Below are 72,089 nucleotides of genomic sequence, written 5' to 3' on the forward strand. Positions count from 1 at the left end.
ATCTGCTCATGGTATATCCATGTACAGTAAATGTGCCCCTTAGTATATCCATGTACAGTAAATCTGCCCTTGGTATATCCATGTACAGTATACCTGCCTATAGTATATCCATGAACAGTTAATCTGCCCATAGTATATCCATGTACAGTAAATCTGCCTATAGTATATCCATGTACAGTAAATCTGCCCATGGTATACCCATGTACAGTAAATCTGCCTATAGTATATCCGTGTACAGTAAATCCGCTCTTGGTATATCCATGTACAGTATATCTGCCCTTGGTATATCCACGTATAGTAAATCTGCCTTTGGTATATCCACGTATAGTAAATCAGCCTATACTGTATCCCTGTACAGGAAATATACCTATAGTATATCCGTGTAGAGTAAATCTGCCTACGGTATATCCATGTACTGTAAATATACCTATAATATATCCACATACAGTAAATATACCTACTGTTTATCCGTGTAGAGAAAATATACCTATAGTATATCCATGTACAGTAAATCGGCCTATAGTATATCCGTGTACAGTAAATCCGCTCTTGGTATATCCATGTACAGTATATCTGCCCTTGGTATATCCACGTATAGTAAATCTGCCTTTGGTATATCCACGTATAGTAAATCAGCCTATACTGTATCCCTGTACAGGAAATATACCTATAGTATATCCGTGTAGAGTAAATCTGCCTACGGTATATCCATGTACTGTAAAATATACCTATAATATATCCATATACAGTAAATATACCTACTGTTTATCCGTGTAGAGAAAATATACCTATAGTATAACCATGTACAGTAAATCGGCCTATAGTATATTCACGTACAGTACATCTGCCTACAGTATATCACTGTACAGTAAATATACCTATAAGATATCCATGTACAGTAAATATACCTACAGTATATCCATGTACAGCAAATATACCTATAGTATACTAGTATCCATGTACAGTAAATGTGCCTACTGTACATGTGCAGTAAATATACCCCTTGCATATCCATATCAGTTAATATACATACAGTATATCCATGTAGAGTACAACTACCTATGGTATATCCATGTACAGTAACTCCTAGGAAAGGCAATCTGCGTACAGCAAGTCCCCGTACAGTAAATCTGCCTACTGTAAACCCAATTGCATTAAACCTGCGGACATTAAATCCGCGTTCAGTGTGCTAAGCTGCATCGAACATTTATAGAAGGTGTGTTGGAACAAGATAAAATGTTGCTCCAATAACTGACCTTTTATGTTAACAAACAAGAGTAACAGAATGTGCAAAAGGTGTTTTAGGTCTAGAAAATGTTCTAGAAGTTTCAATGCTCCTGTAACTAACTACAGAATCATGTCAGTGGCAGTGGGTGTTGCGAACAAGCATAGTCTTCTCGTAAATATAACACGTCAATACAGGAAAATACCAAGTCCTGATCACCTCCCGAGATATATATTATACGTCAGTTCGGAAGAATAACCGGTCTCGACCATCAGCTTGTAAATATGACACGTCAATACAGGAAAACCCCAGTCTTGATTATCCGCTTGTAAATATAACACGTCAATACAGGAGAATATCCAGTCTTGATTATCTGCTGGTAAATGTAACACGTTGATGCAGGAGAATACCCAGTCTTGATCATCCGTCAGTAAATATAACACATCCATGCGGGAGAATACCCAGTCTTGATCATACGCTGGTAAATAAAACACGTCGATACAGGAGAATAACCAGTATTGATCATTCGCTGGTAAATATAATTACACGTCAATGCAGCAGAATAACCAATCTTGAGTGAGTGAGTTTAATTAAAGTCATGTCGGCAATATTTCAGCCATAATGTGACTTGAACGAGTTAGACAATATTAATAAAAACTGTCGACGAAGGACAGTGTAATAACTAGCAATATATCACAGATTGACTTAAAACTAGTTGTAGAACATTAAAACTATTTGATTATTTGGATACGACACAATATAAAAATGGGGCTATAGATCACCAGCAACAAGGTTAAGGTCACTATACTAGGGACCAATGGTTCCCCAGCAGGATTAACACCTTTACCCAAGTTACAGGTGATTGTTGCAAGTTTAGTCAGAGATTAAAATCAACAAATATTCTGCAGTTAAAATAGAGGTAGATATAAATATACTTTGAAAGAGGTGGTCTTTCATACCCTCTCAGGGGGACAATAATTTTACGCTACTTCAACCCCCGTCGAGGGCATAGCCACGAACAATCTCTGTTAATAATCATACACTATCGATTCATAAAATACATATCAAAATTTGAGAATTAGTTCTATATCTTTTCAAAAGTTAAGGTCCTTAACTGTTTTGACACTGAAATATTGATCCCTTGAAATGGAAAAATCGATACAGTCAAGCAGGACATGCTTGACAGTGATTCTTTCATCACAAGGGATGCAAAACGGAGGATCCTCAACTTTCAATAGATAATCATGAGTATATCTGCTGTGGCCAATACGACATCATCGCATAACCTTCATCAAATCTTGACTGACAACCTAAGGAGGCGTAACCAATATTGGGTTTAATTTCATGTAATTTATTGTCTACTTGGGTGTCCCACTTCTTTTGCATTCGATCACGGATGTATAATCTAATTACAGGTTTCAAATCACTATATGGTATCAGAAGTGGTGTCACAGACTTGTTGAGCGCCGCCTTTGCAGCAGCATCGGCCATTGTATTTCCAGCTATGCCCACATGGCTCGGCAACCAACAAAAGACGATGTCGCATTGGCCAGTTGAAAGATCACTGTATAGTTCTAAAATATTAAAATAATTGGATGAGTTGAAGATACATTAGTTAATGCTTGAAGACAAGAAATAGAATCCGAAAAAATGATAAACTCTTTACATGAAGACTGCCGTTGAATATATATCAAGGCTGTAACGATAGCATTGGCCTCAGCAGTGAAAATAGAGCTATTGTCTTGTATTCTAGGTGATATAATTTTGGATCCAACGACAGTGGCACTTGCTACTTTGCCACCGTCCTTGGACCCATCAGTAAAAATTGAACGGTGAGTGTCATATTTGTTTCTCAGTTGTAAATATTCCTGTTGATATACTAGTTGATTTGTGTCAGATTTTAGAAAGCGTGTCAGTGAAATGTCTTCTTCTGGCCTTATCAACTGCCAGGGAGGTGTAGACAAAAGCCGGGAAGGAGAGATAAGATCCAGATCTAGATTTGCATTTGTAATATGGGATTTGAGCCGGATTCCAAGTGGAAGGATCAGCTTCGGTTTCTTCTGAAATAGATTTTCATAGAGGGGGTAGAAAACGGAGTCATAAGCAGGATTAGAGGGGCTCGAACGTAATTTAGTAATATATTGCATGAATTGAAGAGACAATTTAATACGGCGGTGTTTTAAGGAAGGTTCATCAGCCTCCACGTACAGGCTGTCAACCGGAGAAGTTCGAAAAGCACCAAGACATAATCGTCGTCCTTGATGGTGGATTGAATCCAGCTTTTTAAATTGCTCTTGCAAGCTCCAGCATACACAATGGAGCCATAGTCCAATTTAGAACGGATCAATGATCGATATAAGTGGAGAAGGGTTTTCTGATCCCCTCCCCACTTTGAATTTGAGACGACTTTTAACAAATCTAGGGCCTTCAGGCATTTTGTCTTCAGATATTTAATATGTGGCAAAAAAGTTAAATGATGGTCGAAAATCAATCCTAAAAATTTGGCTTCTTTAACAATCTTAATTGGAGTGCCATCTAAGAAGAGTTCAGGGTCTTTATGAGGTTTGTATTTTCGACAGAAATGTATACAATTGGTCTTGGTTTGTGAAAATTTAAAGCCATTCTCAAGTGACCATTTATGAATTTTATTAAGACACAACTGTACTTGGCCTTCAATAGTACGCATATTTTTACCACGGCATGAAATATTAAAATCATCCACAAACAATGACCCATCGGTTGAGTCATTTAATACTTTTGATAGACTATTTATTTTTATACTAAACAACGTGACAGACAAAATACTGCCCTGTGGAATCCCCTGGTCCTGATTATAATGATCAGACAGGGTTGATCCGACACGAACTTGAAATTGTCTGTCAGTTAAAAGATGCGATATAAAATGAGGCAAACGGCCTCGTAAACCAAAGTCATGTAAATATTTTAAAATACCATATTTCCATGTTGTATCGTAGGCATTTTCAAGATCGAAAAAGATCGATACAGCATGCTGGTTATTTACAATGGAAATTTTAATAAATGATTCAAAACGAACCAGATGGTCAACAGTACTGCGATTTTTGCGGAAACCACATTGGATATTTGTAATAAGATCATTGGTTTCTAAAAACCACACAAGTTGATTATTAACCATGCGTTCCATGGTTTTACAAACACAGCTAGTTAACGAAATAGGTCGATAGTTAGATTGATTGCTATGATCCCGGCCACGTTTTGGTGTTGAAACAACAATGGCATTGTGCCAAGAAGGAGGGAAGTGGCCTGTTGTCCAAATATTATCAAAGATATTTAAAAGTGTTTCAAGACATGAAATGGGTAAGTGTTTGTTGATGATAGTGGATGTTATCAGCTCCTGTTGCGGTATCATGAGCTTGCCCTAGAGCGGTATTGAGCTCATGTAGCGAAAACACTTCATTGTAATCCTCACCATTATCTGAATTAAAATTAATTTTCTTCTTTTCTTGTTGAAGTTGATATTTCTGAAACTGAGGATTATAATAGGATGATGAAGAGTTCTTAGCTAAAGTTTCACCCAACTTATTTGCAATGTCATATTTATCAGTTAATATCTTATTGCCATTTTTAAGATGATGAACACCAGAATTTGCACCCTTGCCTTTGATTTTCTGTATCATGTTCCACACCTTAGTCATTGGTGTCCGGGAATTTATCCTTGATACAAAGTGTTTCCAAGACTGACGACGATTTTGTTTAAAAGTACGACGGGCCTTGGCACTATTTATTTTCACATTATTTACATTATGAACTGTAGGATGCCGGCGAAAATATTTCTCTGCCTTCTTCCTACACTTCCTAGCCTGTTTTCAATCATCATTTTGCGAATGTGTTGGCGAACTGAGGACTTAGGAAGAGATACATTAACTATAGTATTCAGTTGGTCTGAGAACAACTGAAGAGGATCAAGGACATTGATAAAAACATCAGATTTCAATTTGTCAGTACAAAGTGAGTGAAATAATGACCAGTCTGCCTTATGAAAATTCCACCTTGGCGCTGGTGGATCATCAGTCGGGTTAAAGCTGAAAGTATTGTAGGGAAGTGATCACTTCCACATAGGTCATTATGAACTGACCATTCAAATTCATTATAAATATTTGGATCTGAAAATGATAGATCAAGTGCAGAATAAGTGCCCGTAGCCGGATGTAAATAGGTGGAGGATCCATCATTAAATAGACATAAATCATTATTTGAAAGGAAGTCTTCAAGGATCTTCCCCTTAGTGTTGGTATCAGCACTACCCCAAAAAGGGTTATGTGCATTTAAGTCACCCATGATGATACATGGTCTAGGGACAAATTCTGAAGATCAGACTGCTGAAGAGAGGAAGATGGTGAAATATATAAAGAGCAAAGTGTAAAGGTTATGTGCAAAGAAAGACGAACTGCAACAGCTTGAAGGTTGCATTTAAGAGGAACAGGGCTATGGATGACATCCTGCCTCACCAAAATAGAAGCACCACCAGTGGCTTTAACACCTTCAGTTGAAAACGAATGGTAAGAATCTACTGACGAATATCAAATGTATCTGTATTCTTCAAGTATGTCTCTTGTAAACTAAAAGCTGATGGTTTAAAATCTTGCGACAATAATTGTAGATCACTAAAATTGGTCCTCAGTCCTTTGCAATTCCATTGTATTAAGTTAAGAGAGCTGTTTATGGTGGTTCAACCAGGGATCTTGAACGGAAGCATGTCCACCGCCATGAACTGGCTGTGAGGGAGTGACCTCCATATCAAGAGGTCCAAAAGCATTATGAACCGTCACAGGTGTTGACAAGGTAGAATGTACCTCTAAATGCCGGAGAGCCTTTGCCCTTCGCAGCTGTTTTTTTCTCCCTTTTAGTCAGATGGGCATCACCACTGACTGTTGCTGGATTTGGGTCTGGTTTTACTGTTGGATTAGAGGTTGTCACAAAGTCTGGATCTACTGCCTGTGAAAATGATGTGTTTAAATTGTGCGCATTTTGAGAGGTTTGAGTGAGTTCATCAACTATCATCTGCTCATTTTTCACCCAAGTGATGGCTGTCTGGCATGAGGTGGAAACTTTTGTAACAGGAGCTGAAGCAGAGGTAGAAACAGCAGCAGAATATGTTCGATTGGAAGGAACTGGAGACTGTGTGGGTATAAGTATTTTGGCTTCATGGTAAGCGATGTTATTGGTAATTTTGATTTTAAGAATCTTTGATTCTAGTTCAAACTTGGGGTAGGATTTGGATGATGCCAAATGTTCACCATTGCAGTTGGAGCATTTGATATATCTTGTGCACTCGGTGCTCTCGTGAGGCCCACTGCAACGGGAACATACTGTTTTACGAGTGCAGGATTTGGCACCGTGTCTAAAGTCTTGGCATTTGAAACATCGGAGTGGATTGGGTACATATACCTCGACTCCGATATTGAAGTAACCAGCTTTAATAGATTTAGGAAATGACGTAAGTCCAAATGTAAAAAGATATGTATTTGTTTTGAAAATGTCAGTGTCTTGTTTTCTTGTGAAACGTTTCACAGCAGTAACTCCTTGTTGTTTCAATTCATTCACAATTTCTTCCTCTGTCATATATGCCAGACAACAAGCACGGTCTCGGCCGATACCTCTGCAAGAGTTCAGTGTCCTGTGCTCTGTGACAGCAACCGGAGTGTTAACAAACTGCTTTAATCCTAACAGGTTAACGGATTGCTGCCTCTTTGCACATTCCACAAGTAGTGAACCAGAACGAAGCCGTGTGACGTTCTTCACCTCTCCACAGACACATGTGATGCCCTTAGAGAAAGCAAAGGGATTTAATTTCAGTGGACTTCCATCCGCACTTTCGATGACCAAAAATCTTGGCCAAGAATCTGGAATTGTTGGAGATACTTCATCATCAGAAGACAGAGAAAGATGTCTACGTTTATTAGTCTTTGAACCAGAGTGAGTGTTGGTAGCCATGGTAAATTAATAATGTTCAGCACACCTGCTCCCTACTCGCCACCGAGTGTCAACAAGGACAATATTGCAGTGGAAGCCAGGTTGCAACACCAGGGCTATAGGGGTGGTATACTCCAGCAAATACAACGCGAATAGCTACATTTGTCTATCAAAAGAAATGTCCAGCTGGTTCGGCACATGACAGAACATTGGAGATATGGCCCATGAGCCACCGCCTTCTGGCATAGGACTCTAGGCAATATTTACATATGCATAAGTATATGATCATAAATCATATAAAAAAAAACGGTTGTAGAGGATATGTCTGAGGGGACATTTTTCCGTGCACAGGGCATGGCGTGACCAGCCGATTGATTCTACCACCCGTCTAGGTGAAGTGAGGGTCAAAGTGGTGTGTTGGGCAAAGGAACACTGTTCCTGGCTCCAGTGCCCTCAACCACCAGATTCCCTTCCTCCACCGACACAGGGGCGCAACTCACGGCAAACAGGTTGCCCAATTCGGCCGCCTTTTACGACCAGCAATGAGGTGCTGTGGAAACATTCTGCCCCGATTCCACACGGGGGAAGAACTATGAGCGTTACCCAGCACTCACCACGGGGAGGTTGCTCTTCACGACTGCCACCAACCTTGATCATCCGCTGGTAAATATGGCACATCAAAGCAGGAGAGTAACCATTTTGAATATCTGTTGGTAAATTATAACATGTCAGTGCAGGAGAATAACCAGTCTTGATCATCCGCTGGTAAATAAAATACTTCAGTGCAGAAGCATTACCAGTCTTGATAATCCACTGGTAAATATTACAAGTCAATGCAGCAGAAAAAACAGTCTTGATATCTGCTGGTAAATATGACACGTCAAAGTAGGAGAATAACCAATCTGAACATCTGCTGGTCAATTTTAACACGTCAGTGCAGGAGAATAACCAGTCTTGATCATCCGCTGGTAAATATAACATGTCAATGCAGGAGAATAACCAGTCTTGATTATCTGTTTGTAAATATAACACGTCAGTGCAGGAGAATAAGCAGTCTTGATCTTCCTTTGGTAAATTTTAACACGTCAATGCAGGAGAATACCCAGACTTGATCATCCGCTGGTAAATATAACACATCAATACGGGAGAATACCCAGTCTTGATCATACGCTGGTAAATATAACACGTCGATACAGGAAAATATCCAGTCTTGATCATTCGCTGGTAAATTATAACACGTCAATGCAGAAGAATAACCGATCTTGATCATCCGCTGGTAAATATAACACGTCAATGCAGCAGAATACCCAGTTTTGATCATCCGTCAGTAAATATAACATGTCAATGCAGGAGAATAACCAGTCTTGATCATCTGTCAGTAAATATAACACGTCAATGCAGGAGAATACCCAGTCTTGGTCATCCGTCAGTAAATATAACATGTCAATGCAGGGGAAAAACCAATCTTGATCATTCGCTGGTAAATTATAACACGTCAATGTAGCAGAATAACCAAACTTGATCATTCGCTGGTAAATATAACAGAGCTCTTATGCTACTGAACTTGGTAATTTCATGTTAGAATTGGTCCAAAGCAACCTATGTTGACATTGTCACGGCATGGTGGCATGGATTGTTGCTCATAACATCAATCACCGGACCAGGCAGTCTTCAAATGGCTTTAATATTGCGAATATTTAATATTGTGACATTAAATAACACAATCCGACACAAACGAATTGTCATGATATACATAATGAACAAACACCACTAAAACAATTGATTGAGATGTTATATATTGTGAAAAAAATCATTAAACAAATTCACCAGAAAGGCATGAAATAAACAATGTGTGTGATAATAATAAATTATGTGTAAAACTCCTCCAAATAGGTGCATGTTAAACATGATCTTATGATAACCACCAGCCAATCATGCATATCCATGTTGTTATAAGAACATATATTTATTATATTGTTGTATTTTACTTTTCATGATAATTATGTCATTAAATCTGTATCTGTAAGTAATGCATCACCAAATTAATGCTTGCCTCTAAATTTAATGTGAGTAGCCCTGCCTATAAATACTATAGAAGAAAAAGTCTTCTGATTTTACATAGGTAAACAATGTAGAGTCTAAAATAAGAATGATACTCACATCCAGCTCAGGCAATCTTTGCATTTCCCGTGATTCTTCCAACTCCTGCAATCCCTGAATCTTCTGTGCTTTATCCTGATCCTGACATCTTTGAAGCTGCTGTGATTTCTCCATTTCCTGAAATTAACACATGAGTAAATTGTTGATAAAGTGGGAGGACCTCCAGAATTAACGTTTTTGTTCCTATTTTTGTGTTGTTGCTTAACACTGCACTCAGCAATAATCCAGCTTGTTCTTGACAATCTAGTGATTGATGTTATGAGCAACAATTCACCCTACTGGCATGATTGGGATACGATGACACACAATCAACAAAGTCACACAGTCTGACCACACAAACTAAGTAGTCACCCAAATCGACCAGCATAGATCAGTCCAAACAAGCCCGGAGTCCAAACAGGGTAGGAATGAAGGTGCATTAACCAAGTCTAACTAAACACCAGAGTAACGCAACAAACCATTTTATGCAGTTCCTGTATTAGAACTTGGTTCTGTGTCCTCAGCTCCTGAATCAAAGTGTCCTTCTCTTTCAGTTGTTCTTTCAGCACTAATACATCAGCAGCTGCCTCCTGATTGTTTCTAGTTCCCTTCAAATATAATATACATTTTCATTTTCATACTAATGATAATTATCACCAAAAAAATATAGAAATGATTCTCATGTTGAAGTTCCTTGAGTGAGTGAGTTAGTGAGTGAGAGTGTTTAAATGACAAAGATCTGATTCTGCCCTTACCTTGTTTTCTTGTTTAATCTGTTTCAGTTGATGGTTTAATTCTTCTTTGGAGATATATAGCACCATTTCTAAAATATGTTAGCTTACTATAAGCCTCATCTTTAAATGAAGCAGTCACCAAGAAAAGACATGTGTTGACTTTTGTATTCCTTGGCTCCTTAAGTTTACCAAGGCTGAATAATTCCATGATATCAAGGATGAGACGATAACATCCGTCTGACGTCGTAGCTACTGCTAGCTGAACTTTGAAACGACCACCAAAACGGTGCTGGAAAGAAGATTCAAAACATATTCAGTAAAAATCAACGAATGCATACATCTTAACATGCATTACATGTCTTAAAGAATACAAGAGAAAATGTGAAAAATAATATGTAAGCCACCTGCTACACTAGCTTCATTTGGGTTTTCTAATTAGCATGTCCAATAATGCAATCGTTTTCCATGAGTACATGTGTTCAAAACTATGCATCACACTGATAGAATTGTAATACATAACATGATCATTGAAATACTCATGGAATATTGTTATGGTACATAACCCCCTTGTGAGGCCACATGGAAAATAGGGTATGTCTCTGTTGGTTTCACTGCCGCCTGGCACTGCTTTCTCCATTTATTATCTGCACTGCAAAGAACGGCTGTCTCACTTTTACCAGCTTTCGGGTGCAGGTTGTGAAATACCTAGACAAAAAATAAAACGAAACATTATATGTGATATATCAAAAGTGCTGGAAATAAGACAGAAATTATTGTCCATCGAACTGGATTGGTGCACATATATTTTGTAAAAGATTTTTCTTAAACTGCTTTACAGTATTTGAAATTCAGGGGTGGTCGGGGTTGTTGAGGTCTTCCTGTATGATATTTGAATCTATGAACCTTCCAATCGCTCTTTCCTTGGCCCACTTGCACAAAGCGATCTTAGAGCTAAGATGATCGTAACTCCCATACTTGAACATAGGCTTACAATAGTTGTAGCGCTAAGATCGCTTTGTGCAAGTGGGCCCTGGAGAGGAAATTTACAAGGGAAATAGTCTGGCTAAAAAAATATAAACATGTTACCATTACTGTAGCCTTAAAATTAAGGGGTTGTACATCTGTAGGAGAGGTCTCTGCCAGAGACATGCATGGTGTGTCCACTGATCTTGCAGCCGAAACAGCTCCTAAAGAAATACACATGAGATATGAGCCAATATAATAAGAAATGGCAAAGTAGTAACTAATCGTTTTGTTTAATATAGTTTATGTATTTTCTCTCTACCTTCATATTTAACTTTATATATATAACTATATATATATATATGCACTCGTCAGCATGTCAAGTGTCTCCAGGAAGTCGTCTGCATCTTCTGTTTTGTACAGGTTAGGTCACAGGTTTTGTGCAAATGTCACCTGCACAGTGCTATTAGATGCCCTCCACAGGATTACACAGGTAATTACTAATAAATATCTCTCAAGTGTCATTTAGACGATTGTGGTTATAATTTCTGACAATGTAATGGTTCTAGTATGCCTCAGATAATAATTCCTGGTTTTGTTTATTTACTATACAGGTAGCATAAAAATAGTATTTATTTAAATAAATATGATTTTCAGATGAACGATGGACAATTGCCAGAAACTTTATACTTGCAAGCGGACAATTCTCCAAAAGACAATAAAAACAAGACGGTCTTGTGTTTTTTTCATTGTTGGTCAAGTTAATAATCTTCAAAAAGGTATGTGCTTTTTGTGTTATATTTACATACATATGCTATTGATTTTCGAAAGTGGATTTTTCAATGTGACAAATATGACAATGTCACAGGATAACACTTTTACACCCCATTTCTTTCGAAATTTTATACATAAAACTGACCCTATAATATGCAAAAGTGAATGTTCTGACATAGGAAAGACTGCGACCAACTATTTATACAAACGTGCAAATTGGCAGTATTCAAACATCAGACCAATGATTGGAAACGAGCCACTGACATACAGGGTTTGAAATTTATATACATTTTCTAATCGGTGACTAGTAAAATCAGCAAGGACCAGTGCCATTTCTTTTTGTTTTACCATAAGGTACATGGCAACTCCGCAGCAGATCATTTATGTGAACTAGTGAGAATATAAATTAATTTCAAACCCTTATATATGTATTTCTACATTAATGGACATTCAAAATATATAAATGTAAAAGCCTTTGAAAAAAAGGATGTATTCCTTGAGGCTATACTATAAAATTCAAAGTAAATGCTGAAATTACATGAGGTTAATATTTTTATAATTTATGTAAATTGTTTTAAACCACATTATAATTGTTTTGAAGCAAAAGTATTTCATGTCCAATTGCTCGTCCCAAGTAAAAAGGAATCTGCACACAATGTTGAAACTTGAAAATTGCACAAAATTGATTTTTCTCTCAATATACTCAATACCAAAATCAGTATTCTGTAAATAAACAAGTTTTGTACAATTTGATTTGTTTTCATAGTGGTAATATTAATGTAAATACTATTTTCAGGTGAAACTTTCTTCTCATGGTGGGCACACGCATGAAGATGTGGATCAACTGTTTAGTGTATTTGCAAGGGAGCTAAGACAGAAGCCTGCAACAACCCGCGATGCCCTCCTTCAAGTCCTTGCAGTACAAATGACCCAAGACCAACAACGACTGCACTGGAAGGGGTTTGGGACATTAGGCAATTGTTTGTGGACTCGGATTCACCAAAAGGCCACAAGGAGGCACGTGCTTTTGTGTTTCGAATGGATGGATCTGAGGTCTGCATTTTTTACAAAGATTGGCCAGTGAAAAGTGAACAGTATAGGAGGTTAACATTGGATGTCAATGTTGACCGAACTACACTGACACCAGTAAGACTGGACAGGCAAAAGGTAGACGACACCTGTAAGGCCATTGAGAAAGACTTGGCCAAATGGGTGTCGTCTACCAGGTTGTCTGCAGAGGATAGCTTGTTGTGGATGTCCTACCTTAGACAGATGGGGGACATCCGGACACCCACCATCAAGCTATCAGACTTCCAGCCCTTCATGCCTGCCCCAAGGGAAGCGACAACCCTCCCAACTAAAGTTCAAGAGACAATAGAGAAGAACAATAAAAAACTGCAAAAGCAATCAAAGGTAATTTCAATAAATGCATTTCTTTTGAAATATGTAGAATATGTGTAATGTGGGCAGAGAAACGTCTCAACTTCATGAGGTTACTTTCTATGCTTTTATTTTATGGATGCACTGTGATTTGCCTGTCATTTGAATTATGTTCTTATATTTTTTACATTTATTTTCATTACTTTCAGAACACTCTGACAAAGCACCAAAGACAAACCTCGGTATCAGAACAATAAAGAAGGAACAGCAAATATTGCTGAAATGTACATATTTTTTGTCTAAGCTTTGTGGCTGAGATATTGCCGAGGATTGCATTGCAGGAGTTTTGTACTTTGTATGTTTTTGTATCTTTGTAAAGCTGTGTATTTAGAATTGTATATATATATATGATGAGATTTATGAAACAATATATGCAGTTATATCGTCAAATCTTGGTTGTGTTCTATTTTTGTTCTACTTCCAGGGAACCATATATCTCATGCAGGTTGTTTCTTTGAATTCCAACTGGAGATTATATATTTGGTTGGCCCCAAGGAATAATTATGAAATTTATTTTTTGAGAATCACATTCATATTCAAAGTCGTAAAAAGGCCATTGAAGATGGTCACTGAAATTCTCAAAACAATTTAGATTATTATAGGTTAAGCTCAAGGTTCCAGGATTTGCATCTGTCTAGTATACAAAGTTATGAGGCCAACAAATTGTTCCATTGTTTCATTCAAGTGACGTCAACTTTTCTTGATACATTTGGTAAACATAATACCAACACGATAAATATCTTCAATAGCTGAATTCAATTTAAACTCTCCAAAGATTGATGCTTGATATTGCTGCAGAAATACATTTGCCAGTTATTTCAGCAGGAATGAATAAATTCTGCCAGAAATGTCTGTAGAAAACCATTTCTGCCAGAAATTTCTGCAGTAATGCATTTTCTGAGCAAATTTGTGCGCTTCTGAACATGTGACCACACTGGGACACGCATTATTTGGATTCGTCTCTTCGAGATCTTTCCAGTGATATAAAACATGTTTTTGTAGCTCGCTTCCTTCTGTGTGGTCAAGTTCGGACTCCTGGCCATTCCGAAGTTGTCCTGCCCCCGAGCTACCACTAAGTTAACAGTTAATTCTTTTCTATCAACTTTACGATGTGTTGAAACACTCTTGGAAGCTTTGACGCGGCGCGGATAGTCCGCCTTCAAACGAAGCTTTGCTAATGATCAAAACAGCCTTGATGAGACGCTTACACGATGAGGCTGAACCTTTCTGAGCAGTATAAATCTTTAATGGCTGGACAATCGATTTTCAAAACAGAAAGTATTGAAATATAATTAACAGCTTTGTTCCAGTACAAAAACATTGGTTGAGCGGACATCTTGGACGTGTTTAATGCTCCACGTGGCTGAGGTCGAGGACGAAGATTGTTTTCGCTATCAAAACATTAATGCTCTCCGCTGGTTCGCTACACAAGAACGGCATGTAACAGCTAATACAAAATGACTTTCGATATGGCTGTGCGTGGTTATTGTTTTCACTGCCAATCAGGAACCAGAAATTAATAACGATGAATCGTTGACTACAAAAGTTTATGAATGGATCAACTTGACAGGTAGACCGATTACCTTGATCGTGGATTGGGTTGCTAATGGTGTACCAGAGCCATTTCCTTTTCCAAACCGTTGTTTTGCCGAAACAGATGTGTTGCTTTTTGACACCTACAAGGTGCTATCGAACCTGTTCTTTGTAAACCATGGTGTGTGTCACCTTTAGGTATGATACCGAAGAAAGAATCAAAATTAAGACTGATTACAGTTCAACATTAAGTGAATTTACATTGTGATGCACCAAAGTTCATATATGAAAGCATTGGCACTCCATTACAACTCGTTCAAGCTATTAACAAATTTGTCTGTTGATTTGAAGGAAGCCAATGTACCCGCTACATTTTAAATGAGGTACGCTTACAGAACAATGTATCGCTAGATGTCTTGCGCGCACCAGTGGCCAAGCAGTGATCTGTTTGTTTGTTGTTTAACGCCACACTCAGCAATATTCCAGCTTTATGACGACGGTCTGTAAATAATAGAGTCTGGACCAGACATTACAGTGGTCGATAACATTAGCATCGATCTACGACACGCATAGTCGCATGTTACGGCAAACGTACCTATTCTAACCCGGATCTTCACGAGCCGGCCAAGCAGTGAGCATGTCCAAGTTTATTCTAGCCAGTAAGTTACCACTGAGGAATGCTCGCAGCACAATGTACTGCAAGACGTCTTGCACGCACCATTAGCCAGAAAATGATCATGTCCAAGGTTTTTCTGCCTGCTAATTTACTACTGATGAATGCTCGCAGACTATTGGCTTGCCGACAATGGTGGGATGATTTGCTTCCCATCGATAAACTGCATTGGTCGGTTGCGCCATTACAAACATGGAATGAGCGTGTCGTGAAGACCAGAATCCGTGCAGATCACAAAAGATGCATCAACTACTGGGTGGGGAGCCTCAATGGCACAACACCAAACATACGGCCTTTGGGACCTATCTATGGCTGCCAAACCCTCAAATTTAAGAGAACTGGCTGCTGTTTACCTGCTCTTACCTGGTTTCTTTGCCATTTTTCTGAAGGGCAAGTCGGTGACCGTCTTCACAGAAAACAAGTGCCTATGTCTGTGATATTGCTGGAAAGCGGCGTACAATCATACTTACTCACTCACTCACTCATAACACAACTGTACAGTCATTTGATGATATAGCATGATTGAACATAACGGTAACCCCCAGTAACGTGTACATGAACGTGTAGGGGGAGTCCAATTCTTAAACACCTTTGACATGCAGAAAAATCGATATTTAAAAAAATATAGTTTTACATGCATGCATTTCTGCTGTGCACTGAAATATATTTCCTATTAGCTGTAGGCAACTAGAGAGGTCGACTTCTATTATCACTGACAGGACATTGAGACCACGCAGTGTAGCTACCACCACACATTCTGTTCTTAGACACATTTGACCTACATTTATTTCTTATATACCACGAACCATGAACTTCAACTGACCTTGGAGGGCTAATAAGTGTGACCCGTGAAGATCCGGGGTAGAATAGGTATTCAGCAACCCATGCTTGCCGTAAAAGGCGACTAACGGGATCGGGTGGTCAGGCTCGCTGACTTGGTTGATGTCAGCGATACCAATTGCGTTGATCGATGCTCGTGAACGTATAGGGGAGTTTCCCAGTACGTTTTGCATTCTCAAACACCTTTGAAATGCAGAAAAATCGATATTGAAAAAAGTATAGTTTTACATGCATGCATTTCTGCTGTGCACTGAAATATATTTCCTATTAGCTGTAGGCAACTGAAGAGGTAGACTTCTATTATCACTGACAGGACATTGGGACCACGCAGTGTAGCTACCACCACAATTTCTGTTCTTAGACACATTTGACCTACATTTTTTTATATATACCATGGACCATGAACTTCAACTGAACTAGGTTCTACCAGATATGAAGTCGTAACCCACACAACAGAACTCTTCATGGCGAAGACTTGAACAGTATTGGATCAAAGAGAAATCAACGGGACGCAACTCTTGGGTTTTCCAAAATGCCAAACAGATGGCGCTGATTTTTTCGACCAATGAAATGGCTTCTTTTATTGAAAGTGGGGATTTCAAACTGAAATGTTGACGTGTTTACCATACATGATGTAAGTTATTGAATGTTGTATACCTGTTGTTAGCGACTTTGTATGAAGTATATCTTGCCATCACGTGATTGTGAAAACAATCGTGATCGTTCATAACAATGAAAATGATAAGCCAAATTCACGAAATCGTGATTCAGTTGACACGATGCAGGCCTATAAGTGACTCGAGTCATCCGTATGTGTATAGGCTACATGGTACATTTTGTGATACAAGAACTGTGGTCATGATATTTGTGGTCATCGGATGTACTTCCGCCCGTATCACCCTCCAAAATATGTATGCATTTCCGCCCAATCCTTTTTATCATATATAATTTTAAGGGGAATACGGGCGGAAGTTTTACCCATGCTTACTAGCCTAGTCATGATATATGTCACATTTACAATAATTATCCTACAAAAAGTCAATACGCTTTAAAAAAACTTTCATTGTTTTTGCCAGAATTGAGTGCCCATGACAAGGCTCCTCCCTGTTGGCTTGATTCCATCAGGCCTGCGCTTTTTTTTAGGATTAGGGAAGGATTATATATGTGATTACAATAATTTATGCAATGTCTAACCATCAGCTAGGTCCCCTATGTTATGATAATGAAATATCCAACAACAGCTGATAGGTGTAAGGTGATAACATTTATATTTGGTGTGCCACCCGGTATCAAAAGCAGGAGTAGAAATGCATCGATCTTTATCTAACTTTTCAAGTTGATGGTTGTATACAGCAGACACATCTCGTAGACAGCCACCCACTGTAATACTCTTTCCCTTACCGCATCTACACACTTCCTTTACTGTTTATTCATTTATTCTGTATGTGAACCCATCAAGCAGAACTTGACGATCACATCTGTGACTGTACATACTCTACCAAGCGAATAGCAGCTATTGTGTGAGCAATTAAGTTCTGGTATTTTCACCAATACTCATATACCTACACAATCAGTGTCCGAAATAACCATAACTGCCTGCCTGCCATGGCTAGTTACTTTTCTGTCAGGCTTCAGGAAATTTTCCTTAACCTTCCTGATTGTCAGGCAGATAATTCTAAAACTACATAGTATTTAGTTGAATTATAACTCCTTGTGCAATCCAAAGCATTTAACTTTAAGTCCAATTTTAAGATCTATCATTCTATGTGTTATGTTTATTAACAGCTAGAAGAATATCCTTTGCTGTGGCTTTAGTCTGTAGTCCAAGTCTGTTATAAAAGTTCCCAGTAGACTTTACTGATAAAAGTACATGTACATTTACACAGGGTTTTCCTTGGCTTATAGTTATAGTCTGTCATCCAGACCCTGAAACAAATATATCCAATACAGCCCATACAAGTCTATTATTATTGGCAAGTCTAGGATACCATGAATACTGGAGTATTTGAAACTGAAGAAAGTTTTTGGGCTTCTTTTTATTATGTCTTACAACTATAATATAACAACTGTTTTTTTCTGTAAAATATATCCTTTTCAGAGACTTAACTTTCAAAAGTGGGGCCCTGGACCCCCAATGATTAATTTTAAGGGTCCTTGCAGGCAATATGAGGGTCCTGTCAAGTATTGTGTTGGTGTACTGTACTGTTCGTTTTGATAATTACCTTGGAGTTGGAGCCTGGAATGATTCGATGACCATATGAACAGTGGTCCTGATTGATGGATGAAACGACAGACACCCATAACTGGTCTTATTCACTTGTTTGCCTGCCAGGGGCACTTAGTTAAGAATCCTAGATACAACCCTGGGTGCCGATGTTCAAAGCGATCTTAGCGCTAAGGTGATCGTAACTCCAATACCTTAACACAGACTTACAACAGTCGTAATGCTAAGGTTGTTTTGTACAACAGCACCCTGATGTATAGTCTGTGTACCCATGGTCGTTAATGGGATATAGGAGATGTGTGTATTCATCAGTGTCCATTTTAGATTGCAACCATAGAGGACACATTAGAAGATGACAGTGGGTCAGCCTTGGAGTGACCGAAGTATGGCGGGATCAGAAAGTAACCATGGTAACGCTACAAAGTCCAGCAATGGCAAAGTTGTTGTCAGAATTAGGCCATCAAATACTGCAGAGAAGGTTGGTCCATTTGAAGTTGTTGTTAGGGACATGAATGAACATGTGTTGGCCTTTGACCCGAAGGAGAGCAACTCACCTGTCCGCGGATTCCGCAGACAACCGAGAGACATCCGGAAACGTCGGAATAAAGATTTGAGTGAGTGAGTGAGTTGGGTTTAACGCCGTTTAACAGTATTCCAGTTATATCACGGCGTGTCAGCTTAATGTGGGAGGAAAGCCCGAAGTGATGCAGGTCTCAGACGTTTACCACCTCGGTGAAACCCACGAGCACGGGTATGATGCTGACAAACCTAGAAACATAATTGGGGCGAACCGGGATTCGAACCCACAATCATAGGTTTCTGGCGTGTCCAAGGGACGCAACTCTGCACAGCGAATCGCGGCGCCTTAGACGACTGGGCCACCCGTGCCCCCGAATAAAGATTTGAAGTTTGCCTTTGACTTTGTGTTTGGTCCATGTACGACCAACGCGGAGGTGTACAAGCACGCTACGAAAGGGCTCCTTGATGGACTGCTGGAGGGCTACAACTGCTCAGGTAGACATTTTGACTTACATTGTTGTACTTCACAATTCTAGTCAACTTGATGAATGTGATTATCCCCAAAATACATCCCTACCTCCATCACTTTTTAAGCTTGTAGTTTTAACATGATTAATCCGTCAATATTTTTGACCAACCATGAGATAAGGGACCTCATTGGTGAAAAATCACAATTTGGAACACAAAAGTTCACAATCTTCAGTTCAGTCAATATTTGTGACCAACCATGAGATAAGGGAGCCTATGAGCATGACGAGTGAAAGATCACAATTTCATCTTATCGTATTTTAAACTACAGTATAATAGAAACACGAAAATGCAATAAACGAGCTTCAATACATTTTTATTACAGAGATACATGGCATCAAACATTTGGACGATAACTGTTAATGTAATAATTGCAGAATTTAGATAAAATGTCAGATTTATTGAATGTAAACATGTATGCAGAAAAGGTACGAAATAATGTTTTTTATAACAATTCAAACTAACCGGGGATAAATAACCTATTTTTGTACAGTCCGCACACATGTCACTTCACAGTTGTATCCAAACACCCATTAGGCCTCTTTTCTCGGAGCACCTTTAGAATACAGTTCCACAATTTCTCATGAGGACGATCTCTGCTGTAGGCCACGTGCCTCAACATGCTCAAAGACAAGCAACCAGTTTTGAACTTGAACATTTTAGGATTGATTTTTTTGGCTTGATGGTATCACAATATATTGATTCATGATAATATTAAATATTTTGTATGTAAGCTATGTTGACCAAATGTTTAATTTGAGTTTCTGCCTTCTCACTGTCCATCTTAACCATGGTAATCTAAATAAATGTAAATGCTTCTGTGACAGTTAATATTTTATTTAATATCAATATTCACACATTTTTATCTGCACAGTATCAACATAAATATGTTATTGATGCGTTGATTTTGCGATATTCGATGACATCCTTGGGTAGTCAGTCCATTCACCGAATAGCAGGATTAAAGGAACTTTCACTTGCTGTGTGAAGGACTGGCAGCGTGTGAGAATCAGTTGTTTTTTTTACTGGATTCGACCCGTGAAGTTCAGAGGTAGAAAAGGTCTTCAGCAACCCATGCTTGCCGTAAAAGGTGACTACGCTTTTCATAAGAGACGACTAACTGGATCGGGTGGTCAGGCTCGTTGACTTGGTTGATGCATGTCATCGATCCCAATTGCGTGGATCGATGCTCATGATGCCAAACACTGGATTGTCTGGCCCAGACTCGATTATTTACAGACTGCCATCATATAGCTGGCATATTGCTGAGTGCGGCGTTAAACAACAGACACACAAACAAAAGTACTGGATTCCTTCTCCTGAAATAGGTGATTTGTCATCATACTGGACCACATTCACAGATGCTCTCATAGATGCAAGATGACTTGCATGCCAACTCGGTTATGTCAGAAATTGAGTGTACCCACCTTAATGAGACAAGGGAGTTAAAAGTCCAGTTTCCACCATTGCCGAACAAGGCTGGAATTGATGGTCTTGATTATATCGCCACCAGCTATGTCCCTTCGATGACCCTCCTATTGACCAGTCAGAGTCCTCCACTCGGGAAGATGAGTGTACAAGATACACCAACTATTTACAAGTGAGCCTGATTAACATGCTCATTTTCATGTTCAGAAAAAATGAACCGGGTTCCTCCACTTTGAACGCTATTCATTCTCTGTTACTGACAAGTGAACCTCACTGTTTATAGCAAGTGGGGGTGTCCTCCCTACCTGACTGCTGTAAGACGGTGGGGGTGGTGTCCTCCCTACCTGACTGCTGTAAGACAGTGAGGTGGGTGGGGGTGTTCTCCCCACCTGACTGCTGTAAGACAGTGAGGTGGGTGGGGGTGTTCTCCCTACCTGACTGCTGTAAGACAGTGAGGTGGGTGGTGGTGTCCTCCCTACCTGACTGCTGCAAGACAGTGAGGTGGGTGAGGGTGTTCTCCCTACCTGACTGCTGTAAGACGGTGAGGTGGGTGGGGGTGTTCTCCCTACCTGACTGCTGCAAGACAGTGGGGTGGGTGGGGTGTTCTCCCTACCTGACTGCTGTAAGACAGTGAGGTGGGTGGGGGTGTTCTCCCTACCTGACTGCTGCAAGACAGTGGGGTGGGTGGGGTGTTCTCCCTACCTGACTACTGTAAGACAGTGGGATGGGTGGTGGTGTCCTCGCAAGACAGTGTGGGTGGTGTCCTCCCTACCTGACTGCTGCAAGACAGTGAGGTGGGTTGGGGTGTCCTCCCTACCTGACTGCTGCAAGACAGTGGGGTGGGTGGTGGTGTCCTCCCTACCTGACTGCTGCAAGACAGTGGGGTGGATGGGGGTGTTCTCCCTACCTGACTGCTGCAAGACAGTGGGGTGGGTGGTGGTGTCCTCCCTACCTGACTGCTGCAAGACAGTGAGGTGGGTGAGGGTGTTCTCCCTACCTGACTGCTGTAAGACAGTGGGGTGGGTGGTGGTGTCCTCCCTACCTGACTGCTGCAAGACAGTGAGGTGGGTGAGGGTGTTCTCCCTACCTGACTGCTGTAAGACGGTGAGGTGGGTGGGGGTGTTCTCCCTACCTGACTGCTGCAAGACAGTGGGGTGGGTGGGGTGTTCTCCCTACCTGACTGCTGTAAGACAGTGAGGTGGGTGGGGGTGTTCTCCCTACCTGACTGCTGCAAGACAGTGGGGTGGGTGGGGTGTTCTCCCTACCTGACTACTGTAAGACAGTGGGATGGGTGGTGGTGTCCTCGCAAGACAGTGTGGGTGGTGTCCTCCCTACCTGACTGCTGCAAGACAGTGAGGTGGGTTGGGGTGTCCTCCCTACCTGACTGCTGCAAGACAGTGGGGTGGGTGGTGGTGTCCTCCCTACCTGACTGCTGCAAGACAGTGGGGTGGATGGGGGTGTTCTCCCTACCTGACTGCTGCAAGACAGTGGGGTGGGTGGTGGTGTCCTCCCTACCTGACTGCTGCAAGACAGTGAGGTGGGTGAGGGTGTTCTCCCTACCTGACTGCTGTAAGACAGTGAGGTGGGTGGTGGTGTCCTCCCTACCTGACTGCTGCAAGACAGTGAGGTGGGTGAGGGTGTTCTCCCTACCTGACTGCTGCAAGACAGTGAGGTGGGTTGAGGTGTTCTCCCTACCTGACTGCTGTAAGACAGTGAGGTGGGTGGTGGTGTCCTCCCTACCTGACTGCTGCAAGACAGTGAGGTGGGTTGAGGTGTTCTCCCTACCTGACTGTTGTAAGACAGTGAGGTGGGTGGTGGTGTCCTCCCTACCTGACTGCTGCAAGACAGTGAGGTGGGTGAAGGTGTTCTCCCTACCTGACTGCTGTAAGACGGTGAGGTGGGTGGGGGTGTTCTCCCTACCTGACTGCTGCAAGACAGTGGGGTGGGTGGGGGTGTTCTCCCTACCTGACTGCTGCAAGACAGTGGGGTGGGTGGGGTGTTCTCCCTACCTGACTGCTGTAAGACAGTGAGGTGGGTGGGGGTGTTCTCCCTACCTGACTGCTGCAAGACAGTGGGGTGGGTGGGGTGTTCTCCCTACCTGACTACTGTAAGACAGTGGGATGGGTGGTGGTGTCCTCGCAAGACAGTGTGGGTGGTGTCCTCCCTACCTGACTGCTGCAAGACAGTGAGGTGGGTGGTGGTGTCCTCCCTACCTGACTGCTGCAAGACAGTGAGGTGGGTGAGGGTGTTCTCCCTACCTGACTGCTGTAAGACGGTGAGGTGGGTGGGGGTGTTCTCCCTACCTGACTGCTGCAAGACAGTGGGGTGGGTGGGGGTGTTCTCCCTACCTGACTGCTGCAAGACAGTGGGGTGGGTGGGGTGTTCTCCCTACCTGACTGCTGTAAGACAGTGAGGTGGGTGGGGGTGTTCTCCCTACCTGACTGCTGCAAGACAGTGGGGTGGGTAGGGTGTTCTCCCTACCTGACTGCTGTAAGACAGTTGGATGGGTGGTGGTGTCCTTGCAAGACAGTGTGGGTGGTGTCCTCCCCACCTGACTGCTGCAAGACAGTGGGGTGGGTGGTGGTGTCCTCCCTACCTGACTGCTGCAAGACAGTGGGGTGGGTGGTGGTGTCCTCCCTACCTGACTGCTGCAAGACAGTGGGGTGGGTGGTGGTGTCCTCCCTACCTGACTGCTGCAAGACAGTGGGGTGGGTGGTGGTGTCCTCCCTACCTGACTGCTGCAAGACAGTGGGGTGGATGGGGGTGTTCTCCCTACCTGACTGCTGCAAGACAGTGAGGTGGGTGGTGGTGTCCTCCCTACCTGACTGCTGCAAGACAGTGGGGTGGGTGGTGGTGTCCTCCCTACCTGACTGCTGCAAGACAGTGGGGTGGGTGGTGGTGTCCTCCCTACCTGACTGCTGCAAGACAGTGAGGTGGGTGGGGGTGTTTTCTCTACCTGACTGCTGTAAGGCGGTGGTATGGGTTGGGGCGTTATCCCTACCTGACAGCTGCAAGACAGTGAGGAGTGTGATCAGGATTCATTTGAAGAAAACTTCAAATTAAAGTACTGAACCTTTTAGCTTAATAGCTGACTTCACTATCAGAAATGTGTCGAAGGTGTGGACAACTAACTACAGATTTCAAATTGACCGAGCAGAGATGGTTTGTGTGTAACATATTTCTTTCATATAAATATGCATTCAATCACAAAAATGCAAACGGTGTTGTGGTTACATGGATGTCCATTATTTCCGAGATTTGCACAGCTAAATACAGCCTTAAAAATTGACCGAGATGGCGATGGTTTGTGAATTACATGTATTGTTCTCGAATGTTAATAAAAGTATGCATTCAATAAAATATGATGCAAACGGAGTTGTAGTTACTTGAATTGATATCCCAGGAACAATATTTACATTTCCCTGTCTTTAATTAAAACACTATTTGTGCAAATTGGGTCGCATAGGGTTGTACATTTGTCCTTTTAAGCACAGAGCTGATCTCATTTTAGTGTTCTAACAAGGTCAAAGTGTTATTTTATCTAGCACTCTTTTACATAAAAGTGGACAGTCTTTATTTTAACGAAATCGCTGTGATGCTAGGGAACAAATGGTATTAAGCATCTACAATAGGAGATCCGAACCCACGATTAATGAATTTAGGCAGTATCTTTTACAAACAGAGCCATCAAACCATCATCGACAATCGTGATAATCGTATCCGCCCAGACACGCGGATACGAGGATGAGGGTCGGCGCGGATACGATAATATAACATGTGCAATCAAGTCCTTATATCAGGAGAACGAAGAAGGACACTGCTGTAAATCACAGTGTAACATTGCACCCTACCATTGCATAATATAATACGAATACCTACCACTCACAGAGTTCCATCGCCTTGGCAGAATACAAACTTGGGATTACCTTTGATCAGTGCCGAGCGTTTTAACCACTATGCTGGTATAAATGGCGCTGGGGTCCAAATACAGTGGGGTCAAATTACTATGGGGGTCCAAATGCTATGGGGATATAATCACTGTAGGAACAGCCATAGCACTTTGGGATGGGGGTCCAATTGCTATGTATTTTTTATCAAAGAAGTACCGGGTATCATAGTATTATGGGTTCAGGTCCAAATACTATGGGGTTCCAAATACTTCATTACACCGGCTTTGCATCCCAATGCAACTGACAACACCGAGGACCTGTCTATTATGTGTTAGAACTTGAACGGTTTAAAAAAAATAAGATAAATAATGACAGCTTCAAGTATTTTGCACTGATCACAGTATCTTTGGTCTTGTAGATATATGGAACAACAGCACCAAGGAAGGTATAGAGACTATGTTCCCCGAGTAGAGTGAGTGAGTGAGTTAAAGTTTTACGTCACATCGGCAGTATCTCAGCCATATCCCGAGTAGAGTGTCTACACGAACTACAGAGAGTATAACTACTGAGGAGGCGTGTCTGGTGTGTTCACTGTTACATGGTCTGCGCCGTGTTTCACAGACATGATGTTTCTCTTTGTTGGTAAGAGTATATTTAATCACACACGTAATTTACATATTGGTTTTGTATATATCCATCCTTCATACTTCAGTAATGACAGACCAAAAAATCCATAAGAGTATAGAGTACATAGATAAAAGTTTGTCTGCTGTGTTTTAATGAACATCCAGACTGCGAAATTATTCTTCAATGAACGGTGTGGTAATTTGATGGATGTTATTATCGACGACAACAACAGATTCATTACATGTATAGAAGACGTATCGGACGCATTTGACGTGTCCCGCAGTACCAGAGATGATGTGTATAAAGAATACGGGAGGGATCTGGTTGATTTGCTGGGGATAAGGACGGATCATTTACTTGTTTTAAGGATGGTGGAGCTAGTTTGGTTGATTATGATTTATGATTTATTCATTGATCGTCTTTGAATGTTGATTTAGCTGTTGAAGCATTGACAAATGCTGTACATAATGGTTCTATTTTGTGCGGATTACTTTCTAGAGCTAGAAAATCAAAACGTACATCTGGCGAAAAATAGTACGATAAAGACTGTGAGGATATGAAGGATAAAAAGTTTAATATATTAGATAAGAGTTACTTGTGATGAGGAGATTCATTCTTAAAATTCTACATTAAGGAATAGTTACAGATCTTTATGCAGGAAGAAAAGATGAGAATACTAAGAGACTTGTGTTCTTGAACTTGTAGACAATAGTGGAGATAGAAAACATTCTGGAAAAAGATAAGTGCATTGACAAAGAAGACAAGTTGTAGTCCTGTTTCCAGCAAGATTTGCCAAGAAGAATGGTTTGATTATTTTAAGAATATTTTAAACCATACTGATTTACTTGTGGACTCGGATATTATTTGAGAAGGTAGATGATGTTATTAAAAACCGTAATGAACAATTGTGTGATTTCTGTACTGATGATAATAATGGTGATATTACACAGGAAGAGATCGAATTATCCATAAGAGATCTGAAGCAGGGTAAAGCTGGAGGGTAAAGCTGCAGGGCCAGATGGTCCAGTACTGTTTTAGATGTTGCAGTACAGTGTTGGTAAACAAGTATCGAGTACTGCAGCTTTAGCCGACTGCGGTAGACATGGACTTTATATAGATAACTACCAAATATATGTAAAGTACTGGTGTAAATTGTTAAGAATGTCAGATGATCATTATCCAAGACCATGTTACCTACTTATTAACGCCGTGATATCACTGGAAAACTGTTAAAAGCGGCGTTAAACCAAACTCACTCACTACTTATTAAGAAGTTAGATTCATCAGGAAGGATTCAAAACGACTTGCACACTATAAGATTATTAAGTCATTGCTGACTGTTGAATATTATGTTCTATACATCAATGTTAGGCAATTAAGAAGATATGAACTGCCGTTGGGTTGTAATATCAGATGTAAAGAAGCTATAACTGTTAACCGAATTTGTAGGATGTGTAATAAAAAAAGCATTAAAGATGAACTCCATTTTATATTTGATTGCGAGGCATATGTATTGCTGAGAAATAGGTACATACCGAAGTGACATATTTCATCAAATATTTATAAATTTCATAAATTACTGACTTCTAATGATGTGTCAATTCTTAACAATTGTGCTAAGTTAGTTAAAGAAGCATTGAAATGTAAATTTGTCATCTGCCGCCTAATTGCCATATATACAGCTGTGTACATGGGCCGATGGCCTACAAAACAGAAGTAAACTTACTATTGTATCATGGTCAGTTTACGAATAACGTGCAATAATTTAGGGCCAGGTGTCTGCCTTCAGATATCTTTTTATCCTTCGTATCTTTATGCACTTTCATCCTATCAGGCGATATATCTTTCGTAAAAAAATGTTTGGAAAGCACATGCACAGCAACAGCTGCTGTTACCATGTGTGATGTCAGAATACAATACCTATAAAATTGTGTTTTTTAATAGGCGCTTGGTTGGAAATATCTGACACCGCAATATCTCACAAGTCATAAACACATTATCTAAACAAGGAAGTAAATGTGAAACCATGAGGTTTGAATTTGTCCACGACGGAAGGAGAGTTTACACGGATCTAAAATAGACGATAACTAAAGTAGAACCCTGGTGACGTCCTGGTTGTACAGATGGGTGGACTGCCCGCACACAGTGACAGTCTCTCTGTAAGTTGTTCATGTTTAATACTGTTATATACTCCAACATACTGAAGAACGTAAACTTTGACAATAGGCATGCGCGTTTGTTCTCATGATGACATTTCGTATTTTCAAATCAATAGTATTTTAGCATCGGGTTTTAGCGTCAGTGTTTTGGGAGAAACTATTTGAATATCACTTCTGACGATTTTTGTAGGGTGGCTGTCTTTGTTGACATTTGAACCTGTTGCCCACACTTATCTGAAATGATCTTGTGAAGAATGGGAAACGGACCATTGAGAAAAACTCGAGCTGTGACAGAGAGGAGACGCCCACAAGGGAGACAATCCACACCATCAATAATACTAGATGGCGCTGTGGCTGGACCATCCACAGACGCTCCAGCAGTGACAGAGGGGCGTCAACGGCAGGGGAGACAATTCACATGCGCTCTAGCTGTGACAGATGGGAGTCAAAAGCAGGGGAGACAATCTACACCAACATCAACACTAGATGACGCTGTGGCTGGACCATCCACAGACGCCCAAGCTATGACAGAGGGGAGTCAAAAGCAGGGGAGACAATCCACAGACGCTCTAGCTGTGACAGAGGGGAGTCAAAAGCAGGGGAGAGAATCCATACCGATGTCAACGCTAGATAGCGCTGTGTCCGGACCATCTACAGACGCCCAAGCTGTGATAGAGGTGAGCCAACAGCAGGGGAGACAATCCACACCGACATCAACGCTAGATGGCGCTGTGGCCGGATCATTCACAGACGCTCTAGCTGTGACGGAGGGGCGTAAACAGCAGGGGAGACAATCCACTTCCACAACCACACACAACGACATAGGTGAGTCTTCCCCTGTCATCATGGTGACCATGTGTTTGGAGCAGCCCCTTGTCATGCTGAAGCCCATGGTTAGATTCAGTACAGGTTTACAATGAGTGAAGTCTGCCAATTTGGTATATCAGGTTAATATCTATCAAGTAGCATTATAGATTACGTAACTTATAAGATGAAAGCCAGAACTAAAAATATGATATTTTAACATCTATGTTTTAAGTAGCCTGAAACATGCATCACGTTAAATATAACGGCATCATGGTTTCATATGCTGCGAACTAAAGACCATCTTCACGAAGGAATGGAACACACAAATATGCACACACACTTGGAACATGCACATGGACCATTATGTGTGTAAACACACAGAGGTTATTCAATGTTTAGCTCACCTTAATATTGTCAACGTGAGGTTATGTCATGGGTGTTCCTCCATTGTCAAACAAACTTTTAGTCTGTTGCACAGCACCGTTTTCTCACTGCCTTTTTGTCTGTGTAATTTACAACAATTCAACATATGGAGTATCAACAAACTTTGTCCAAAGGCTATCATCACAGGAAATAAATGAACATTTATATTTAATACACAATTTATTAAATCTGTCAAATGTCGACAACTCCAATGAATATGATGGAAGTGGAATCACTTCGTTCTATTGCATCTATTTGGATTGAATCAAAATGTCTTAATAATTGAAATGGTAAATCGCTTTCTTATCACAGCTAAGGTAGAGAGATATTACCTGTATGATGAATAGAAACACTCGGCCTCGCTTCTGTTAGTGAAATATTCTACTTTAACTTGACTAGTAACTCCAGGTTGATGTGTATCCCAGTGTGACCTGTCCAACTCCTCTAACGTTGTTTCCCTGCTTCAGGTTGTTCAGTATCACAGAGTGGCCTGTCCAACTCCTCTAACGTTGTTTCCCAGATCCAGGTTGTTCAGTACCACAGTATAACCTGTCCAACTCGTGTAACGTTGTTTCCCTGCTCCAGGTTGTTCAGTATCCCAGTCCAACTCCTCTAACGTTGTTTTCCTGCTCCAGGTTGTTCACTATCCCAGTGTGACCTGTCCAACTCCTTTAATGTTGTTTCGCTGATCCAGGTTGTTCAGTACCCCAGTGTGACCTGTCCAACTCCTGTGATGTTGTTTTCCTCCTCCAGGTTGTTCGGTACCAAGTGTTACCTATCCAACTCCTCTAACGTTGTTTCCTGCTCCAGGTTGTTCCGTATCCCAGTATGACCTGTCCAACTCCTTGAACGTTGTTTTCCTCCTGCTCCAGGTTGTTCAGTATCCCAGTATGACCTGTCCAACTCCTCTATCGTTGTTTCCCTGATACAGGTTGTTCAGTATCCCAGTATGACCTATCCAACTCCTCTAACATTGTTTCCCTGATCCAGGTTGTTCAGCATCCCAGTATGACCTGTCCAACTCCTATAACACTTCAGTGGGAAATCACGGACATAGGGGTTGTGCATCACAAGGTGAGTGCTATTAAACAGTAATTTTTATAAACATATGCCACTGAACCATCTTTTGTCTTTGATAGAACAGATTAAATATTAGACAATTAAATGTTTTCAAAGGAGGGCAAACCATTGTCTGTTTCGGAATATGTTTTAATTTCCTTTTGCAAAATGACAATATTCTTGGTTTTATTAGAAAGTTTCCAATTTTGTATTTTTTCAACTAAAGCCTAAACCACACCAGATTGTTTGGCGGGTGCTACTGGTGGGGCGAGACATGCCTACCTTTTTGCAAACGCTGACTGTCTTCACTGACATTTTATGGTTACATAATACTAAATGAGTTTTTTTGGTTTAAAAGCAATACTTTCCAGTATTCGTACTTATGTGTTGATGTGCTCTGATTTAGCCCCAACTTATATATCAATACTTATCTATGTGATGATGTGGTGTAATACTTTGATGTCCATGTTTTCAGAGTCGCTTGGCATCAGGATCAAGCAGCTGAATGAAGTGTTTGAGGAAACTCACACTCTTCATAAAGCAGAAGAACTTCTGAAAAGGCACAAGCATGTGGGAATTATTGGAGCTCCTGGAGAAGGGAAAACAAGCACTGCTCTCAACATATGTGAGAAATATCTCCACAAAAAATATGAAGTTGTGTTTGTTGATAATATTGAAGTGTTTGATGTAGATACAATCATTCAACGGACATGTGACATGCTGGTTGTGTTTGATGATATATTTGGTTCTGTGACGGTTCCTTCCAATTTGGAGAAAATTCACAAAGTCTTGACAGCCCTGGTTGATGCTTTGGTATACACTTCATTCCAACAGGAACAAGCAGCCCAAAAGAAGGGAGATGGGAAGAAATCACACACAGTCAACAATAAGCAAGAAGAGACTCAAGCAGGTGAGATGCAAAACAAAGTCCACAAGCTCCACTTTATTTTCACATCCAGAAGCTACAACTGGAATGAAGGACGTGGAAAAATGCACCAGTTCAAGGTCAGTCTCTTCAAGCCTGAAAGTGTCGTTGACATGACCAAGACTGGTTTGACAATTGAGGAGAAGGAATCTATTCTGAATTCGTTCAAGAAAAGAAGTCAAACGTGTGATATCTCCATTCATGACAAGAACATTATTACTCACGTACAAGACAGCCTGTTTGGTTTTCCTTTGATCTGTAAACTGTATTGTACAAACCCAGCCTTCCAGATGTACAACATAATTGACTTCTTCAAGAACCCTGTGACCTACCTGAGAGGTGACCTTGACACCATTGTCCGTGAAGGCAGCAGCAGGTCGGCAACTCTAGTTCTCCTCGTCCTTTGCGGGGGAAAGTTGAACCTTGTCTCCTTTAAGGAGAAAGAGAAGAATATCACCGATCTGTTCCTGGCTTTAAAGGAGGAGGTAGCATTTTGCACCCAGACAGACATTGGCAAGGAGATTCGCAACTTTACTGACACCTACTGTACAGTGGAGAATCATGTAGCGTTCTTCTCTCATCCATCCATCTACGATGCTGTGGCATGTGCCTTGGGGAATCTCAATGAAGTGTTTTTACTGGAACATTGTTCTCTACAGTTTTTATATGAAAGAGTGAGGCTGAACAAGGATGATCACCAGCAGACAACATACACTGATGATGTCACAAACATGATCTACATCACCTCAAGTCTGCACCCGTTAGTGATAAGCAGATTGGTGGAGGGTGTCCGAGAGGGATGCTTCAGATGGACAGTAGGTCACCCTGTATTCAGCAGTGCTCAATTAGTCTCCGACTTCTTGAGACAGATGATGGCAGACTTGCCAGATGTTGTTCACAGAAAAGATAAGAGCTCAGGTGAATGTTTTCTGTATTGGGTTTCACTGTCAACTAACCATTCACTGTTTGAATGTTCGGTGTCTCTGATGAGTAGAGAGGGAAGTCTTTCACATTCGGTACTCACTAACTTCTATGATAGTATCATAGGATGTACACAACATGGCAATCTCAGGCACCTGCAACATATTGCTGCTAGACTCAAACAACATAGGAAATACGATGTAGACAGGAGGACAAGGGGAGAGAAGACTCTGCTGATGATTGCTGCTGAGGCAGGACAGTTAGGTGTGTTCAACTTCCTCCTCCAAGAAGGAGCTGATGTTTCAGCGACAGACAAAGATCGTTACACGTGTCTTCATCTTTCATGTAAATCAGGAAGCAAAGATATAGTAAATGTTATCATTGAGAAGTTTCAACACCTCATCAATGACCACGATGGTAAGGGAAACACCCCTGCTATGGTGTGTGCTGAGTCAGGGCAGGTTGAAATCCTCAAGTTCCTTGTTTCACACAAAGCAGATCTTACTCTCAGGAATGTTTTCAGTGTGAACACTTTCCAAATAGCATGTATCAACGGCCATGTATCAGTTGTAGAGTATCTGCTAACATGTGAACACATAACCATAGACATGCGAGGAGGATGGGGGAATAAAACAGCAGTAATGATGGCAGCTGAAGGAGGACAGTGTGATGTTTATAATCTTCTTGTGTTGGAGGGAGCTGATCTGTCACTAACTGATGAATACAACAGGAACTGCCTGATGTTGGCAAGTGAGGGAGGTAACGTGTCTATAGTGAAACACCTCCTGTCCTTGAAAACATTTGACATCAACAGAAGAGGGGGGTCACGGAAACAAACAGCAGTTATGATGGCAGCTGAAAGAGGACACTATGATGTTTATAATCTTCTTGTGTTGAAGGAGGCTGATCTGTCACTAACTGATGAATACAACAGGAACTGCCTGATGTTGGCATGTGAGGGAGGTAACGTGTCTATAGTGAAACACCTCTTGTTCTTGAAAACATTTGACATCAACAGACGAGGGGGGCTGTCTAAACAAACAGCAGTCCTGATGGCAGCTGAAAGAGGACACTATGATGTTTATAATCTTCTTGTGTTGGAAGGAGCTGATCTGTCAATTTCTGGTTGTAACAACATGGACTGCCTGATGTTGGCATGTGATGGAGGTCACGTATCTATAGGGAAACACCTTCTGTCCTTGAAAATATTTGACATCAACAGAAGAGGGGGGTTAGTTAAACAAACAGCAGTTATGATGGCAGCTGAAACAGGACAGTATGATTTTTATAATCTTCTTGTGTTGGAGGGAGCTGATCTGTCACTTACTGATAGATACCAGAGTGACTGCCTGATGTTGGCATGTGAGGGAGGTAACGTGTCTATAGTGAAACACCTCCTGTCCTTGAAAACATTTGACATCAACAGACGAGGGGGGCGGTCTAAACAAACAGCAGTCCTGATGGCAGCTGAAAGAGGACACTCTGATGTTTATAATCTTCTTGTGTTGGAGGGAGCTGATCTGTCACTTACTAACAAAAACGACATGGACTGCCTGATGTTGGCATGTGGGGGAGGTTACTTGTCTCTAGTGAAACACCTCCTGTCCTTGAAAACATTTGACATCAACAGAAGAGGGGGGTCACGGAAAGAAACAGCAGTTATGATGGCAGCTGAAAGAGGCGACTATGGTGTTTATGATCTTCTTGTGTTGGAGGGAGCTGATCTGTCACTTACTGATAGATACCAGAGTGACTGCCTGATGTTGGCATGTGAGGGAGGTAACGTGTCTATAGTGAAACACCTCCTGTCCTTGAAAACATTTGACATCAACAGACGCGGGGGGCGGTCTAAACAAACAGCAGTCCTGATGGCAGCTGAAAGAGGACACTCTGATGTTTATAATCTTCTTGTGTTGGAGGGAGCTGATCTGTCACTCACTGACAGATACAACAGGGACTGCCTGATGTTGGCATGTGAGGGAGGTGACGTGTCTATAGTGAAACACCTCCTGTTCTTGAAAACATGTGACATCAACAGACGAGGGGTGTTAGAGAAACAAACAGCAGTTATGATGGCGGCTGAAAGAAGACTGTCTGATGTTTATAATATTCTTGTGTTGGAGGGAGCTGATCTGTCACTCACTGATAGATACAACAGGGACTGCCTGATGTTGGCATGTGAGGGAGGTGACGTGTCTATAGTGAAACACCTCCTGTCCTTGAAAACATTTGACATCAACAGACGAGGGGTGTTAGAGAAACAAACAGCAGTTATGATGGCGGCTGAAAGAGGGCACTATGATGTTTATAATCTTCTTGTGTTGGAGGGAGCTGATCTGTCACTTACTGATAGAAAAAACAGGGACTGCCTGATGTTGGCATGTGAAGGAGGTAATGTGTCTATAGTGAAACATCTCCTAACCTTGAACACATTTGACATCAACAGACGAAGAGCATTGTGGAAACAAACAGCAGCTATGATGGCAGCTGAAAAAGGACACTGTGAAATGTTTGATCTTGTGTTGGGGGGAGCTGACCTGTCACTTACTGATGAAGACAACAGTGACTGCCTGATGCTGGCATGTAAGAGAGGCAACGCGTCTACAGTGAAACACCTCCTGTCCTTGAAAACATTTGACATCAACAGAAGAGGTAGGTGGTCTAAACAAACAGCAGTTATGATGGCAGCTCAAAGAGGACACTATGATGTTTATGATCTTCTTGTGGTTGAGGGAGCTGACCTGTCACTTACTGATAAGGACAACAGGGACTGTCTGATGTTGGCATGTGAGGGAGGTAACGTGTCTATAGTGAAACACCTCCTGTCCTTGAAAACATTTGACATCAACAGACGTGGGGGGTTACAGAAACAAACAGCAGTTATGATGGCAGCTGAAAAAAGACACACTGATGTTTATAATCTTCTTGTGTTGGAGGGAGCTGATCTGTCACTAACTGATGAAGGCAACAATGAATGTGGACATGTGAGGGAAGCAGCGTGTCCATAGTGAATCACCTCCTTTGGTTGAAACATCTGGCCGAGGTGAATGAAAATTCAGCCATAAAAAGAACGAGTACATTACTGTGTCTCAGTTTGACAAGGAACCAGTCACGGGAATAAACACTAAAGTTTATGACATGCTACCAGAGTCTGGAGTGCAATAATCACTACCCAAGACACAAAAGAAATAAGCCATGGTTTTGGCCAGAATGTGTTTTAAAGATATATATTTTCGTTAATTATACGCGTGTGTCCTTGTAATCATGAAGGATACTAAACCACCCGTAACCATGGAGATACGTACCCAACGAAACTGGCTAACCCGTAACAAAAATTCTCGCCAGATACATATCTGTTTTGATGCTGTCGTTTTTATCCCCCGCCGGGCCAGAATGGCCGAAGGGGGATTATGTCGTGGCGCAGTCCGCCCGTCCGTCCGTCCGTCCCACAGAGGGTACTTAGCTTGTGAAATCAATTCCTACAGTTTCCAGAGAATATCCCTGAAACTCAACACACAAGATGTCGACATGTTGATAATAGGCATATCACAGTCCCGTTTCATTTCGACTAATTTTGACAGAGTTACTGCCCCTGTTTTACGGAGCTTCATTTGCCTAATTGTGAGAGAGGGTACTAAGCTTGTGCAATCATCTCCTCCTACAGTTTCCAGAGAATATCCCTGACACTCTACACACAAGATGTCGACATGTTGATGATACGCAAATTGCAGTCCCGTTTCATTTCGACAAATTTTGACAGAGTTACTGCCCCAGTTTTACGGAGCTTCTTGAAATCTACTCCTCCTCCAGTTTCCAGATAATATCACAGTATCTAACTATAAATATAGTTAGTTTCCTTTTGTGGGTGAGCTACATCCTTTATGGCATTAGCATTCAGACTAGATTACTCCCAAAAAAAATGATCTGCACAATTTGTTTCAAATGCAGTGCCATCTACTGTTGTTATTTCATAAAATGCAAAGAAAATATAAACTCGTTTAAAAAAGTTGATGCGGGGGATGCTGTGCTCTGAGAGCACCCTTGTTTATTTGACTTGCCTGTACCCTAATTTGAAGGATCGGTATCCAAATTGGGATTACCCGTACCCATTTGTGTTTTTAAAGCAAAATGCTCAAAACTGGATTGCTATAACAGGTACAGAGCAAGAAAACGTGTTTCTAATCATTTATTCAACACTAAATTCTCATATATTCTGACCTGTACTTTCATAGCAATCTGTTCATTGCACTATTACATTTCCCAAATTCATTCTTTTTACATTTCAAGCATTCACCCAGTATACGTTTCTGAACTTTATTCATTATACAATACAAACATTCATTCATTTTACATTTGAAAATTCATTGATTTTACATTTCAAAAATTCATTCATTTTACATTTCAAAAATTCATTCATTCAATGGTGAATGAACAATCAACCAATTCACTCAATCAATGTCTGAGGTTTGTCTTCAAGTGGCCTTAATTACTCAACTGAATCATTGGTTGTTGGTTGGTTGGTTTGTTGTTTAACGCCGCACTCAGCAATATTCCATCTATATTTCGTCGGTCTGTAAATAATTGAGTTTGGACCAGACAATCCAGTGATTAATATCATGAACATCGATCCACGCAAATGGGATTGATGACATGTATCAACCAAGCCAGCGAGCCTGACCACCCGATCCCGTTAGTGCGGCGTTAAACAACAAACAAACAAACAAATCATGTCTAAGGTTTCGGTGACCTGTCAGTTATGTTTATGTTTGGCATAATGACTGTTAATAACTTGGATGTCCGTTTTCACAACACAGTCATAGATTCATGATAAAGTATTTTCCTGTTGTCTACACTATACATGCATTATTCAGACACATAGGCATACAATGTATACGTTCCTATATCTCTTGCATTTGTACCTGTAATATGATATTCGTTCCCTGGTCTGATATACACTGCCGACAATTTAAGGCAATATTGACAATATGTTTGTCCGTTTTTTCAGTTAGCATTTGATAAGTATTTTAGTCCATCTTGTTACTGTCCGAATAATAACAGGACATGTAGGAGAACATCAATACCTGGAATGAGGGTTTATTTGCCGCTTGGTCTGAACCGTGCTTGTCCTTAATTTTGTAATATCAGATATCAGCACAAATCAGTTTGTTTATCATATTTGATCTATTGTTGAACGTCGCCCTCAGCAATATTCCAGCTATATGACGGCGGTCTGTAAATAATCGAGTCTGGACCAGACAATCCAGTGATTGATATCGATCCACGCAATTGCCGTTCTATTCAGACACTTTGTATATCATGAGGACAATACCAATTGATAAAAGCAACTGATCGTTTTGTAAATTCCACTTGTTATAGAGTTAACCATCGCCTAAGATCGCAGCCACTGACGCTATGTTGGTGGCAAATATTGTGAATTTTATTATAAGAAATAAAATATTAAAGTAAATAATAAGATTTCAGATAGTTTCCGTGTTACATTTTCATAGTTGATAGCTGTTCGCAGCACTTGTCAGACATGACCTAATTACCACTGTGCATCACTACGCTATTTACATCCATGAATAATCTACCGACTGATGATATATGCATTATTATCGTACAGGTTGATGTATGTGTTACCTCTAATAAATTCTCTTGATGTCCTCACTATTTCTACAGTGCCCTAATTGTTTTCGGACAAACATGACATTCGGGACATTACATTTAAAGCCTCAGTAAAGCCTTCAAAAAATTGTATGGTAGACATGTGGAGACATTTCCAAATTTGACGCATCAGTGACAAAAATATTCTTGATGTAATTTCCTACTTTGACGTGTACAATTTTGTCATACAGGTACTTTATATGTATATAATTTTACAATGTGCATACAGATTTCCATAACTTATTCACATAAAGAAATATAAAGTTAGAAGTTAAAAGTAAAGTGAACCTCAAGGGGGGCACGGGTGGCCCAGTGGTCTAAGGCGACGCGATTCTCTGTGCAGAGTTGCGTCCCTTGAGCACGCAAGAAACCTATGATTGTGGGTTCAAATCCCGGTTCGCCCCGATTATGTTTATAGGTTTGTCAGCACCCTACCCGTGCTTGTGGGTTTCACTGAAGTGGTAAACGTCTGAGACCTGCATCACTTCGGGCTTTCCTCCCACATTAAGCTGACATGCCGTGATATGACTGGAATACTGTTAAAAGCGGCGTTAAACCCAACTCTCTCACTCACTCACTCACTCACTCACTCACTCACAGTTGGCGCACTGACGTCACACAATACAAGGTATAATGTTAAATAATGTCACAGCTAGACCTGTCGGTCCCTTGTGACGTTGTCCGTCATTTGTAATGAAGGATGACTGATTGACGCCCCTAGCGAGTCAAGGGCAAGTTTCCGCTTCAGCATAAGATAAGCATAAATGTCAATCAAGTTAAATCAATTTATTCATGTTCAGTCAAATCAAAGTCTATAATATCCATTGCATGTACATGTATAATCCAATGAAAATGCAGCATTTTACATTCTAACGATAGACAATGGTTATTGTATTTCTGTTGATATAATTATTACCGGCGTGTCGATATGAGTTGTTTTTTTTGGTGTTTTTTTAAAATACTTTTAATGTTATATAGATTTACATTGTGTAACATGACATGTAATATACTTACATGTAATTGTGCCTTCAGTTTTGTATTTCCTTTTAAGTCCATTAAAGGGCAATATATCATCTTCATTACAGAGATCTTTAATAGTGTAAATTCCCTTTAAAAACCAATTTCTTATAATGAAATCGGTTTTTTAACTAAAGGTTACACCAAAGAGGTTATGATAGTACCTCTCCAATGTTTGTGGATGCATGGTACATCAGTTACTTAGTTTGAAGTGCATGCCATGCATCTAGCATCAATTACTTAGTTTGAAGTGTATACTATGCATGGTACATCAATTACTTAGTTTGAAGTGTATACAATGCATGTAGCATCAGTTACTTTGTTTGAAGAGTATACCATGCATGGTACATCAATTACTTAGTTTGAAGTGTATACCATGCATGGTACATCAGTTACTTATCTTGAAGTGTATACGGTGCATGGTACATCAGTTACTTAGTTTGAAGTGTATACAATGCATGTAGCATCAATTACTTAGTTTAAAGTGTATATCATGCATGGTACATCAATTACTTAGTTTGAAGTGTATTACTTAGTTTGAAGTGTATTCTATGCGTGGTACATCAATTACTTGGTTTGAAGTGTATATCATGCATGGTACATCAGTTACTTAGTTTGAAGTGTATATCATGTATTGTAGATCAATAACTTGGTTTGAAGTGTATAGCATGCATGTAGCATCAATTCCTTAGTTTGAAGTGTATAACATGCATGGTACATCAGTTACTTAGTTTGAAGTGTATACCATGCGTGGTACATCAATTACTTAGTTCGAAGTGTATTACTTAGTTTGAAGTGTATTCTATGCGTGGTACATCAATTACTTGGTTTGAAGTGTATACGATGCAGGGTACATCAATTACTTAGTTTGAAGTGTATAAGATGCATGGTACATCAGTTACTTAGTTTGAAGTGTATATCATGTATTGTAGATCAATAACTTGGTTTGAAGTGTATAGCATGCATGTAGCATCAATTCCTTAGTTTGAAGTGTATAACATGCATGGTACATCAGTTACTTAGTTTGAAGTGTATACCATGCGTGGTACATCAATTACTTAGTTTGAAGTGTATACGATGCATGGTACATCAATTACTTAGTTTGAAGTGTATACCATGCATGGTACATCAATTACTTAGTTTGAAGTGTATACCATGCATGGTACATCAATTACTTAGTTTAAAGTGTATATCATGCATGGTACATCAATTACTTAGTTTGAAGTGTATACCATGCATGGTACATCAATTACTTATTTTGAAATGTATACGATGCATGGTACATCAATTACTTAGTTTGAAGTGTATACGATGCAGGGTACATCAATTACTTAGCTTGAAGTGTATACGATGCATGGTACATCAATTACTTAGTTTGAAGTGTATACCATGCATGGTACATCAATTACTTAGTTTGAAGTGTATACCATGCATGGTGCATCAGTTACTTAGTTTGAAGTGTATACCATGCATGGTACATCAGTTACTTGGCTTGAAGTGTATACGATGCATGGTACATCAGTTACTTAGTTTGAAGTGTATACCATCCATGGTAAATCAGTTACTTGGTTTGAGGTGTATCCGATGCATGGTACATCAGTTAGTTGGTTTGAAGTGTATACGATGTATGGTACATCAATTACTAGGTTTGAAGTGTATACCATGCATGGTACATTTATAACTTAGTTTGAAGTGTATACGATGCAGGGTACATCAATTACTTAGTTTGAAGTGGAAACGATGCATGGTACATCAGTTACTTAGTTTGAAGTGTATATCATGTATTGTAGATCAATTACTTGGTTTGAAGTGTATATCATGCATGTAGCATCAGTTACTTAGTTTGAAGTGTATAACATGCATGGTACATCAGTTACTTAGTTTGAAGTGTATACGATGCATGGTACATCAATTACTTAGTTTGAAGTGTATACGATGCATGGTACATCAATTACTTAGTTTGAAGTTTTTCCATGCATGGTGCATCAATTACTTAGTTTGAAGTGTATACCATGCATGGTACATCAATTACTTAGTTTGAAGTGTATACCATGCATGGTGCATCAGTTACTTAGTTTGAAGTGTATACCATGCATGGTACATCAATTACTTAGTTTGAAGTGTATACCATGCATGGTGCATCAGTTACTTAGTTTGAAGTGTATACCATGCATGGTACATCAGTTACTTAGCTTGAAGTGTATACGATGCATGGTACATCAGTTACTTAGTTTGAAGTGTATACCATCCATGGTAAATCAGTTACTTGGTTTGAGGTGTATCCGATGCATGGTACATCAATTAGTTGGTTTGAAGTGTATACGATGTATGGTACATCAATTACTAGGTTTGAAGTGTATACCATGCATGGTACATTTATAACTTAGTTTGAAGTGTATACGATGCAGGGTACATCAATTACTTAGTTTGAAGTGTATACGATGCATGGTACATCAGTTACTTAGTTTGAAGTGTATATCATGTATTGTAGATCAATTACTTGGTTTGAAGTGTATAGCATGCATGTAGCACCAGTTACTTAGTTTGAAGTGTATACCATGCATGGTACATCAGTTACTTAGTTTGAAGTGTATACCATGCATGGTTCATCAGCTACTTAGTTTGAAGTGTATACGATGCATGGTGCATCAGTTACTTAGTTTGAAGTGTATACCATGCATGGTACATCAATTACTTAGTTTGAAGTGTATACCATGCTTTGTGCATCAGTTGCTTAGTTTGAAGTGTATACCATGCATGATACATCAGTTACTTAGCTTGAAGTGTATACGATGCATGGTACATCAGTTACTTAGTTTGAAGTGTATACCATCCATGGTACATCAGTTACTTGGTTTGAGGTGTATCCGATGCATGGTACATCATTTAGTTGGTGTGAAGTGTATACGATGTATGGTACATCAATTACTTGGTTTGAAGTGTATACCATGCATGGTACATTTATAACTTAGTTTGAAGTGTATACGATGCAGGGTACATCAATTTCTTAGTTTGAAGTGTATATCATGTATTGTAGATCAATTACTTGGTTTGAAGTGTATAGCATGCATGTAGCATCAATTACTTAGTTTGAAGTGTATACCATGCATGGTACATTTATAACTTAGTTTGAAGTGTATACGATGCAGGGTACATCAATTACTTAGTTTGAAGTGTATACGATGCATGGTACATCAGCTACTTAGTTTGAAGTGTATATCATGTATTGTAGATCAATTACTTGGTTTGAAGTGTATAGCATGCATGTAGCATCAATTACTTAGTTTGAAGTGTATAACATGCATGGTACATCAATTACTTAGTTTGAAGTTTTTCCATGCATGGTACATGAGTTACTTAGTTTGAAGTGTATATCATGCACGGTACATCAATTACTTAGTTTGAAGTGTATACAATGCATGGTACATCAGTTACTTAGTTTGAAGTGTATACCATGCATGGTACATCAATTACTTAGTTTGAAGTGTATACCATGCATGGTACATCAATTACTTAGTTTGAAGTTTTTCCATGCATGGTACATCAGTTACTTAGTTTGAAGTGTATACCATGCACGATACATCAATTACTTAGTTTGAAGTGTATTCAATGCATGGTGCATCAGTTACTTAGTTTGAAGTGTATACGATGCATGGTACATCAATTACTTAGTTTGAAGTGTATACCATGCACGGTACATCAATTACTTAGTTTGAAGTGTATACAATGCATGGTGCATCAGTTACTTAGTTTGAAGTGTATGCCATGCATGGTACATCAATTACTTAGTTTGAAGTGTATACGATGCATGGTACATCAATTACTTAGTTTGAAGTGTATACGATGCATGGTACATCAATTACTTAGTTTGAAATGTATACGATGCATGGTACATCAATTACTTAGTTTGAAGTGTATACCATGCATGGTGCATCCATTACTTAGTTTGAAGTGTATACCATGCATGGTGCATCAATTACTTAGTTTGAAGTGTATATCATGCATGGTGCATCAATTACGTTCGGTGCATCAGACAATATATCTTCCGGAATAGGAAACTTCAGGAATAAAGCATGTTCGGTAACAACAGCTTGTTTTATGGTACCTGACACTGTTCTTCTAGTACATACAAGAAATATACAAATTATGTAAACAAGATAGAAAATGTGAAACCAGGAGGTTTGAATCTGTGCATTACGGAAGGAGAATTCACATGGATCAAAAATTGACGATAACGAAAGTAGAACACTGGCTCCTTCCTGGTTGTCAAGACGGGTGGACTGTCGCACACAGTGACAGTCTCTCTGTAAGTTGTTCATGTTTAATACTGTTACATACTCCAACATTGTCTCCATGTTTAGGGTAGGGCTTATTCTGTCGACTACTATGTTATCGTTTAATATCCAAACTCTTGAGAATATGATGTTTTGACCGTTACTGGCGGCCTAACACGTGTTAATAAATTAGTTTCAATAGGACTTAGCAACATGTGACCTTGTTTGACTTTTGTCGTTAAGCAATTCATCTATATTCTATCAAACTGTATATTTGCCTCTATAAACTTCTTTTCTTGTGACATTCTAACAGTGAGGAGGCTGAACTTTGGCAATTTGTCTGATTTTTTCGCTTGATGACATTATATTCTTCTTCTTTTTTAGACGTATTTCAGTATACGGTTTTAGGCTTAGTAATTATGTTTAGGTAACTGTTGCCTACATATCCAGAATGGTCTAGTGAAAAATCGGAATCGGACCATCGAGAAAATATTGAGCTGGGAGAGAGAGGAGACAACCGCAGGGGAGACCATCCACACTGACATTTACAGTAGAGGTGAGGTGAGGTGAAATTGGGTTTAACGTCGCGTCCAAGATTATTGCACTTATATAGCGACGTGCATGCACGTGTATGTGTGTGTGTGGCTGCTTGTACTAGTCCGGACTGATGCCGATTTATAGTGCTAGCTCACTGAGATACCATGCCGCAGTTTAACATGAATACCCCACTCAGACACAGTATACTGACTCCGAGCCGACCAGTCCTTGTTTTAGCCCTTTAATGCCGAGCGCCAGACAGGGTAACAACAAGTACAATCTTTTAACGTCTTTTTGTATGACGCGGCCCGGGATCGAACCCTGGACCTTCCGCTCTCCGGGCGGACGCTCTACCACAGGACCACGGAGGCGGTCTCATTTACAGTAGATGGCGCTGTGGCTGGACCATACACAGACAATGTGGCTGTAATGGAAGGGAGTCAACTTCACGGGAGACAATCCACACAATTACTAACAGTAGGTGGCATTGTGGCAGGACTATCCACAGACACTGTAGCTGTGACAGAGAAAATTCAAAAGCAGGGGAGACAATCCACAAAAACACCAACTCTAGATGGCGCTGTGGCCAGACCATCCACAGACACTGTAGTTGTGAGAGAGGGCAGTCAGCAGCAGGAGAGACAATCCACACAAACAGCAACACTAGATGGCGTTGTGGTAGGACTATCCACAGACACTGTAGCTGTGGCAGAGATAATTCAGCAGCAGGAGAGACAATCCACACAAACATCAACACTAGATGGCGCTGTGGCCGGACCATCCACAGACACTGTAGCTGTGACAGAGAAAATTCAACAGCACGGGAGGCAATCCACACTGACATTTACGCTAGATGGCGCTGTGGCCAGACCATCCAAAGACGATCTATCCATGACAGAGGGGAGTCAACAGCAGGGGAGACAATCCATACTAACATCAACACTAGATGGCGCTTTGGCCGGACTACACACAGACAATGTAGCTGTGACAGAGTGGAGTCAACAGCAGGGGAGACAATCCATACTTACACCAACACTAGATTGCACCGTGTCCGGACCATCCACAGACACTGTAGCTGTGACAGAGTGGATTCAACAGCACGGGAGGCAATCCACACTGACATTTACGCTAGATGGCGCTGTGGCCAGACCATCCAAAGACGCTCTATTCGTGACAGAGGAGAGTGAACAGCAGGGGAGACAATCGACTTCCACAACCACCCACAACTTCATAGGTGAGTCCTCCCCTGTCATCATGGTGGCCTTGTGTTTGGAGCAGTCCCTTGTCATGCTGAAGCCCATGGTTAGATTCAGTACAGCTTTACAATGAGTGATGTCTACTGTTGATGTCTCCCAATTTGGTATATCGTCGCAATGTTGGTTAACGTAGTATTATACCTTGCGCAATTAATGGAACTAAAGCTAGGACTAAGAAGTAAGATATTTTGTAGGTTACCTGAATCATGCATACAATGGAATAGATTGAATAGCATCCTGATTTGATGTTTCAAATCAAAACTCATCTTCACCTTGGCATGAAGCACACATATTCACTCACACCTGGAACACGCTCAGAGACGTGTTTGTGTGTAAATGCACACAGTTACTTTGATGTTTAGCTCAGGTGTTTTTGGAGGGTGCAACCGCTGGTGAAGGATACGCTTACCTTTTCGCGAACACCTGGCATCATTACTATTTGATATTGATTCATAAACACATGCTCATGATTTAATCGGAATTGTGCAATAGACTCTGCTTTACGCAGATATTTCCATTGGATATGGAAATGGTTTTGCCGCTTTATGTATCCATAAATAATGGGTCTTCATCCATTGTTAATCTGCCTTTTGATCTGTTGGATAGCTCTGTTTTCTAACTGAATTGTCTGTCATTTTACAGTTTTCTTCCCAAAACGTCTGTACACATTTAGAGCTGCAAAACCACTAATGGAGAAAAAACAAACACTATGTGCAACCTCACCATGGTCCAAAAGGACAATATAGACAATAGACAATATATAAACAGTAAATATAATTAAAATTGCAAAGCTCTATGTTTGTAGGTTGAGAGATAGTACTTAAACATACTTGGTTTCCCGTCTCTTTCAACCCTTGGCTTTGTATATTGCAAGCCCGCCCCTCTTCTACAGTCCCGAGGTCCATAACCTTCTTTGTATTTTGGTCTCGCTTTCAACCTTTCACTATTGCCTATCACATTTTGCTGGAGCCATACACAGTCGATCCCTCATCCATGTAATGTAAATAGTGGAATTGAGGTACATTTCTGTTTTCAAACATTTTGAAAAGACAGTAAGACAGTTGAATATGACCCAGTAATCATCATATCTTCTGTCATCATCAGCATGGATAGAAATGTAGTTTGTGTCAAGTGTGCCCCATGGCACTCATAAATGTGCTCAGGAAAGAAAGTGTGTCAACTAGATGAATAATATTGATCCACTGTTGAAAATGGTAAATGTCATTTCCCAACTTAAGATAATGAGCATATGCACTATAAGCCGAAGAAGTTTATTCGGTATCAAAGGCTGCCTGGCCAAGAGTACAATACATGAGATACGTGTTTGCACGTGGACAGGTGGGGCAATTATTATATTATCTCAATACAATATTTTTGATGCATTTACAGGCAGATTTCTTTTTCAGCTATATAGCAATATCTTTAATTAGTTTAATATTTGTTGTTGCTACTAGTTGAACAAATTTTGATCGTGATGGATACTTGTAATAATAGCCTGGGATGTAGAGCTCTCTGTTTTTCATATAAAATGGACACTAAAAAAAATGGTATTCATCTTCATTAATATTATAACTACATTTCTTGGTCTAAAGTAAATCAGTATTGACTTTGTCATTGTATCGAAAGTGTTGAATACGTTGAGTGTGCCACATGGCCACATGGCAGTCGAATGAGTGAGTTTGATTTTACGCCGCTTTTAACAATATTCCAGCAATATCACGGCGGGGGAAACCAGAAATGGGCTTCACACATTCTACCCATGTCGGGAATCGAACCCGGGTCTTCGGCGTACCGAGCGAATGCTTTAACACCTAGGCTACCTGACCGCCCCCATGGCACTAAAAAAATATGTCAGTTTGTCTGTGTGCCCGTAAGGCACCAACAACTATTTTAGCAATGTCATTATGATTGTAACCGAATTTAGTTGTTTCCCTGCTCCAGGTTGTGCAGTACCACAGTATGACCTGTCCATCTCCTCGCATGTTGTTTCCCTGCTCCAGGTTGTTCAGTATCCCAGTATGACCTACCCAACTCCTCTAACATTGTTTTCCTGTTCCAGGTTGTTTAGTATCCCAGTACAAACTATCCAACTCCTCTAACGTTGTTTCCTGCTCCAGGTTGTTCAGTAACCCAGTATGACCTGTCGAAATCCTCTAACGTTGTTTTCCTGCTCCAGGCTGTGCAGTATCACAGTATGACCTGTCCAACTCCTCTAACATTGTTTCCCTGCTCCAGGTTGTTCAGTATCCCAGTATGACCTACCCAACTCCTCTAACATTGTTTTCCTGTTCCAGGTTGTTCAGTATCCCAGTAAAAACTGTCCAACTCCTCTAAAGTTGTTTCCTGCTTCAGGTTGTTCAGTATCCCAGTATGACCTGTCCAATCCTCTAACGTTGTTTTCCTGCTCCGAGGCTGTGCAGTATCCAAGTATGACCTGTCCAAATCCTCTAACGTTGTTTTCCTGCTCCAGGCTGCGCAGCATCCCAGTATGACCTGTCCAACTCCTCCAATTGTGTTTTCCTGCTCCAGGTTGTTTAGTATCCCAGTATGACCTTTCCAACTCCTCTAACGTTGTGTTCCTGCTCCAGGTTGTTCAGTATCCCAGTATGACCTGTCCAACTCCTCTAACATTGTTTCCCTGTTCCAGGTTGTTCAGTACCCCAGTATGACCTGTCCAACTCCTCTGACGTTGTTTCCCTGCTCCAGGTGGTTCAGTACCCCAGTATGACCTGTCCGACTCCTCTAACATTGTTTCCTGCTCCAGGTTGTTTAGTATCCCAGTATGACCTGTCCAACTCCTCTAACGTTGTTTCCTGCTCCAGGTTGTTCAGTATCCCAGTATGATCTGTCCAACTCCTCTAACGTTGTTTCCTGCTCCAGGTTGTTCAGTAACCCAGTATGACCTGTCGAAATCCTCTAACGTTGTTTTCCTGCTCCAGGCTGTGCAGTATCACAGTATGACCTGTCCAACTCCTCTAACATTGTTTCCCTGCTCCAGGTTGTTCAGTATCCCAGTATGACCTACCCAACTCCTCTAACATTGTTTTCCTGTTCCAGGTTGTTCAGTATCCCAGTACAAACTGTCCAACTCCTCTAAAGTTGTTTCCTGCTTCAGGTTGTTCAGTATCCCAGTATGACCTGTCCAATCCTCTAACGTTGTTTTCCTGCTCCGAGGCTGTGCAGTATCCCAGTATGACCTGTCCAAATCCTCTAACGTTGTTTTCCTGCTCCAGGCTGCGCAGTATCCCAGTATGACCTGTCCAACTCCTCCAATTGTGTTTTCCTGCTCCAGGTTGTTCAGTATCCCAGTATGACCTTTCCAACTCCTCTAACGTTGTGTTCCTGCTCCAGGTTGTTCAGTATCCCAGTATGACCTGTCCAACTCCTCTAACATTGTTTCCCTGTTCCAGGTTGTTCAGTACCCCAGTATGACCTGTCCAACTCCTCTCACGTTGTTTCCCTGCTCCAGGTTGTTCAGTACCCCAGTATGACCTGTCCTACTCCTCTAACATTGTTTCCTGCTCCAGGTTGTTTAGTATCCCAGTATGACCTGTCCAACTCCTCTAACGTTGTTTCCTGCTCCAGGTTGTTCAGTATCCCAGTATGATCTGTCCAACTCCTCGCATGTTGTTTTCCTGCTCCAGGTTGTTAAGTAAACCAGTATGACCTGTCCAACTCCTTTAACGTTGTTTCCCTGTTCCAGGTTGTTCAGTATCCCAGTATGACCTGTCCAACTCCTCTAACGTTGTTTTCCTGCTCCAGGCTGTGCAGTATCCCAGTATGACCTGTCCAACTCCTCTAACGTTGTTTTCCTGCTCCAGGTTGTTCAGTATCCCAGTATGACCTGTCCAACTCCTCTAACATTGTTTCCCTGTTCCAGCTTGTTTAGTATCCCAGTATGACTTGTCCAACTCCTCTAACGTTGTTCTCCTACTCCAGGTTGTTCAGTAAACCAGTATGACCTGTCCAACTCCTCTAACGTTGTTTTCCTTCTCCAGGTTGTTCAGTATCCCAGTATGACCTGTCCACCTCCTTTAACGTTGTTCTGTTACTCCAGGTTGTTCAGTATCCCAGTATGACCTGTCCAACTCCTCCAATTGTGTTTTCCTGCTCCAGGTTGTTTAGTATCCCAGTATGACCTTTCCAACTCCTCTAACGTTGTGTTCCTGCTCCAGGTTGTTCAGTATCCCAGTATGACCTGTCCAACTCCTCTAACATTGTTTCCCTGTTCCAGGTTGTTCAGTACCCCAGTATGACCTGTCCAACTCCTCTGACGTTGTTTCCCTGCTCCAGGTTGTTCAGTACCCCAGTATGACCTGTCCGACTCCTCTAACATTGTTTCCTGCTCCAGGTTGTTTAGTATCCCAGTATGACCTGTCCAACTCCTCTAACGTTGTTTCCTGCTCCAGGTTGTTCAGTATCCCAGTATGATCTGTCCAACTCCTCTAACGTTGTTTCCTGCTCCAGGTTGTTCAGTAACCCAGTATGACCTGTCGAAATCCTCTAACGTTGTTTTCCTGCTCCAGGCTGTGCAGTATCACAGTATGACCTGTCCAACTCCTCTAACATTGTTTCCCTGCTCCAGGTTGTTCAGTATCCCAGTATGACCTACCCAACTCCTCTAACATTGTTTTCCTGTTCCAGGTTGTTCAGTATCCCAGTACAAACTGTCCAACTCCTCTAAAGTTGTTTCCTGCTTCAGGTTGTTCAGTATCCCAGTATGACCTGTCCAATCCTCTAACGTTGTTTTCCTGCTCCGAGGCTGTGCAGTATCCAAGTATGACCTGTCCAAATCCTCTAACGTTGTTTTCCTGCTCCAGGCTGCGCAGTATCCCAGTATGACCTGTCCAACTCCTCCAATTGTGTTTTCCTGCTCCAGGTTGTTCAGTATCCCAGTATGACCTTTCCAACTCCTCTAACGTTGTGTTCCTGCTCCAGGTTGTTCAGTATCCCAGTATGACCTGTCCAACTCCTCTAACATTGTTTCCCTGTTCCAGGTTGTTCAGTACCCCAGTATGACCTGTCCAACTCCTCTTACGTTGTTTCCCTGCTCCAGGTTGTTCAGTACCCCAGTATGACCTGTCCTACTCCTCTAACATTGTTTCCTGCTCCAGGTTGTTTAGGATCCCAGTATGACCTGTCCAACTCCTCTAACGTTGTTTCCTGCTCCAGGTTGTTCAGTATCCCAGTATGATCTGTCCAACTCCTCGCATGTTGTTTTCCTGCTCCAGGTTGTTAAGTAAACCAGTATGACCTGTCCAACTCCTTTAACGTTGTTTCCCTGTTCCAGGTTGTTCAGTATCCCAGTATGACCTGTCCAACTCCTCTAACGTTGTTTTCCTGCTCCAGGCTGTGCAGTATCCCAGTATGACCTGTCCAACTCCTCTAACGTTGTTTTCCTGCTCCAGGTTGTTCAGTATCCCAGTATGACCTGTCCAACTCCTCTAACATTGTTTCCCTGTTCCAGCTTGTTTAGTATCCCAGTATGACTTGTCCAACTCCTCTAACGTTGTTCTCCTACTCCAGGTTGTTCAGTAAACCAGTATGACCTGTCCAACTCCTCTAACGTTGTTTTCCTTCTCCAGGTTGTTCAGTATCCCAGTATGACCTGTCCACCTCCTTTAACGTTGTTCCTCTACTCCAGGTTGTTCAGTATCCCAGTATGACCTGTCCAATTCCTCCAAAAGTGTTTTCCTGCTCCAGGTTGTTTAGTATCCCAGTATGACCTTTCCAACTCCTCTAACATTATTTTCCTGCTCCAGGTTGTTCAGTATCCCAGTATGACCTGTCCAACTCATCTAACATTGTTTCCCTTTTCCAGGTTGTTCAGTATCCCAGTATGACCTGTCCAACTCCTCCAATGGTGTTTTCCTGCTCCAGGTTGTTCAGTATCCCAGTGTGACCTGTCCAACTCCTCTAACGTTGTTTCCTGCTCCAGGTTGTTCAGTATCCCAGTATGATCTGTCCAACTCCTCGCATGTTGTTTTCCTGCTCCAGGTTGTTAAGTAAACCAGTATGACCTGTCCAACTCCTCTAACGTTGTTTCCCTGTTCCAGATTGTTCAGTATCCCAGTATGACCTGTCCAACTCCTCTAACGTTGTTTTCCTGCTCCAGGCTGTGCAGTATCCCAGTATGACCTGTCCAACTCCTCTAACGTTGTTTTCCTGCTCCAGGTTGTTCAGTATCCCAGTATGACCTGTCCAACTCCTCTAACGTTGTTTGCTGCTCCGGGTTGTTCAGTATCCCAGGATAATCTGTCCAAATCCTCTGATACTGTTTCCTGCTCCGGGTTGTTCAGTAACCCAGTATTACCTGTCCAACTCCTCTAACATTGTTTCCCTGTTCCAGCTTGTTTAGTATCCCAGTATGACTTGTCCAACTCCTCTAACGTTGTTCTCCTACTCCAGGTTGTTCAGTAAACCAGTATGACCTGTCCAACTCCTCTAACGTTGTTTTCCTGCTCCAGGTTGTTCAGTATCCCAGTATGACCTGTCCACCTCCTTTAACGTTGTTCTCCTACTCCAGGTTGTTGAGTATCCCAGTATTGCCTGTCCAACTCCTCCAAAAGTGTTTTCCTGCTCCAGGTTGTTCAGTATCCCAGTATGACCTTTCCAACTCCTCTAACATTATTTTCCTGCCCCAGGTTGTTCAGTATCCCAGTATGACCTGTCCAACTCATCTAACATTGTTTCCCTTTTCCAGGTTGTTCAGTATCCCAGTATGACCTGTCCAACTCCTCCAATGGTGTTTTCCTGCTCCAGGTTGTTCAGTATCCCAGTGTGACCTGTCCAACTCCTCCAAAGTTGTTTTCCTGCTCCATGCTGGGCAGTATCCCAGTATGACCTGTCCAACTCCTCTAACATTGTTTCCCTGTTCCAGGTTGTTCAGAATCCCAGTATGACCTGTCCAACTCCTCTAACGTTGTTCTCCTACTCCAGGTTGTTCAGTATCCCAATATGACCTGTCCAACTCCTCTAACGTTGTTCTCTTACTCCAGGTTGTTCAGTATCCCAGTATGACCTGTTCAACTCCTCTAAAGTTGTTTTCCTGCTCCAGGCTGTGCAGTATCCCAGTGTGACCTGTCGAACTCCTCTAACGTTGTTTCCCTGTTCCAGGTTGTTCAGTATCCCAGTTTGACCTGTCCAACTCCTCTAACGTTGTTTCCTGCTCCAGGTTGTTCAGTAAACCAGTATGACCTGTCCAACTCCTCTAACGTTGTTTTCCTGCTCCAGGTTGTTCAGTATCCCAGTATGACCTGTCCAAGTCCCCAAACGTTGTTTTCCTGCTCCAGGTTTTTCAATATCCCAGGCACTCGTGAAGAGCAACCTCCTCATGGTGAGTGCTGGGTAGCGCTAATAGCTCTTCCCCCGTGTGGAACCGGGGTAGAATATTTCCACAGCACCCCATTGCTGGTCGTAAAAGGCGACCGAATTGGGCAACCTGTTTGCCGTGAGTTGCGTCCCTGTGTCGGTGGAGGAAGGGATTCTGGTGGTTGAGGGCACTTGGGGCCAGGAACAGTGTTCCTTTTGCCCAACACACCACTTTGACCCTAACTTCACCCAGACGGGTGGTAGAATGGGCCCGGTTTTATCAATCGGCTGTTCACGCCATGCCCTGTGCATGGTCTGCTTTGATGTTGACTATATATTTACTGATATTCCACACAATTATTTTGGAAAACATCAAAAATTGTATGTTCTAAATCTGCCTAGAGTCCCATGCCTGAAGGCGGTGGCTCATGGGCCAATCTGGCATTATTGACCTCCGGGTTCTATTTGTCTTCAGAAAATTGTCAAGGGCGGAACCAGCCTGACGTTATTCTGTTTGACTCTGTTAGCTTCCCGTGTCTGTATTGCTCGAGTATAGCATGCCTGTAACCCTGGTGTTTGTAGTCGGTTTCCACTGCAGCACCGTCCTTGTAGACACTCCATGGTGGGTGGGGAGCAGGGGTGTCGAATATCCTCTTTCCATTATGGCTACCCAACAGATCACTGGTTCTCGACAAAAAAAACAAAAGAAGGCATATTGATACAGATCCTGCAATATCTTCTGATGAGGATTCTGTACAAAATATTGACTCTTGGCCTCGTTTTCTGGTTGTTGAAGGGATTGATGGTGAGCCTCTCAAACTCAATCCCTTTGTAGTTTCGAAATCTATCGAAGGTATTTGTGGTACTGTGAAGAATGTCACTCGTCTTCGTTCCGGTTCACTGCTCGTGGAGTGTGCAAGGGGACAGCAGTCTCTGAATCTACTCAATGCTGATCATTTTGCACATACAGAGATTGTTGTCTCTGTGCATAAAACACTCAATTCATGTAGAGGCATTGTTCGTGACCGTGCGGAGTGCCTCTCAGATATGTCAGAAGATGAAATTGTAGCAGAATTGAAACCTCAAGGTGTATCTTCAGTTAAACGGTTCAGCAGGAAAGATGGTAACAACATCATCCAAACTAATACGTACCTTTTTACGTTCAATCTCTCAAAGCTTCCAACCTCAATAAAAGCAGGATATTTCAACATCGGAGTGGATGTGTATATACCAAATCCGCTCCGTTGTTTTAAATGTCAACAATTTGGACATGGAGCGAGATCCTGTCATCACACCCAAGTTTGCTTCCGCTGTAGTGAGTCTCATGATAGCACTGACTGCACAAATACCATCAAATGTGCAAACTGCAGCGGTGTTCACATGTCCACTTCAAAATCATGTCCATCCTTTATAACACAAACCAAATTCTGAAACTAAAGTACACCAATGATATTTCATTTAGAGACGCAAAGAAACTGGTAACCAGTGAACCAACCACTTCTGCCTCTTCATTGACTTATTCTGCTGCAATCTCATCTTCTCCTATCAAAGCTGATAATGGTTGTCAAACAGCTCTAAGCTGGGTGTCGAATGTTCAAAAAATACTGTACCAAATTGATACTAATGACACCAGCACTTCTACCATTCAACCAGACACTGAACCAGACACTGTACCCGACTTGAGGAAAAATAGACCGCTTTCGAAAAGTGAAAAGAAACAACGCAAAAAAGAAGCAAGGGCCCTTAAACATGTTGAGGTGCCTTTGCCCTTGATTGTTCCTCTGGAGGTTCATAACCCTTTTGAACCTCTGGATATGGAGGTTGCTCCATCGCTGCCATTACAGCGTAGAGGAAGTTCCCCCCGCTCACGATCTCCAATTGAGCCCCCATGATTTGTTCTCCCACTTTAATACAATGGAATTGTAGAGGACTTCGGACCAATTATAACGACCTTCTGCTATTAATTCAGGATTTAAAACCATCAGCATTTTGTCTTCAAGAAACTTTCCTCAAATCAACAGATAATTTTAATTTAAGACAGTATGATTCCTACCATTGCTTTTCTCCTCCGGGGGATAAAGCTACTGGAGGATCTTCTGTTATGGTGAGGCAGGGCGTCATTCATAGTCCTGTTCCTCTAAATACTCCTCTTCAGGCTGTTGCAGTCCGTGTCACATTGAATGTTGTATTTACATTGTGTTCTTTATACATTCCACCTTCTTATTCTCTGCGACAGTCCGATCTTCAGGCACTTTATGACCAACTCCCTAAACCCTGTGTTCTCATGGGAGATTTGAATGGCCATAACCCACTTTGGGGTAGTACTGACAGCAATACAAAGGGTAAATTACTTGAGGAATTTTTCTTAAATAATGATTTATGCATTTTTAATGACGGTTCAACCACTTATCTACATCCAGCAACTGGTACTTACTCTTGTCTGGATTTATCAGTTGTAGATTCTAACTTACTAAGTGAATTTGAATGGTCAGTCCACGATGACCTCTGTGGAAGTGACCATTTTCCGACCATTTTAGAATCTGTGACTCCATCTGATGTTCCCCCATCTTCACGTTGGAATTTTACTAAAGCCAACTGGGCATTATATGAAGTCCTTTGTTCTAACAAACTAAACCCTGACGTATTTCTTGATGTTCCCGACTCTATACAACTGTTCTCCGATGAGCTCACTAAAATAGCTGATGAATGTATTCCGAAGTCCTCCTCAAATCCTCACATACGTAAACCATGGTTCAACATTGATTGCAAACAAGCTAGGAAGGCACGGAAAAAGGCTGAAAAATATTTCCGACGCCATCCAATGGTCCATAATCTCAATAAATTTAAAATTGTTAATGCTAAAACCCGGCGCACTTTCAAACAAAACAAACGTCAATCTTGGCAAAATTATGTATCCAAGATAAATTCACGGACGCCAATGTCCAAGGTATGGAACATGATTCAGAAAATAAAAGGTAAGGGTTCTAAGTCAAGCATACACCATCTCAAAGATGGGGATCAATTATTAACTGATACATCAGATATTGCAAATAAACTTGGTGAAACTCTGGCTCAACATTCTTCCTCGTCTAATTATGTCCCTCAATTTCAAAAATTCAAAAAGCTGCAGGAAAAGAAACCTTTACATTTTAATTCAGATAACGGGGAAGATTACAATGAAGTCTTTTCCATTCATGAGCTCAATACAGCACTTGGACAGGCTCATGACACTGCTGCAGGGTCTGATAATATCCATTATCAACTCTTAAAACATTTACCGCAATCCTGTTTAGAAACCCTTTTGATATTATTTGATAAAATCTGGACGTCAGGAGAATTTCCTTCTTCGTGGCGTGAAGCTATCATTGTTCCAATACCTAAACCTGGACGTGACCATACAGTTCCTTCCAATTATCGACCCATTTCATTGACTAGCTGCGTTTGCAAAACCATGGAACGCATGGTCAATAATAGATTAACATGGTACTTGGAATCCAATAACTTAATCACAAATATTCAATGTGGCTTCCGTAAAAATCGCAGTACCATTGACCATTTAGTTCGATTGAAGTCATTCGTTAAGAATGCCCTTATAAACAAACAACATGCAGTGTCTATCTTTTTCGATCTAGAAAAAGCATATGACACTACATGGAAGTATGGTATTTTAAAAGATTTACATGATTTTGGATTGCGAGGCCGTTAGCCTCAATTTATATCCCAGTTTTTAACTGACAGGCAATTTCAAGTCCGCGTGGGTTCAACCCTGTCTGATCATTATAATCAGGATCAGGGTGTCCCACAAGGCAGTATTTTGTCTGTCACTTTGTTTAGTATTAAAATCAACAGTTTAGCAAAGGTTTTAAACGATTCAATTGATGGATCGTTGTTTGTGGATGACTTTAATGTTTCTTGCCGTGGTAGGAACATGCATACGATTGAGAGGCAAATGCAACTGTGTTTAAATAAAATCCAAAAATCGTGTTTAGAAAATGGCTTTAAATTTTCCAAATCTAAAACTAACTGTATTCACTTTTGCAGAAAATATAAACCTCACAAAGACCCTGAACTAATATTAGATAACACCCCCATTAAAGTTGTAAAAGAAGCGAAGTTTTTGGGTATAATTTTTGATCATCATTTAACCTTTTTACCTCATATCAAATACTTAAAGAACAAATGTCTGAAAGCCCTAGATTTGTTAAAAGTTGTCTCTAATTCCAAGTGGGGAGGGGATCAGAAAACCCTCCTCCAGCTATACCGAGCTCTCATACGCTCTAAACTTGATTATGGCTCCATCATTTATGGTGGGGCTTGTAAGAGCAATTTAAAATTATTGGACACTATTCATCACCGAGGCTTGAGGCTTTGTCTTGGAGCCTTCCGAACTTCACCTGTTCACAGTTGGTATGTGGAGGCTGATGAGCCATCCCTTCAACAACGACGCATTAAATTATGTTTACAGTATATCTCTAAATTATGTTCCACTAAATCAAATCCAGCATATGGCTGTGTTTTTAATCCTCTGTACAAAAATCTCTATAATAAAAAGACATCTCTTATTCCACCACTTGGAATAAGAATACAATCTGATGTTTCTGCTGCCCAAATCAATCTTGACACCATAGCCCCCACTCGGCTGTTCACTTCGCCGCCTTGGCAGTTAGTCAAGCCAGAGGTGGACCTGACATTAAGTAAACTAAAAAAATCGGACACAAATCAACTAATTTATCAACAGCAATATAATGAATTACGTAACACGTATGATACTCACAGATCTATATTTACAGATGGATCCAAGGATGATGACGCTGTTGCCAGCGCAACCGTCATTGGATCCAGGACTATCTCAACCAGATTACCAGATAAATGTTCTATTTTCACAGCGGAGGCAAATGCTATTTTAACAGCTCTAAAATATATCCACAGCCAAACTAAATATAAACAGTTCATTATTTTTTCAGACTCTCTTTCTTGCATTCAAGCTATTAAAAACATGTCTTCCACGCATCCACTTTTAATGGAAATTGTTGAACTGTTTACTGATCTTGCTACTGGCCAATACGACATCGTTTTCTGTTGGTTACCTAGCCATGTTGGAATCACTGGTAACACGATGGCTGATGCTGCTGCAAAAGCAGCTCTCAACAAATCTGTGACACCACTTCTTCTTCCCTACAGTGATTATAAACCCGTGATAAGATCTTACATCCGTGATCTAATGCAAAAGAAGTGGGACACTCAAGTAGGTATCAATAAATTACATGAAATTAAACCAACTATCGGTTACACCTACTTGGGCTGTCAGTCCAGATTTGAGGAGGTCATAATGCGACGATGTCGTATTGGCCACAGTAGATATACACATGAGTATATATTAAAAGGTGAGGATCCTCCGTTTTGTGTCCCTTGTGATGAAAGAATCACAGTCAAGCATGTCCTGCTTGACTGCATTGATTTTTCCATCACAAGGGATAACTATTTCCAGGTCAAAACTATTAAGGATCTTTTTAATACTATAAGTACTCATTTACTTATTGTTTTTTTAAAAGAAATTGAACTGTATCATAAATTCTGTTAATCTGTTTTGTGTATAATAACTTTTTTAAAATTAGTAGAATGAATTTATATCTGAGATTGTTAGTGGCAGTATCCTTGAAGGGGGTTAAAGTACTGTAAAATTATTGTCCCCCTGAGAGGGTATCGTAAGTCCCTGTCATTCACGGAATATTTCCATTTACTACGCTTTTAAACGTAGAATTTCTGTCATTTTAATTGTGGCTAAAATTATGTACACTCGCCAGCGACTGAAGGGATGATGTAAATCCTGCTAGGGTCCATGCAGGTAGCAAAGGTACTGTAAGTCCCCATGGTCCCTAGTATGGTGATCTACCTTCAGTTGTTGGCGATCTATAGCCTGTTTTTAAAATGTAATGTATATGATAGTGCTATTGATTTTATTATTACATACTAGTTTTAAATTTTATTGCTGTGATACGTCTAGTTGTTTTACTGTCTCTCGTTGGCAGGTTTTTACATACGTTTCATCATATGTATTATATTTAACTTTTGATAGTCACGATATGGCTGAAATATTGCCGATGTGACTTAAAATTTTAACTCACTCACTCACTCATTCAATATCCCAGTATGACCCGTCCAACTCCTCTAACGTTGTTTTCCTGCTCCAGGCTGTGTAGTATCCCAGTATGACCTGTCCAACTCCTCTAACGTTGTTTTCCTGCTCCATGTTGTGCAGTATCCCAGTATGACCTGTCCAACTCCTCTAACATTGTTTCCTGCTCCAGGTTGTTGAGTAAACCAGTTTGACCTGTCCAACTCCTCTAACATTGTTTTCCTGTTCCAGATTGTTCAGTATCCCAGTATGACCTGTCCAGCTCCTCAAACGTGGCTTTCCTGCTCCAGGTTGTTGAGTATCCCAGTATTGCCTGTTCAACTCCTCTAAAGTTGTTTCCTGCTCCAGGTTGTTCAGTATCCCAGTATGACCTGTCCAACTCCTCTAACGTTGTTCTCCTACTCCAGGTTGTTCAGTAAACCAGTATGACCTGTCCAACTCCTCTAACCTTGTTTCCTGCTCCAGATTGTTCAGTATCCCAGTATGACCTGACGAACTCCCCAAACCCCAAACAGGTTGTTCAGTATTCCAGTATGACCTGTCCAAGTCCCCAAACGTTGTTTTCCTGCTCCAGGTTGTTCAATATCCCAGTATGACCTGTCCAACTCCTCTAATGTTGTTTTCCTTCTTCGGGTTGTTCAGTATCCCAGTATGACCTGTCCAACTCATCTCACGTTGTTTCTTGCTCCAGGTTGTGCAGTATCCCAGTATGACCTGTCCAACTCCTCTAACGTTGTTCTCCTACTCCAGGTTGTTCAGTATCCCAATATGACCTGTCCAACTCCTCTAACGTTGTTCTCTTACTCCAGGTTGTTCAGTATCCCAGTATGACCTGTCCAACTCCTCTAACGTTGTTTGCTGCTCCGGGTTGTTCAGTATCCCAGGATAATCTGTCCAAATCCTCTGATACTGTTTCCTGCTCCGGGTTGTTCAGTAACCCAGTATTACCTGTCCAACTCCTCTAACGTTGTGTCCCTGTTCCAGGTTGTTCAGTAAACCAGTATGACCTGTCCAAATCCTCTAACGTTGTTTCCATGCTCCAGGTTGTTAAGTAAACCAGTATGACCTGTCCAACTCCTCTAACACTTCATTTGGGAATCACGGACATCGAGGCTGTCCACCCAAAGGTAAATGTCAGTGAACAGTCATTAGCCACATATGGAGGCCGCTATATGTGATTTACAAAAGGTGTCCTCAACCACTACTTCATATTTCGCCTGTGATTGGAACAGATTTAATATTTGACAATTCCCTTATTTTAATGGAACACAAACCACATACTATGATCCACATGCTAAAATCATTTTTGTACAATATTTGATACTTTGAATAGAAAGTGTGTTTTTTTTAATTGTGCATTGTATTTATATATTTTTTAAATTTAGCCCCTTATATATCAATACTTATTTATGTGATGATGTGCTGTAATACTTTCATGTCCATGTTTTCAGAGTCTCTTCGCATCAGGATCAAGCAGCTGAATGAAGTGTTTAAGGAAACTCACACTCTTCATAAAGCAGAAGATCTTCTGAAAAGGCACAACCATGTGGCAATTTGTGGACCTCCTGGGGATTGGAAAACAAGCACTGCTCTCAAGATATGTGAGAAATATCTCCACAAAAAATACGAAGTTGTGTTTGTTGATAATATTTAAGTGTTTGATGTGGAAACAATCATTCAACGAACATGTGACATGCTGGTTGTGTTTGATGATATATTTGGTTCTGTAGCATTTCCTTCAAATTTGGAGAAAATTCATAAAGTGTTAATTGCCCTGGTTGATGCTTTGGTAAACACTTCATTCCAACAGGAACAAGCAGCCAAGAAGAAAAGAGATGAGAAGAAATCAAAGGCAGCTAGAATGAATAAAGATGAGACTAAACCGGATGCAGATGAGAAGCCCAAAAAGGCCCGCTTTATTTTCACATCCAGAAGCTACAACTGGAATGAAGGACGTGGAAAAATGCACCAGTTCAAGGTCAGTCTCTTCAAGCCTGAAAGTGTCGTTGACATGACCAAGACTGGTTTGACAATTGAGGAGAAGGAATCTATTCTGAATTCGTTCAAGAAAAGAAGTCAAACGTGTGATATCTCCATTCATGACAAGAACATTATTACTCACGTACAAGACAGCCTGTTTGGTTTTCCTTTGATCTGTAAACTGTATTGTACAAACCCAGCCTTCCAGATGTACAACATAATTGACTTCTTCAAGAACCCTGTGACCTACTTGAGAGGTGACCTTGACACCATTGTCCGTGAAGGCAGCAGCAGGTCGGCAACTCTAGTTCTCCTCGTCCTTTGCGGGGGAAAGTTGAACCTTGTCTCCTTTAAGGAGAAAGAGAAGAATATCACCGATCTGTTCCTGGCTTTAAAGGAGGAGGTAGCATTTTGCACCCAGACAGACATTGGCAAGGAGATTCGCAACTTTACTGACACCTACTGTACAGTGGACAATCATGTAGCCTTCTTCTCTCATCCATCCATCTACGATGCTGTGGCATGTGCCTTGGGGAATCTCAATGAAGTGTTTTTACTGGAACATTGTTCTCTGCAGTTTTTATATGAAAGAGTGAGGCTGAACAAGGATGATCACCTAAAGACGACCCATACTGATGATGTCACAAACAAGATCTACATCACCTCAAGTCTACACAGTCAATTGATCAGCAGATTGGTGGAGGGTGTCCGAGATGGATGCTTCAGATGGACAGTAGGCCACCCTGTATTCAGAAGTGCTCAAAAAGTCTCCGACTTCTTGACACAGATGATGGCAGACTTGCCAGATGTTGTTCACAGAAAGGATAAGAGCTCAGGTGAATGTTTTCTGTATTGGGTTTCACTGTCATTCACTGTTTGAATGCTCACTGTCACTGATGTGTCAGGAGGGAAGAAGTTTACATTCTGTACTCACTGACTTTTATGATAGTATCATAGGCTGTACACGAAATGGCAATTTAATGCATCTTCAACACATTGCTGCTGTACTAAAACAACATGGGAAATACGATGTAAACAGGAGGACATCGAGAGAGAAGACTCTGCTAATGACTGCTGCAGAGACAGGACATTTGGGTGTGTTCAACTTCCTCCTCCAAGAAGGGGCTGATGTTTCAGCGACAGACAAGGACCGTTACAACTGTCTTCATTATTCATGTAAATCAGGAAGCAAAGATATTGTAAATGTTATTATTAAACAGTTTCAATATCTGATCAATGACCGCGATGGTAAGGGAAACACACCTGTTATGGTTTTGCCTGAGTCAGGGCAGGTTGAAATCCTCAAGTTCCTTGTTTCACACAAAGCAGATCTTACTCTCGTGAATGATGACAAGCTAAACGCTTTCCACATAGCATGTATCAACGTTATTGTATCAGTTGTAGAGTATCTGCTGACATGTGAACACATAACCATAGACATGGAGGCAAGAAGGTTCACACAGCAGTAATGATGGCAGCTGAAGGAGGACACTAAGAACTTTATAATCTTCTTATGTTGAAGGGGGCTGATCTGTTACTTACTGATGAAGAGAACAAGGACTGTCTGATGTTGGCATGTGAGGGGATAACGTATCTATTGTGAAACACCTCTTGTCCCTGAAACGGTTTGACATCAACAAACGATGGGGATCTCAGAAACACCAGCAGTGATGATAGCAGCTGAAGGATTATGAACTTTATAATCTTCTTGTTTGGGAAAAAGCTGATTTGTCACTTACCCATGATGGCAACATGGACTGCCTGATGTTGGCATGTGTGGGGGGTAACACATCTATATTGAAACACCTCCTGTCCCTGAAAACATTTGACATCAACAGACGAGGGGGAGACCAGAGATAAACATCAGTCATGATGGCAGCCAGAAGAGGAGACTATGATGTTTATAATCTTCTTGTTTTGGAGAAAGCTGATCTGTCACTTACTGATAAATACAACAAGGACTGCCTTATGTTTGCATGTGAGGGAGGGAATGTGTCTATAGTTAAACACCTGCTGTCCTTGAAAAGATTTGGCCCAGGTGAAAGAAGATTAAAGGAATATGTCACTACTGCCGAAGCAAATAACTGCCAGGAAAGTGTGAATCTTCTGAAGTCCTACTTGTAATTACGTTTTTATTACATGATGAACATCACGTGTGTACAGGCGCACGGCATATGCCTGACGCTGAATACAAGATATACAGGCTCGTTCTAGGGATGCTGTCATCTATACAGACAGTTATGCATAAACAGCAATGAGCTTGCATCTATGACAGATTCTGCATATGGAGTGAATATCATTTAGTTGCCACTAATCATGTACCCAACTATATGATTAACTTTTAACTATAACTTTAAACTGTCATAGTTATGCCTTATCATTTTACCAATAACATATCATTACTTTGTGTAACTTTCTGTCTCTCTGGTCTTATTTGAAGGATTGTGTGTTTTCAGATTTGCTTGTTCTATTGTGTAATCAATGCCAGTAAATTTCATTTGAGATGTTTGCTGAGTTGAATGGGAATTAGAGTCAGTGGATGAGCTAACAAGATGTGCCTTGATTTGCCAGATCACATCAGCAACAACTATCAGCTCGTGGTGGATACTATTGCAAGGACGTTTATGACAAACAAAACTCAGGCTTTTGATGTTTTTGATTTGATGGCTCGAGTTAGATGCTCGGAGGAATCTTACCTTGATTTTGCTGTTGAGCTGAAGCTTCGTTGTGAGATTACTTTCCCTCAAATTGATGCTTAATCTGAACAGGCTTTGTGTGTGAACGAGATTTGTTGGCAATAGAAAGAAGGTATTTGAGGTGAAAAATGCATTGTCAGACTTTAATGTTGTTAGATCAGGCAGTGTCATTTTCTTGCCAATGTAGGACTATCGACCTTGCCGTAAAGTGATTCATGCCACCACTAATGTTGTTGATAAGACCACAGAACATTTAATATGGCTGAAATAATGCTGATGCAACGTTATACTTTACCTCACTCATTCACTCACAGAGGATTTGAGTTTGGAAAAGATGGTCAAGGGACTTTGTGCTCAGCTTAGAACAGAGTTGGCAGAGGTTAAGAACTTACAGCATTGAGGAAATAAAACTTGTTCTATTTGTGGAAAGTCTGGTCATATCACAGAAAGACGGGTGCTTAATATGTCTTGTGGAGTTTAAGGACATTTAGCTGAAGACTGTATGATGGTTGGTAACTGGAAGAAAGACGGTCATACGTAATGTTAGCTGTTAATCTCAGACAGTGGTTGACTCTTCAATTAACCGAAACTTCCAGGGGCTGATAATGATACCCGGTTGATGGATTTAGTGTTACTTCGGGCAAACCTGGTAACCAGCTCATCTTCCAAACTTAGGTTTTGTAATGGGTCACTTCTAAACCTGCTTAAAGGTTGTATATTTCAACTGCAATACCTAGGTTTTACAATTAACGTTTAACAATTGTGTTTAAAACTTACATCTTGAAATGAACACACTTGTGTTTAATGATTGGTTACAAGTCACATTTTTTACATGAAATTTCCATGACATGAATCGAACCTGCAACTCCACATATCGTGTTAAGTTTTGTAACCAACTGTTTTCCCAGTGAGCCACAGGGGCAGGTGATGAGAAGCTGTTCAATTTTACATGTCACGACTTCAGCTGGTCCATCCTGCACGTGGTTGTTCTCTCGTTCACTTTGATCAAATTCCTGTTATGCCGCGACACACTGTTGTTTCACTATAAGGTTTTTCTTCTGGTATTTCTTACATTTCTTGCATTTATACGGTTCATAAGTTCAGGGATGAGGAGCGATCCTCACATGAAAACGGGTTCCGATGTGATTTAATGCGTGAGAGATGCGAAAACATGCTCGTGTCTCCTTATATACAACCTGCCTTCTGGAAAGTTCTACACTGTGACCTCACCCGTCTAGCGGCCCCAGAACATTACAGAAGTTTCTATAACATACCTATCATTATCCGCGGTATACTGGACAGAAGGTTTACACTCCACACTAGCATCTTAATACAGTAACCTTGACGACTGATCACGGTCCAAACACAATTCAATAATGAAATTGTCGATTTTGAAAATTCGAGTTCTATTCCAGGTTTGTCTTTGATCTATTTTGCAAAGTTGTTCCAGACATGTTTTACAATTTCACAGTCAGAGAACATGTGCACAAAGGTTTGTTTTTCTCATTTACAAAAATTGCAAAAAAATGTTCTCTATAACCCATTTTGTACAGTAATTCGTTTGTTGGTATAATTCTATGAATAATACTGTATTGGAACCATTCCTGTTTTGAGGACACACTATATCTGTGGGGGCTACGGTTAATTGTATGGGAATCATTTACCGTTATGTTAAGGCCATGTTTAAATGTATTTTTGGGATATAATATTGTTAGATACCTTATGGGCTAGCACTATAAAACTGGAACACTGAGTACAAGAACACGCACGCACGCACGCACGCACGCACGCACGCACGCACGCACGCACACACGCACGCGAAACACACACACACGAAACACAAGAAACACACACACACGAAACACACACACACACACACACACATACACACACACACACACGAAACACACACGCACACTATCGAAATGAAATAAACTTGAACGCCTAACCCCCGTTTCACCTCACCTCGCCACTTGCTTAGTGCTCATGTTGATAGAACAATTCACGAAATGCACTTTGGGGCCGTTGCAGAATATTGTCTAAAAGTCGAATCAAATTTTCAAAAACTATTGAAAACAGAATGAGCTAACATCCTTTTAGTAAACACAACTCTCTTGTGTGTTAAAAGCCCTGGGTATCCCCCTTCTTTAACCAATGACTTGTGTGTGTGGTGGACCACCAATGACTATTCACATGTATCTACTGTATACTTGTACATAAATAAAATCTCTATGTACACATCATCTCTTCATCATTCTTCTCTTCATGATGGCCATTGTCGTCATCATACGTCACTCAACGGTCAACCTATGTTTTTAATGTCTCGGCCCAAGTCAACAATATTGCCCAATATTAACATTTATCCCTCGGTGACAATAAGGCCCAATGTTGGGGATATATTCAATGGATCAGGTAATCTATTAGGTAACCACTGGGCCGATATATCCAGTCAAGCATGAGGTGAGCGAGAACGCTCAAGTATATGAGGTAATCACTGGACCGATATACACAGTCAAGCATGAGGTGAGAGAGAATGCTCAAATATATGAAGTAATCACTGGGCCGATATACACAGTCAAGCATGAGGTGAGAGATAAAGCTCAAATATATGAGGTAATCACTGGACCGATATACACAGTCAAGCATGAGGTGAGAGAGAACGCTCAAATATATGAGGTAATCACTGGACCGATATACACAGTCAAGCATGAGGTGAGAGAGAATGCTCAAATATATGAAATAATCACTGGGCCGATATACACAGTCAAGCATGAGGTGAGCGAGAACGCTCAAATATATGAGGTAATCACTGGGCCGATATACACAGTCAAGCATGAGGTGAGCGAGAACGCTCAAATATATGAGGTGACCACTGAACCGATATACACAGTCAAGCATGAGGTGAGAGAGAATGCTCAAATATATGAAGTGACCACTGAACCGATATACACAGTCAAGCATGAGGTGAGAGAGAATGCTCAAATATATGAAGTGACCACTGAACAGATATACACAGTCAAGCATGAGGTGAGAGAGAATGCTCAAATATATGAATTAATCACTGAACCGATATACACAGTCAAGCATGAGGTGAGAGAGAATGCTCAAATATATGAAGTAATCACTGGGCCAATATACACAGTCAAGCATGAGGTGAGAGAGAATGCTCAAATATATGAGGTGGCCACTGGGCCTACATACATAGTCAAGCATGAGGTGAGAGAGAACGCTCAAATATATGAGGTAATCACTGGACCAATATACACAGTCAAGCATGAGGTGAGAGAGAATGCTCAAATATATGAGGTGACAACTGGAAGGATACACACAGAAAGAATGAGTGAGTGAGTTGGGTTTAATGCGGCTTTTAACAGTATTACAGTTATATCGCGGCGTGTCAGCTTAATATTGGAGGAAAGCCCGAAGTGATGCAAGTCTTAAACGCTTACCACTTCGGTGGAACCCACGAGCATGAGTATTATGCTGACCTAGAAACATAATCGGGGCGATCCGGGATTCGAACCCACACTCATAGGTTTCTGGGACGCAATTACACATCTATAGCTGACTAACATACTTGCTGATTAATCTAAAACTGTTTACCGTATACATGACGAGAGTTTTACCAAAACACTGGAGCAACTGATACACACTTGGCATCAGAGAAGAAGGTGTTTTATTATTTTTTTGGCTAAGAGTGTAATGTATTTTATGATGAAATGTTGATCATATACCCGTTATGTGCAACGACTATTTCCCAAGGAGCTTGTTTTAACAAGATGACACATGCCTTCTAGTATAAAATCTAAGAGTTACAGTGTCAACCATCAGCTCTTGTCCTGCACAAGATACAGAAGATGGGTGACATGTGGATGGTTATTTTGATGATGCCATGTCTGCCATATAATGGGAAGGGATGTGATCATTTCTTTACCTTATTGGTTTAAAGCAAGAGTGTGTACTAAGCCCAATATTATTTTTCTTATCCGGTTAAATTTTATCAAGAATGTTAGGCATCGTTGACATCGTAGACATGGTAAAGTTTTATGTTTCACTTTGCTAATGGCGTATATTTTGTCTTTGGTACAACTTTCGGTTTATCAGCTAAATATTTTAGTCGTTCTGAGTGGCAACTATCTGTAAATATCAAGAGGTGGATCTGCAGCCTCACGGGACAGTGGCGTTACGATGGTGGAAGGTTAAAGTGGCGAACGAGTATACAGAGTTGCGTGTGTTATTTAAATACTTTCTCAATGTAAGTGTTCAAACACGAACGTGCAGTGGTTAGTTGTCAGGAATGTAGCACTTTGTAATGAAAACAGTGGTGTGGAATTTACTATTTTAATGCTTCTGGAAACATCTAGAACAGCTAGACTAATCCGGCGTGGTATAGAACCTGTTAGAAGAGATTTACACTATAGTGGCCAAAAGCGTGCCTCTCTCATATTACAAGCGTGCCTCTCTGAAGACCAGCGGTTGAGCATAGATCATTGGTTTCACCCTAAATACCCAACCTAGGCCTATTTTTGAATCATGTACACTGGTTGAAATTTGTACTGCTACTCTATTGTGTACTGCCATTGTAATTTGTGCTGCTACTCTATTGTGTACTGCCGTTGTAATTTGTACTGCTACTCTATTGTGTACTGCCATTGGAATTACTTTGCAGTAATTTATTTTACTTTTAAACCTTCTTAATTTTATAATACACTTATCAATTGCATTCCGTTTCTTTGTTTTTGTTGGATTCACACTAACTTCTTTTACATATGGATTTCTGGATTAACATTTTGTTTCAATTTGGAAATTGACACGTAACAAAAGCGTCTAATGTAATCTATCTGTGTTTGACATATGGCCATACTGATAAAGTGTACGCTTTCCTTGTCCTGGTAGAGATGTTTCCGTTTGCTAAATGCGAGATCCCACACAGTGACAGTTTAAAGTAGACATTTCCTGACCAAATAACAAAAACAGGATGTTTACAAATTCATTCTGTTAGAAGTAACTGATATTTCTCTGTTGTAGGGGAGGGGTTGGGGGTAGAGGGTGGGGATGGGGATACACAGTGGCTTAGGTGTGAAATAATACAGTATCGTAGTTCTAAGGTCAAGCAGTGCACTCCTGCCGTCCTAGCTCCAAGTTGCGGGTGAGTTATTCAACGGAATTAGCCGGATTAGCTTATTACTTTAACAATATCGTGAACATGGAGGTCGTGTGGAAAGTAGCATTACTTTAATAATATCGAAAACATGGAGATCGGGTGGAAAGTAGCCTTACTTTAACAATATCGGGAACATGGAGGTCGTGTGGAAAGTAGCATTACTTTAACATTATCGGGAACATGGTGGTCGTGTTGAAAGTAGTATTACTTAACAATATCGTGAACATGGAGGTCGTGTGGAAAGTAGCATTACTTTAACAATATCGGGAACATGGTATTCGTGTGGAAAGTAGCATTACTTAACAATATCGGGGACATGGCGGTCTTGTGGAAAGTAGCACTACTTTTACAATATCGTGAACATGGTGGTCGTTTGGAAAGTAGCACTACTTTAACAATATCGTGAACATGGTGGTCGTGTGGAAAGTAGCATTACTTTAACAATATCGTGAACATGGTGGTCGTTTGGAAAGTAGCATTACTTTAACAATATCTTGAACATGGCGGTCGTGTGGAAAGTAGCACTACTTTAACAACATCGTGAACATGGTGGTCGTTCGGAAAGTAGCATTACTTTAACAATATCGTGAACATGGCGATGGTGTGGAAAGTAGCATTACTTTAACAATATCGGAAACATGGTGGTCGTGTGGAAAGTAGCCTTACTTTAACAATATCGGAAACATGGTGGTCGTGTGCAAAGTAGCATTACTTTAACAATATCGTGAATATGGCGGTCGTGTGGAAAGTAGCACCACTTCAACAATATCGAGAACATGGTGGTCGTGTGGAAATTAGCACTACTTTAACAATATCGGGAACTTGGTGGTCATGTTGAAAGTAGCCTTACTTTAACAATATCGGGAACATGGCGGTCGTGTGGAAAGTAGCATTACTTTAACAATATCGTGAACATGGCGGTCGTGTGGAAAGTAGCACTACTTTAACAATATCGAGAACATGGTGGTTGTGTGGAAAGTAGCACTACTTTAACAATATCGTGAACATGGTGGTCGTGTGGAAAGTAGCACTACTTTAACAATATCGTGAACATGGTGGTCGTGTGGAAAGTAGCATTACTTTAACAATATCGTGAACATGGCGGTCGTGTGGAAATAAACATTACTTTAATAATATCGTCAAGATGGTGGTCGTTTGGAAAGTAGCCTTATGTTGCCAATATTGTGTCCATGGTTTGTTTTGTTTGTTTGTTGTTTAACGCCGCACTCAGTAATATTCCAGCTATAAGACGGCGGTCTGTGACAGAGACTCAAACATGGCCAAGTGGCGTTACAAAGTCGATCCCGTCTTTTTCACGAGTATGTGTTTATGAATCACTATCAAATAGGGATGATACTAGGTGTTCGCGAAAAGGTGAGCGTGCCTGCCCCCCAGTGGCACCCATCTTCACATAAAAAGGCAAGTGAATGTTCACCTGAAAGAACACGGGTAAATAGGGAATTGCATCGAACAGAATTCTTGTCACTGATGAGTCAAATTAGGAAATATCTTCCTCATGTCTAACATAACGTTTTGAAAGCTTTACCGAGACCTTGAATGTTATAGCCTTGATCAAACAGCGTTTGAGTGGCATGACGCTAATTGAAATCATGATAGAAAGAGCACGCTCGATTGTACGTCAAACGTTGTGAAATGTAGTCACCAAAAGCTGGAGCGGTGGGATTACTGAAAGTTGAAGTCGTCCCTCTTGTCAGACAGTCTGGAGGAGATTTTGTGTCACTCTGAATCTTTATGCACAGATCTAAATATGAAACAGACGAGGCTGTCTCACTTGTCTACTCTATTTCTAGTTCAGGTGGGTGAATCAGTGGAAGGGAATGTAGGTAAGGGTATGACAGAGCAGGGAAACACAGGATGTAATATATAATGTTACGTCTTAGCGAGGTACAAGATAATTCAAATAAGCAGAATATAAAGTTATAAATACTTAAATACAATTATAAATAATGTAATACCGGGGAAATCTCATCAATTCAATTCTTCCTTTGAACCTACCAAATTATCATTAAAGATCTGTTCAAAGTCACATGTTTTATTATTTCATGATATTAAATATTTTCTCGCCCCACCAATACATAATTTAGATTCCCCATGTTTACATGTGATCTATGTTTTAAATACGGCCCCTGGGCAATGTGAAAAATGGAATTTGATTTGACTAGCAATTAGGTTACTGAACATGTAAAAAGTATTTTAGTTCTCAATTATGCGGTTGTTTATCTGTCAAACAAGGACCAACATAATGTCATCAAGTAACAACGGAAAGGATACTTGCTTGGCACACCAATCGATATAAGAGGCCTATATCTTATAGTCTTCCGTCAGCCCTGACCGCCTTAGTCTCTAAATGCCCGAGAAAGTAACTTGTGCTTCCCGAATCTTGGCCAAATGAAACCTGGGATGATTGTGAATCGGTGGTAAGGAAAGTCCTTTAAGATGGCTGGAACTTGATGACTCTAAGACAGTGATCTATCGAGATCATGGGAGGTAAGGCGATAATAACTTTAATCCCCGATGATCACCAAAGGCGAGACATATTTACATCAGCTCAGAAATTAAAGGGTACATTGATGTGGATTAGCAAAAACTTCTCGGGGAGAGTGAGGGAGCAGAGGAGACATTTGAAATCTATGATAATGGCGGCCAGGAGAAATGACTAACGAGTTTCTCAAAGATATGACAAGTTGTATATTGACAGACGTGTGTACACCTATGATCTTGACAAGGGCGAGGTTGTTGTTTTGAATCAGGCTGACAACAGGGCAGTTACTTTACGTGCAGACTCACAACCCGATGTCAATTTCAACGCCAGTCAACACAGATGGAATGTGGCCCGGCTTTTTGTCACAATGCAATTGACAACACCGAGGACCTGTCTATTATGTGTTAGAACGTAAACGGTTTGAAAAATAAGCTAAATAATGACAGCTTCAAGTATTTTGCACTGATCACAGTATCTTTGGTCTTGTAGAGATATGGAACAACAGCACCAAGGAAGGAATAGAGACTATGTTCCCCGAGAACAGTGTCTACACGAACTACAGAGAGTATAACTACTGAGGGGGCGTGTCTGTGTGTGTTCACACTTCACTATTACATGGTCTGCGCCGTGTTATCACTGACTACACAGACATGATGTTTCTCTCAGTTGATAAGAGTACATTTAATCATACACGTAATTTACATATTGGTTTTGTATATATGCATCCTGTAAATACTTCAGTAATGACAGACAATAGAATCCATAAGAGTATAGAGTACTTAGATAAAAGCTTGTCTGCTGTATTATATGAACATCCAGACTGCGAAATTATTCCTCCTGGCGACTACAATGAACGGTGTGGTAATTTGATGGATGTTGTAAATGGACGATTTGCTGGGGATAAGGGCGGATCATTTACTGGTTTTAAGGAGGGTGGCGCTAGTTTGGTTGATTATGGTTTATGATTTATTCATTGATCGTCTTTGAATGTTGATTTAGCTGTTGAAGCTTTGACCAATGCTGTACATAATGGTTCTATTTTGTGCGGATTACTTTCTAGAGCTAGAACATCAAAACGTACATCTGGCGACAAATGGTCCGATAAAGACTGTGAGGATATGGAGGATAAAACGTTTAATATATTAGACAAGAGTTACTTGTGCTGAGGATATTCATTCTTAATATTCTACATTAAGGAATAGTTACAGATCTTTATGCAGGAAGAAAAGATTAGAATACGAAGAGACTTGTGTTCTTGAACTTGTAGACAATAGTGGAGATAGAAAACATTCTGGAAAAAGTGCATTGACAAAGAAGACAAGTTGTAGTACTGTTTCCAGCAAGATTTGTCATGAAGAATTGTTTAATCATTTTAAGAATATTTTAAACCATACTGATTTACTTGTGGACTCGGATATTATTGAGCAGGTAGATAATGTTATCAAAAACCATAATGAACAATTGTGTGATTTCTGTACTGATGATGATGTAAATAATATTCTTAATATAACACAGGAGGAGATCGAATTATCCATAAGAGATCTGAAGCAGGGTAAAGCTGGAGGGTAAAGCTGCAGGGCCAGATGGAATTCAGGCTGAGATGGTCCAGTACTGTTTTAGATGTTGCAGTACAGTTTTCATTCCCTATTTGTTAGTTATGTATAATAACATTTTGTCAACGGATAACTTTCCACCCGAATGGAGTAAGAGTCTTATTTACCACTCCATTGAAAAAGAAGCTTTGACTATGTTAATAATTATAGAGGCA

At 40.7% G+C, this 72,089-nt stretch overlaps 1 protein-coding gene and 2 pseudogenes across 1 annotated transcript; 2 read left to right on the forward strand and 1 right to left on the reverse strand.

Moving 5' to 3' along the window:
- Positions 1-6,019: 6,019 nt before the first annotated feature.
- LOC139466988 (uncharacterized) lies at positions 6,020-15,812 on the reverse strand (annotated as a pseudogene).
- A 12,090-nt stretch (positions 15,813-27,902) lies between these two features.
- LOC139466989 (serine/threonine-protein phosphatase 6 regulatory ankyrin repeat subunit B-like) lies at positions 27,903-34,791 on the forward strand. Its single transcript, XM_071248699.1, has 3 exons — positions 27,903-28,473; positions 29,869-29,952; positions 30,413-34,791. Exons 1-3 carry the CDS (start codon positions 27,903-27,905, stop codon positions 34,789-34,791), a joined length of 5,034 nt encoding a protein of 1,677 aa, XP_071104800.1.
- Positions 34,792-42,677: 7,886 nt separating this feature from the next.
- Positions 42,678-60,554, forward strand: LOC139466990 (uncharacterized; annotated as a pseudogene).
- The last annotated feature ends 11,535 nt before the right edge of the window (positions 60,555-72,089 follow it).

The sequence above is a fragment of the Haliotis cracherodii genome, unplaced genomic scaffold, assembly GCF_022045235.1.
Source record: "Haliotis cracherodii isolate W230 unplaced genomic scaffold, xgHalCrac1.p SCAF_19, whole genome shotgun sequence".
NCBI lineage: Eukaryota > Metazoa > Mollusca > Gastropoda > Lepetellida > Haliotidae > Haliotis > Haliotis cracherodii.

Excerpts from the sequence above, each read along its gene's own strand:
- LOC139466989 (XM_071248699.1), top strand. The coding sequence starts at position 27,903 with ATGGGAAACGGACCATTGAGAAAAACTCGAGCTGTGACAGAGAGGAGA. Across the intron at positions 28,474-29,868 it reads AACCACACACAACGACATAG|GTTGTTCAGCATCCCAGTAT; the intron begins GTGAGTCTTCCC and ends TCCCTGATCCAG. Across the intron at positions 29,953-30,412 it reads TAGGGGTTGTGCATCACAAG|AGTCGCTTGGCATCAGGATC; the intron begins GTGAGTGCTATT and ends CCATGTTTTCAG.